General features: G+C 41.3%; 1 protein-coding gene and 1 non-coding gene across 4 annotated transcripts; one reads left to right on the top strand and one right to left on the bottom strand.

Annotated features, from left to right (window-relative positions):
* Positions 1-29,804: 29,804 nt before the first annotated feature.
* On the bottom strand, positions 29,805-33,831 carry LOC110604495. 3 transcript variants are annotated; one of them, XR_006349099.1, is made up of 3 exons: positions 31,724-32,906; positions 31,495-31,653; positions 29,805-30,179 (listed from the first exon to the last, which is right to left on the bottom strand). XR_006349099.1 is itself a non-coding variant. In XM_021742676.2 (2 exons), exons 1-2 carry the CDS (start codon positions 33,676-33,678, stop codon positions 31,820-31,822), a joined length of 552 nt encoding a protein of 183 aa, XP_021598368.1. In that variant the 5' UTR covers positions 33,679-33,831; the 3' UTR covers positions 31,339-31,819. The 3 variants fall into 3 exon arrangements, 2 of the variants coding, with proteins under 2 accessions (XP_021598368.1, XP_021598369.1); XM_021742676.2 differs by lacking the exon at positions 29,805-30,179 and adding an exon at positions 33,661-33,831 and having other exon boundaries at positions 31,339-32,353; XM_021742677.2 differs by lacking the exon at positions 29,805-30,179 and adding an exon at positions 33,638-33,690 and having other exon boundaries at positions 31,339-32,353.
* TRNAM-CAU lies at positions 33,822-33,906 on the top strand. The gene is given in 2 exon segments: positions 33,822-33,859; positions 33,871-33,906. It is a non-coding gene; the product is annotated as a tRNA-Met (tRNA).
* The last annotated feature ends 38,183 nt before the right edge of the window (positions 33,907-72,089 follow it).

Genomic DNA, 72,089 nt, shown 5'->3' with positions numbered 1-72,089 from the left:
TGGTCATAGCCCCTTTATGGATCTCGTGAAAAACTTTCATGCCATCCTCCTAAGTTATGCATTTTACACATGGTTGGAGGTATGCTCTTCATGGATCTCAGGTTTCCATAATGGTGCTATATCAATAATGCTAAAAAAATTATTTTGGCAAAATAATATTTACTCCTCTAAATTGTATAAAAAAAAAAAACTTATAATACCTTCAACTTTGAAAACATCTCATAACAAACTTGATATATTTATAATTAAAATTAAAATTATCTCACAATCTCAATCAATAAGTAGCGTGAATCTTATATAGAATCCTTAACTCAATTGAATTTAAAGATAAGATTTTTTTTAGTGTAGAAAATATAGAATGAATTCAATTTCAAAATTTGTACATTTTATAGATTGTTAGTAATGAAAATAAGCAATAATTTGATTCTTGTGGATATATATGAGCACGTTTATAGTCCATACTATTTTGTACTATAACTACAAAAATAATTTTAACTATACTTTTGAAGAGCGCAGATTTATTACATGATATTTTCAAAGTTAATGGTACTAGATTTTTATATAAAATTTAAGGGTAAAAATATATATTTCGCTAAATTATTTTATTTTTTATGCATATTAAAATGTAAATCACTTTTATTTTTAAGAAGATTACTTAATTTTTACTGGAAGTTTATTTTCACTAAAACTATCACTTTGAAAATATTAAAGAGTATTAGAAAATTTTCTTTTCTAATTTTACCCTTTATCTTTATTAAATACACCAAATGTTTCTATAATTTTATAAAAAATATACATTATCATTTGATATTATCTCTCTTTATTATCCCACTTTTTTTGCAATAAATTAATAGAACAAATTATACAAATTGAAACAACTCAAATAATATATGCATGGAAAGAATACATTAATAAAATACATATTAAAAAAATAATATTACTCTATATTTTAAAATTTAAATAATGGTATTTTCATTGCGATAGTAAATTATTACTTTAATATTATTTTTTAATATAAATCATTCAATATTTAAAATTTATTAATTATTATTTTAATATTATTAAAACAATAATTCAACCATCGTTTAAAACAATTATAAAGAAATTTTACTTTTATTTACTATATATAATAATATATTTTAATAAAAAATTATTTTACTTTTAATAAAAATATAATTTTAGTCATATTTTTATTTACTATAAAAGAATAATTAAACTATTATCTTATAGTTATCTGCGAAAGCAAACGTCATAAGTCTCAAACTGTTAATATTCATCTATGATTACAGTTTAAAATTACAGTTTAATATTATTCACCTCAGGCTGTGTAATACTCGGCTAGACTCCGGTATCGGAATTCCTACCGTCCGGTAGAATCTCGGATGTCGGAAACCTCTAGAAGGGTAAAACCATATTTTCATAAAATGTTTTAATGTATTTTATGGGTTTACTGTGCGTTTATGGACAATGTGTGTTGGATATGCATGTTTGATGTGTTGTAGTTGGGGTTTAGGATAGTTTGTGACCCCTAGGTGTTGATGTATGTGTGTATGCATGTTTTGGTTGAGTTGGATGCATGATTGGAAGTTTGGGAGGCTTTGGGAGCTTGTTGAGCCGAGTTTCTGCCCTTTGGGAGAAACCAGGTTCGGCAGCCGAAGGGACTTTCGGCCGCCGAACCTGTCTGTGAGGCAAGCCTTTCGGCTGCCGAAGCCTGCCCTCGAAAATGGACTTTCGTCTCTGGAGGGCACTTTCGGCCGCCAAAGGTGCCGCCGAACCTGCATGACTTTCGGCTTTGGAGGGACTTTCGGCCGCCGAACCTGTCGCCGAAAGTGCCCTGTGCAGCCTTCCTTTGCATGTTTTCTATGGATGTTTTAAGGTGTTTTAGGGGGTTTTTGGGAAGTATTTTAGAGTCATGATCATAGATGTTTGGTCCCTCATTTGAGTCCACCTATGTAGGTTCGGACCCGAGGAACCGAGGACCCCAGCAGTGAGTTCAGCTGCTTCTGAGTCTGTTAGAGCTTCAACCAAAGGTGAGTGGAATACCTTATTTTATTTCAAAGTAAATAAATAAATTCTGAGCATGATACACGCATCATGAATGCCATGAGATATACTAGGGTGCTTGCATTAGAATTCATAAATATGTTGCATTGCATATTATGTTGTTGATGTGGATGAATGTTGAATGATCCATTAGCCCTCATATGTCATGACATGATGATATGATATGGAAGTCCAGGCGTGCCTGCACTACGCCCCTGGCACTATGTAAGGGAAAGTCCGGGTGTGGCCTGCACTACGCCCCTGGCATGATTGGAATATGTAGAGGGCTAAATGGTGACAAGTTCATCCTTGATGTGAATTGTTTGTGATATGTTGCATTTCATGAAAGCATGAAATTTAAATTGAATGTTTAATTATTCTGCTCACTGGGCTTTATAGCTCACCCCTCTCCCTTAACCCCCAGCCTTGCAGGTACAAGGTAGACCAAGAGGTCAGCAGGAGTAGAGTTATGATGTATGTAATAGCTAGATGTGGACATGAATATGATGTAATGTAAAAGTATAGTATAGAAATGTAATGTAATGATGTCTATTGAGGTTTATAGTTGTGCTTGACCCTAGTATGTTGTTGATCCCTTTCTAGTACATGATCTTAATGTCTAATGATAATTATTGTAAACCAAACTTAATTTATGTTATGTCACCCCGTTGGAGCATTGATGAGGACTCCAAGGTGGGGTTAATGTTTATGATTATGTATAGTGCATGCACAGGTTGAGTTTGGTGAATGAAAGAAAGAACGAATGAATGTAAAGAAAAGTTCAAAATTTTTATGTATGTTGTTGATCATGTATGGGATTAAACAGGTTCACAGGATGAATGTTTGGCTTGCTACGGGTCCCGACGGCCTTAAGCCGATCTGGATCCTAGCGCCGGTAGCGGTCCGATTTTCGGGTCGTTACAGGCTGACTCTGAAGCAGCTAGCTCACTGCTGGGGTCTTCGGTTCCTCGGGTCCGAACCTACACAGGTGGACTCAAGTGAGGGACCAAACATATATGAACATAACTCTAAACTACTCCCCAAAAACCCCCTAAAACGCCTCAAAACAATCATAGAAATCATGCAAAGGAAGGCTGAACAGGGCACTTTCGGCGGCAGGTTCGGCGGCCGAAAGTCCCTCCAGAGCCGAAACTCAGCCACTTTCGGCGGTACCTTCGGCGGTCGAAAGTCCCTTCTAGAGACGAAACTCATGCTTGTTCGGCGGTACCTTTGGCGGCCGAAACTCCCCTCTAGAGCTGAAAGTCCAACTTTCGGAGGCAGGGTTCGGCAGCCAAAAGCTTGCCTCCATAGGCAGGTTCGGCTGCCGAACCTGAGTTCTTCCAAAATGGCAGAACTCAGCCTCCTCATGCACATTTCGCCTCCCAAACCTTTCAAACATGCATTTAACTATTCCACAACATGCATACCCAAGCAAACAAGCATATAGGGGTCTCAAACTATCCTAAACCCCAACAACAACACAAAGTATATACACATACAACATACATTATCCATAAACTCAATATTAACCCTAACAACAATCAACTAACCTAAACATGCATTTCTACCCCATAACCCCTCATAAAACTTGTTTAAAACATGGGATAAGCTAAAGATCTACCCTTACCTCTTGAAGATCGAGAGGGGAGGCGACCTAAACTTGGAGAAATGGAGGAGAAAAGCTCCGGGGTCTCCAAGTTTCAAATCTTGATCTTAGCTCCAAAAATCTTCAAAACCAAGTTAAATAAATCATAAAAACATGAGAGACTTGAAGGAAGAACACAAGATCGCTAAGGGAGGTCAGAGACTCACCTTGGCCGGAAATGGGGAGAGAAAACTTGCCCATTTCGAACAGGGGATCCTTTTAGGCTGGCCAGGCCACTTTCGGGGGCCTAACGTGCCTCCGCATGCACCCCATGTTCGGCGGCCGAACCTGGGTTCTTCCTTCATTCTCTTTCTTTCTTTTCTTTAAAACTTTAACTCAAATCCTTACTTCATAAAAACCATAAAATACATGAAAACATTTTATAGAAACATAATTTTACCCTTCTAGAGGTTTCCGATATCCGAGATTCCACCGGACGGTAGGAATTCTGATACCGAAGTCTAGCCGGGTATTACAGCTAGGGTGCGTATGGTGGGCAAAATGCCGCCTAAGTGGGTGTTTGGGAGCCTATGATGGGGAATGCCACCTAAGAGGGTGCTAGGGTGTATATGGTGGGTGGAATGCTATCTAATTGGATGCTAAAATGCCTACGGTAAGAGATATGCTGCCTAAGTAGGCACTAGGGCACCTATAGTGGGTAGAATGCTGCCTAAATAGGCTCTAGGGAACCTATGGTAGGTGGAATGCCGCCTAAGTGGGCATTAGGGCGCCTATTGATGAAAAGATGGTTAACATATGACTCCTGAAACTTATTCTTTGATTATGGAGAATTCAAGCATTATACATGTTTCGACTAAAGTAAAGTGATGAAAAGTACTGAATTCAATAGTCTATCTACTGATAAAACTTTTTGAGGTTGGCTATATTCCATGATTTGGCCATTACTTTCCCATTTAAGTTTGGAAGCTTGTATGCTTTAGGTATAATCACCTTGATAACTTGAAATAGTCCTTCCCAATTGCACATCAATGTACTAAGGCTTGCATTGCCTTTCTTTAAGTTTGCTCTTTGAAGTACCATTTCCCCTACCACAAAAGCTCTTCCCTTAAATTTAGGATTAAAAAGAGGGACCATCCTTTGGCGATAAGTGGCCATATTCATGAAACGTTTGTCCCTTTTTTTTTCCTTCTAGATGGTCAAGGGAGAACCTGATTGCATCATCCTGATTTTCAAGTTCAGGATTCGCGAAAATCAATCCATTTTCTACCAAGTCATATCAACAAAGAAATTCTTTGATCGAAAAGAAAATAGATATTATATTCCTACTTGTAACGCCCCGGAAATCCGGACCACTACCGGCGCTAGGATCCAGATCGGCGTAAGGCCGCCGGGACCCGTAGCAAGCCTGACATACAACCTGTATACCTGTATAGTCCCATACATGACCAACAGCATACATAAAACTGTAAACATTTTTCTTCCTTTTCCAAGCTCAACCTGTGCATGCACATAACTATAGACATAAACCTCCACTGGAGCCCTCATTAAATGCTCCCATGGGGTGTCTCATCATTACGTAAAGCTTGGACTATCATAAGATCGTATCTCATAAACAACTCTATAGATCATGTGTATAAGAGGGACAACTATACATATAGGGTCAAGCACATCTCTAATCCTCAATATCATACATAACATTACATAACTGTTCAATACTCTTACATTACATCAAAACATTTGTCATGTCCATATTCTAACTATTACATAACATCTCTTCAGTACTCTGGCTAACCTTCTGATCTACCCTGTACCTGCACATCTGGGGTTAGGGGAGAGGGGTGAGCTAGAAAGCCCAGTGAGCAGAATAAGGAAAACATTAAATTAAAGTTTCATGCTCACATGAAATGCAACACATCACAAACAAATCACATAAGGATGGTATTGTCACCTCTAGTCCTCTACAATCCAAAGTGCCGGGACGTAGAATGGGTCAACCGGTCTTTCTCTTACATAACATACATAACATAACATTCCAATATGCCAGGGACGTAGAATGGGTCAACCTGGTCTTTCTCTTATTCTGGCCGGGACGTAGAATGGGTCAACCGGCAAACATACCATACCATGTCTCATCATAACATATCAAGGACTAAAGGATCATTCAATGCCCATCCACATCATCATCAAGTATGCAATGCAACATATTCGTGAACTAATGCAAGCAACCTATTATATTCACATGGCATTCATGATGCATGGGTCATGCTCAAAATTCACATTTCATTAATTAAAAATTTAAGTTCATTCCACTCACCTCTGGCTAGCTCTGACAATACTCTGAAGCAGCTATCACTGCTGGGGTCCTCGGTTCCTCGGGTCCGAACCTACACAGGTGGACTCAAATGAGGGACCAAACATACTTAAACAAGACTCTAATATACTCCCCAAAAACCCCCTAAAACATCATGAAAAGCTCATAGGAAAATATGCATGAAATGGCTGGACAGGGCACTTTCGGCGGCAGGTTCGGCGGCCGAAAGTCCCAGACAGAGACGAAAGTCAGGCAGGTTCGGCGGCACCTTCGGCGGCCGAAAGTGCCAGACAGAGACGAAAGTCTCTTTTCGGGGGCACCTTCGGCAGCCGAATGCTGCCTCCACAAGAGGGGTTCGGCGGCCGAAACTTCCTTCGGCTGCCGAACCTGGTTTCTGCCAAACGGGCAGAAACTTGGTTCAAATGAACCTCCTGCCTCCCAAAACCATAAATCATGCATATGACTTAACCAAAACATGCATACAAGCTCCTAGGGGTCTCAAACAAACATATACCCCATCTACAACACTCCAAACACACACAATCAAGCCACATTGTTCATTAAAGCATCAAAAACCCATAAGCTCAACATATACCCTAACATGCATTCTACCCCTTAAAACTTCATAAAACTTGTTTAAAACGCATAATAAGGGTGGATCCGAGCTTACCTCTGGAAGAAACGAGAGGGAAGACGATCCTAGCTTGGAGATGAAGAGATTGAGCTCCTTGAACCTCCAAGCACCCAAAACTTGCTCTTAGCTCACAAATCTTCAAAATAGAAGTTAAAACTCGTGAAAACCATGAAAGATCTAGGGAAAACACTCAAGATTGAGGGAGGAGCGGCGGAGACTCACCTTGGCCGACAATGGGAGAGAAAAAGCTCGCCCGTGCGGACCAAAGGGACCCTTTTATATGTGGCTGGCCAGGCCACGTTCGGGGGCCGAATGTGCCTCCGTATCCATGCAATGTTCGGCGGCCGAACATGAGGTTCGGCGGCCGAACCTGCACTTTCCTCACTCATGCTTTCGGGGGCCTAACATGCCTCCAAAACGCATGCATGTTCGGCGGCCGAACTTGTCTTTCGGCGGCCGAACCTGGGTTTTTCCTTAAAGAATTTTCATGCAAAAACTTATTTAAAATCATACTTAACACATTAAAACACATGAAAACATTTTATAAAAACAAGCTTTTACCCTTCTAGAGGTTTCCGACATCCGAGATTCCACCGGTCGGTTGAAATTCCAATATCGGAGTCTAGCCGGGTATTACATTCTCCCCCCCTTAAGAACATTCGTCCCCGAATGTTCCTCAACTAACATATGCATAGCATACATCATAACATACATACAAACACAAAGAGATCTAACCTTAAAAGAGATGAGGGTACTGCTGGAGCATGGACTCCCGTGTCTCCCAAGTGCATTCTTCCATATTGTGGTGGTTCCAAAGGACTTTAACCATTGGGATTTCCTTGTTCCTCAACTTTCTGATCTGAGTGTCTAGGATCCGCACTGGCTGCTCAACATAGGTGAGATCCTCTTGGATCTCCACATCAGGCTCACTGAGAACCTTACCCGGATCTGACACGAACTTTCTTAACATGGAAACATGGAAAACCGGATGGATTCTTTCCATAGAGGCAGGCAAGTCTAGCTTGTACGATACACTCCCAATCTTTTGCAAGACTTCAAAGGGTCCGATGTACCGTGGAGCTAGCTTACCCTTTTTACCAAACCGAACCACCCCTTTCATTGGAGACACCTTGAGCAATACTAGATCCCCCTCCTGAAACTCTACCTGTTTCCTGCGGATGTCTGCATAACTCTTCTGTCTGCTTGCAGCAGTCTTGATCCTTTCTCTGATCATGGGCACCACCCTGCTGGTGATCTCTACTAGCTCAGGCCCTGCTAAGGACCTCTCTCCAACCTCTTCCCAGCAAACAGGTGACCTGCACTTCCTCCCATACAAAGCTTCATATGGGGCCATCCCTATGCTAGCATGATAGCTGTTATTGTAGGCAAACTCCACCAAGGGTAGATGCTGCCTCCAAGAACCGCCAAAATCTAGCACACACATTCGGAGCATATCCTCTATTGTCTGGATGGTCCTCTCTGACTGTCCATCAGTCTGGGGATGGAAGGCAGTACTGAAATCTAACCTGGTACCCATAGCACTCTGCAGACTCCGCCAAAACTTGGAGGTGAACTGGGGCCCTCTATCTGATACTATAGACACTGGGACCCCATGCAGCCTTACTACCTCATCCACGTAGACCTGCGCTAACTTATCCACAGAGTAGTTGCTCCTCACTGGAATGAAGTGAGCAGATTTAGTGAGTCTGTCCACAATCACCCATATGGAGTCTAGTCTGTTGGATGTTGCCGGTAACCCCACTACGAAGTCCATAGCTATATTCTCCCATTTCCACTCTGGAATAGGTAGCGGGTTAAGCATTCCAGCCGGCTTCTGATGTTCCAGCTTCACCCTCTGACATACTTCGCAGGCTGACACAAACTGTGCCACTTCTCTCTTCATAGCTGGCCACCAATATACTCTCTTCAAATCCTGATACATTTTGGTGGCTCCTGGGTGAACACTGTACCTCGCATTATGAGCCTCTCTCATAATGTCTCCCTTTAGCCCTATGTCATCTGGTACACACAGTCTGTTCCCATAGCGGAGGATCCCCTTATCATCAAATCTGAACTCTTCACTTTTGCCTGACTGAACAGTCCTGGCAATTTTCACTAACTCTGGGTCCTCGTGCTGTTTCTGAGCCACCTGCTCTAGAAACACAGGTGTCACTTTCATCTGGGCTATTAAAGCACCTGTACCAGACAACTCTAACTGTAGACCTTCATTCATGAGCTTGTAAAACTCCTTCACCACCGGTCTCCTCTCTGCTATAATGTGGGATAGACTGCCAAGTGATTTCCGGCTTAAGGCATCAGCTACTACATTAGCCTTACCCGGATGGTACTGGATCTTGCAATCATAGTCACTCAACAGTTCTACCCATCTCCTCTGTCTCAAATTTAGCTCTCTCTGGCTCAAGATGTGCTGCAGGCTCTTATGATCTGTGAAGATCTCACATTTTACCCCATAGAGGTAATGCCTCCACATCTTGAGTGCAAAGATAACTGCTGCCATCTCAAGGTCGTGTGTAGGGTAATTCAACTCATGCCTCTTCAACTGTCTAGAAGCATAAGCTATCACCCTCCCGTTCTACATTAGCACACAACCCAAGCCTACTCTGGATGCATCACAGAACACTGTGAAGTCCTCATTGCTATTCGGCAGAGCTAACACCGGTGCTGAAGTCAACCTCTTCTTGAGCTCCTCAAAGCTTTCTTCACACTGATCGGTCCACTCGAACCTCTGATTCTTCCTGGTCAATCTGGTTAGAGGAGCTGCAACTGTTGAGAAGTCCTGAACGAACCTCCTATAATAACCAGCCAAACCCAAGAAACTTCTGATCTCTGTCACTGTAGTGGGTCTAGGCCAGTTAGTCACAGCCTCTACTTTCTTGGGGTCTACCTCTATTCCATTCTCTGACACTATATGCCCCAAGAATGAGATGCTCCTCAACCAGAACTCGCACTTGGAGAACTTGGCATACAAGCCGTGTTCCCTCAAGGTCTGCAGAACTATCCTCAGATGATGGGCATGCTCCTCTGCATTCCTGGAGTACACTAAGATATCATCTATAAAGACAATGACGAAGTGATCCAGGTATTGTCTGAATACTCTGTTCATGAGATCCATGAATGCTGCAGGGGCGTTGGTTAACCCAAACGGCATTACAAGGAACTCAAAATGCCCATATCTGGTCCTGAAGGCTGTCTTCGGTATATCTTCCTCTCTGATTCTTAGCTGGTGATACCCGGATCGTAGATCTATCTTGGAGAAACACCCAGCTCCTGCTAGCTGGTCAAATAGATCATCGATCCTCGGCAACGGGTACTTGTTCTTGATGGTGACTTTGTTCAACTGTCTGTAGTCGATACAAAGCCTAAGGGATCCATCCTTTTTCTTCTCAAAGAGCACTGGAGCACCCCAAGGTGAGGTACTCGGTCGGATGAAACCCTTGTCCACCAGCTCTTGCAACTGCTCCTTTAGCTCTTTCAGTTCTGCTGGTGCCATCCTGTAGGGAGGAATAGAGATCGGTCTAGTTCCAGGCATCAATTCAATCTCGAACTCTATCTCCCTAACAGGTGGTAAACCTGGCAACTCGTCTGGGAACACATCTAAAAACTCATTGACCACTGGCACTGCGGCGGGCTCTCTAATCTGACTGTCTAGCTCTCTCACATGAGCCAAATACCCCTGACATCCCTTCCTAAGCAGCCTTCGAGCCTGTAGGGCCGATATCAGACCTCTAGGCGTACCCCTCTTGTCTCCTCTGAAGACAACCTCTGACCCGTTCTGATCTTTGAACCTGACTACCTTGTCCCTGCAGTCCAAGGTAGCACCATGGGTAGATAGCCAGTCCATCCCTAGAATGACGTCAAAGTCTGTCAACTCTAGAACCACAAGGTCGGCGGACATGCATCTTCCCTCTATAAAAACTGGACTATACTTGTAACGACTCGAAAATCGGACCGCTACCGGCGCTAGGATCCGGGTCGACTTAAGGCCGCCGGGACCCGTAGCAAGCCTGACATATAACCTGTAAACCTGTATAATCCCATACATGATCAACAACATGCATAAAAATTTTAAACTTTTCCTTTCATTCATCCAACTCAACCTGAACATATACTGTGCATAGTCATAAACATAATCCTGATCCCTCTGTGGGATCTCAACAATGCCTCAATGGCAATATATCATGAGATGAGTTGGCTAACATCTGTATCATCAAATATCTAAGATCATGCATCAACAAGGGATTACAAAACTCATAGGGTCAAGCACATCTATAACCTCAATATACATTATTACATACATACTGTAATCTCTTACATTACATCATATTACAATTGTCATGTCCACAAACTAACTATTACATACATATGACTTTTTCTTCTTGCCTTCTCTATTATCCCGTACCTGCACACCTGGGGGTTAGGGGAGAGGGGTGAGCTACAAAGCCCAGTGAGTAGAACTATAAAAAGAGTATTTAAAATATGCTATCATGAAATGCGCCACTGCACAAACAAATCACACCACGGATGGACTGATTCAAAAATCCCTCAACTCCATGCCCGGCCCTATTATGGGCACCACAGGACTTCGTATTGCCCGGCCCTATTATGGGCACCACAGGACTTCGTACTCGGAGTTATTGCCCGGCCCTATTATGGGCACCACAGGTCTTCGTATTGCCCGGCCCTATTATGGGCACCACAGGACTTCGTATATAGAAGGCTAATGAATCATCCTAATGTCCATCCACTATCATCTATCACAACAATAAAATGCGGCATAGTCGTGAATTCTAATGCAACAACCTATAATATGATCATGATGCATGAAGCATGATAAAAGCATTTCATTTCTTAATTTAAAAGGTTAAGTTTAGTTCCACTCACCTCTGGCAGACTCTGACAAACTCTGTAGCAGCTGGCTCACTGCTGGGGTCCTTGGTTCCTCGGGTCCGAACCTACACAGGTGGACTCCAATGAGGGACCAAACATACATAAACATAACTCTAATATATTCCCCAAAAACCCCCTAAAACATCCTGAAAATATCACATAGAGGTATGCATGAAGTGGCTGAACAGGGCACTTTCGGCGGCACCTTCGGCGGCCGAAAGTCCTGAACAGAGACGAAACTCAGGCAGGTTCGGCGGCACCTTCGGCGGCCGAAAGTTCCAGACAGAGACGAAAGTCTCTTTTCGGGGGCACCTTCGGCAGCCGAATGCTGCCTCCACAAGAGGGGTTCGGAAGCCGAAACTTCCTTCGGCTGCCGAACCTGGTTTCTGCCAAACGGGCAGAAACTTGGTTCACATGAACCTCCTGCCTCCCAAACCCACAAATCATGCATATACTCAACCAAAACATGCATACGAGTTCCTAGGGGCCTCAAACATGCATATACCCCAACTACAACACTTCAAGCATACTCAAACATGCCACATTGCTCAAGAATCACATAAAACCTAACATTTGCTTAAAAACTCATACAACCCTATACATGCCATTTTACCCCATAAAATCACTTAAAACTTACTTAAAACACATGAGGAGCTTAAGATCGGCTCTTACCTCTTGAAGATCGAGGGTTGAGGAGATCTAAACTTGGAGATGAGAGAAGTTCCAACTTTTGGTCTCCAAGCTCCAAAACTCGTTCTAAGCTCAAAGATCTTCAAAACCAAAGTTATAAACTTGTAAAAATCATGGAAAAAGGAAGGAAAACTCAAGATTGAGCAAAGATGGCGGAAATGCTCACCTTGGCCGAAATGGGGAGAAAAAGCTCGCCCATTTTCGGCTAAGGGACCCTTTTATAGGTGGCTGGCCAGGCCACGTTCGGGGGCCGAATGTGCCTCCGCATCCATGCAATGTTCGGCGGCCGAACATGAGGTTCGGCGGCCGAACCTGCACTTTCCTCACTCATGCTTTCGGGGGCCTAACGTGCCTCCAAAACGCATGGATGTTCGGCGGCCGAACTTGACTTTCGGCGGCCGAACCTGGGTTTTCCTCCAAAGACTTTTCATGCAAAACTCATTTAGTTTCATACTTTAAAACCATTAAAAACATGAAAACATTTTTATAAAACATGATCCTACCCTTCTAGAGGTCTCCGACATCCGAGATTCCACCGGACGGTAGGAATTCCGATACCGGAGTCTAGCCGGGTATTACATTCTCCCCCCCTTAAGAACATTCGTCCCCGAATGTTCCTCACTAGCACATATAGCATGGCAAAGAACATAACACACATACTAGGCACATAAACACATAGGGATCTAACCTTAAAAAAGATGAGGGTACTGCTGGAGCATAGACTCCCGTGTCTCCCAAGTGCTTTCCTCTAGATTGTGGTGGTTCCACAGGACTTTCACCATCGGGATTTCCTTGTTTCTTAACTTTCTGATCTGGGTGTCTATGATCCGCACTGGCTGTTCAACATAGGTGAGATCCTCTTGGACCTCCACATCAGGCTCACTAAGAACCTTGCTCGGATCTGACACAAACTTCCTCAACATTGAAACATGGAAAACCGGATGGATTCTTTCCATCGAAGCAGGTAGATCTAGCTTGTACGACACATTCCCAATCTTTTGCAAGATTTCAAAGGGTCCGATGTATCGTGGGGCTAGTTTACCTTTCTTCCCAAAGCGAACCACTCCCTTCATTGGAGACACCTTGAGCAATACCAGATCCCCCTCCTGAAACTCTAACTGTCTTCTGCGGACGTCTGCATAGCTCTTCTGTCTGCTTGCAGCAGTTTTGATCCTCTCTCTGATTATGGGTACCACCCTTCTGGTTATCTCTACTAGCTCAGGCCCTGCCAAGGCCTTTTCTCCAACTTCCTCCCAGCAAACAGGTGACCTGCACTTCCTCCCATATAAAGCTTCATATGGAGCCATCCCGATGCTAGCATGATGGCTGTTGTTGTAGGCAAACTCCACCAAAGGTAGATGCTGCCTCCAAGAACCGCCAAAGTCCAGCACACACATTCTAAGCATATCCTCGATAGTCTGGATGGTCCTCTCCGACTGTCCGTCCGTCTGGGGGTGGAAGGCAGTGCTGAAATCCAACCTAGTACCCATGGCGTTCTGCAGACTCCGCCAAAACCTGGAGGTGAACTGGGGCCCTCTATCTGACACTATTGAAACAGGAACCCCATGCAGCCTGACGATCTCATCCACATATACCTGCGCCAACTTGTCCACAGATTAGCCACTCCTGACAGGAATGAAGTGAGCAGATTTGGTGAGTCTGTCCACAATCACCCATATGGAGTCCACTCTGTTGGACGCCGCCGGTAACCCTACTACGAAATCCATAGCTATATTCTCCCATTTCCACTCTGGAATAGGTAGCGGGTTAAGCATTCCAGACGGCTTCTGATGTTCCAGCTTCACCCTCTGACATACTTCGCAGGCGGACACAAACTGTGCCACTTCTTTTTTCATAGCTGGCCACCAATAAACCTTCTTTAGATCCTGATACATCTTGGTGGCTCCGGGGTGAACGCTGTATCTTGCATTATGAGCCTCTCTCATAATGTCTCCTTTTAGCCCAATGTCATCTGGTACACATAGTCTGCTCCCATAGCGGAGGATCCCCTTACTGTCGAATCTGAACTCACTATTATTGCCTGACTGAACAGTCCTGGCAATTTTTACTAACTCCGGGTCCTCATGCTGTTTCTGAGCCACCTGCTCCAGAAACACGGGTGCCACTCTCATCTGGGCTACCAAGGCACCTGTACCAGACAACTCCATCTGTAGACCTTCCTCAATAAGCTTGTAGAACTCCTTCACCACTGGTCTCCTCTCTGCCGCGATGTGGGATAGACTACCGAGTGATTTCCGGCTTAAGGCGTCTGCCACAACATTCGCCTTACCCGGATGGTACTGAATCTTGTAATCATAGTCACTCAGCAGTTCTACCCACCTCCTCTGCCTCAGATTCAGATCCCTCTGACTCAAGATGTACTGCAGGCTCTTATGATCTGTAAAGATCTCACATTTTACCCCATAGAGGTAGTGCCTCCACATCTTGAGTGCAAAGATTACTGCTGCCATCTCAAGGTCATGTGTGGGGTAATTCAACTCATGCTTCTTCAGCTGCCTAGAAGCATAAGCGATCACCCTCTCATTCTGCATCAGTACACAACCCAGTCCCACACGGGACGCATCACAAAAGACTGTAAAGTCCTCTCCACTAGATGGCAGAGCTAACACTGGTGCTGAAGTCAACCTCTTCTTAAGCTCTTCAAAACTCTCTTCGCACTGGTCGGTCCACAGAAACTTCTGATTCTTCCTGGTTAGTCTGGTCAGAGGAGTTGCTATTTCCGAGCAGTCCTGAACGAACCTCCTATAGTAACCTGCCAAACCCAAGAAACTTCTAATCTCTGTCACTGAAGTGGGTCTAGGCCAGTTAGCTACAGTTTCTGTCTTCTTGGGATCTACCTCAATACCATTCTCTGACACTACATGCCCCAAGAACGAAATGCTCCTCAGCCAGAACTCACATTTAGAGAACTTGGCATACAAGCCATGTTCCCTCAAGGTCTGCAAGACCAACCGCAGATGATGGGCATGCTCCTCTGCATTCCTGGAATACACCAAGATATCATCTATGAAGACAATAACGAAGTGATCCAGGTACTGGCTAAACACTCTATTCATGAGATCCATGAATGCTGCAGGGGCGTTGGTTAACCCGAACGGCATTACAAGGAACTCAAAATGCCCATATCTGGTCCTGAAGGCTGTCTTCGGCACATCCTCATCCCTTATCCTTAGCTGATGGTACCCCGATCTTAGATCTATTTTGGAGGAACAACCCGCTCCTGCTAGCTGGTCGAATAGATCATCGATCCTAGGCAATGGGTACCTATTCTTGGTAGTGACTTTGTTCAACTGCCTGTAGTCGATACAAAGTCTAAGGGATCCATCCTTCTTTCTCACGAACAAGACTGGAGCACCCCAAGGCGAGGTACTCTGTCGGATGAAACCCTTTTCTACCAGCTCTTGCAATTGCTCTTTCAACTCCTTTAACTCGGCTGGAGCCATCCTGTAGGGAGGGATAGAGATCGGTCTAGCTCCAGGCACCAACTCTATCTCGAACTCTATCTCCCTAGCAGGTGGTAAACCTGGAAGCTCATCAGGAAAGACATCCTGAAACTCTCTGACAACTGGCACCGAGGCCGGCTCCCTGACCTGACTGTCTAGCTCTCTCACATGAGCTAAGTACCCCTGACATCCCTTCCTAAGCAACCTACGAGCCTGAAGAGCTGATATCAGACCTCTAGGTGTGCCCCTCTTGTCTCCTCTGAAGACGACCTCTGACCCGTTCTGATCTCTGAACCTGACTACCTTGTCCCTGCAGTCCAAGGTAGCACCATGGGTAGATAGCCAATCCATCCCTAGAATGACGTCAAAGTCTGTCAAATCTAGAACCACAAGGTCGGCGGAGAGGCATCTTCCCTCAATAAAAACTGGACTGTACTGGCAGACTGACACTGCCACCGACGGGTCACACTTGGGTCCACTGACCCATAGGGGACACTCTAACCCAGAGACTATCAGACCTAACCTCTCAACGGCTCTCGGAGCAATAAATGAATGAGATGCACCCGGGTCCATTAATGCATACACATCAGAACACCCAATGACGAGATTACCTGACACCACGGTGTTGGATGTGTTAGCCTCCTGCTGTGTCATGGTGAAGATCCTGGCTGGAGCTGATGGACCTTCACCTCGGGAACCAGAAGAAGAGGCTGCCCCTCTCCCTCTACCTCTGCCACTGCCCTGAGTTGTGGCTGGAACTGCTGGCTGTGCCACACTACCAGAAGCTGTCTGCTGGGGCTGGCCCATAAAAGGCGCTCTAGGACAATCCCGAGCTATGTGTCCCTCCTGTCCACATCTGAAACATGCATTAGTCCCAGCTCGACACACTCCCCTGTGCGGTCTTCCACATCTCTGGCATTCTGTACCATCTGAGCCTGAGCTCGAGCCACCGCCAAATCCCAGACCGGATTTCAACTTGTTCCAAAACTTATTCTTCTTCGGCTTCTTGGTGGTGCTATCCCACCTCTTCTTACTTGAGCTCTGAGAAGAGAAACCTGGTCCTCCTCTGTTTGGGGTCTTAACCCCTGAAGACTGGGTCACTGACTGCTTCACTGACCCCTCAACTATAGCACTTGCTTCCATTCTTCGAGCCATATCCACCACAGTGTGGAAACTTTCTCTCTCAGCTGACTGAACCAACGAGGAGTACCTGGAATGCAGCTTCATAACATATTTCTTGGCTTTCTTTGTATCTGAATCTAGAGCTTGCCCTGAAAAAGGCAATAGCTCCAAGAATTTATCCGTGAACTCCTCTACACTCATGTGCTCTGACTGCCTCAGTTGCTCAAACTCAATCATTTTCAGTTCTCTAGAACTGTCTGGAAAAGCCCATCCAGCGAACTCATTCGCAAATTCTTCCCATGTCATACCGTCTAGTCTCGGGTCCACATAACACTTGAACCATTCCCGTGCCTTCTTGCACTTTAAAGTGAACCCTGCCATCTGAATGGCCCTGCTGTCACTTGCCCCTAGCTCATCAGTTATTGTCTTCACTACTCTCAGATACTCAAAGGGGTCATCCCCTGACTTGTATTTGGGAGCATCTAGCTTGAGGTAATCTGTCATCTTTACCTTGCTCCCGTCGACTGAGCTAGGTCTAGGAGGTTGAGTAACTGGGGCTGCTGGTTCTGTAGGTGGTGGAGGTGGAGGTGCAGCATTCCCCGAGGTGGGGTTTGCCGGGTTTGGATAGAAGGGTGAGGGTGGATAAGCTGGGTATTGTGGGTAAGGTGGATAGAAAGGTGGATAAGGCATGTAGGTAGGGTAGGGGTTAAAGCTGGAGTAATCCGATGTACCTCCCATCGGATACCCTGAACCCTGTGGGAAGGGTGGATAATGGGGTGGAAAACCATACCCCGAGGCCTGAACGCCTCCCTGTGACTCCCCTGTCCCTTCTTCCTGCATGCTCACATCCAGGTTCCCATCCCTCCTCTGATCCTCTTCCATAACCTCCCTCACATCTGAAGAACTTCCACCTCTATCAGTCCCCCTTCTGCTAGCATCAAAAGACCTTCTAGGGTCCCTTGACACCCTTTCTCTGTTGGCTCTACAAGACATTGCCCTAGGCAATGTAGGAGGACGGGCGCTCGTGCCCTCATCCTCAGGTGGCACTCCAGTCAATCGCGCAGATCGACGAGTTCCTCTCATCCTATTCTCTGAAAAACAGTACACATCAAGCAAGCATTAGCATCATATGGTTCATGTGGGCACACATGAACCCTCATCACATAAACATATAGCATAGCATATCATAAATGCACATGTACAAAATCATGGCATTTCACATCATCATGCAAGACAGGACTCAACATCCTATCCTAGTGGACATGACTTTCCTATTGTGCTTGACCTTCTATAACATCTATGAGCCCGACACTCTAGGTCCGATCCTATGAACCTAGGGCTCTGATACCATTCTGTAACGACCCGAAAATCGGACCGCTACCGGCGCTAGGATCCGGGTCGACTTAAGGCCGCCGGGACCCGTAGCAAGCCTGACATATAACCTGTAAACCTGTATAATCCCATACATGATCAACAACATGCATAAAAATTTTAAACTTTTCCTTTCATTCATCCAACTCAACCTGAACATATACTGTGCATAGTCATAAACATAATCCTGATCCCTCTGTGGGATCTCAACAATGCCTCAATGGCAGTATATCATGAGATGAGTTGGCTAACATCTGTATCATCAAATATCTAAGATCATGCATCAACAAGGGATTACAAAACTCATAGGGTCAAGCACATCTATAACCTCAATATACATTATTACATACATACTGTAATCTCTTACATTACATCATATTACAATTGTCATGTCCACAAACTAACTATTACATACATATGACTTTTTCTTCTTGCCTTCTCTATCTATCCCGTACCTGCACACCTGGGGGTTAGGGGAGAGGGGTGAGCTACAAAGCCCAGTGAGTAGAACTATAAAAAGAGTATTTAAAATATGCTATCATGAAATGCGCCACTGCACAAACAAATCACACCACGGATGGACTAATTCAAAAATCCCTCAACTCCATGCCCGGCCCTATTATGGGCACCACAGGACTTCGTATTGCCCGGCCCTATTATGGGCACCACAGGACTTCGTACTCGGAGTTATTGCCCGGCCCTATTATGGGCACCACAGGTCTTCGTATTGCCCGGCCCTATTATGGGCACCACAGGACTTCGTATATAGAAGGCTAATGAATCATCCTAATGTCCATCCACTATCATCTATCACAACAATAAAATGCGGCATAGTCGTGAATTCTAATGCAACAACCTATAATATGATCATGATGCATGAAGCATGATAAAAGCATTTCATTTCTTAATTTAAAAGGTTAAGTTTAGTTCCACTCACCTCTGGCAGACTCTGACAAACTCTGTAGCAGCTGGCTCACTGCTGGGGTCCTTGGTTCCTCGGGTCCGAACCTACACAGGTGGACTCCAATGAGGGACCAAACATACATAAACATAACTCTAATATATTCCCCAAAAACCCCCTAAAACATCCTGAAAATATCACATAGAGGTATGCATGAAATGGCTGAACAGGGCACTTTCGGCGGCACCTTCGGCGGCCGAAAGTCCTGGACAGAGACGAAACTCAGGCAGGTTCGGCGGCACCTTCAGCGGCCGAAAGTCCCAAACAGAGACGAAAGTCTCTTTTCGGGGGCACCTTCGGCAGCCGAATGCTGCCTCCACAAGAGGGGTTCGGCGGCCGAAACTTCCTTCGGCTGCCGAACCTGGTTTCTGCCAAACGGGCAGAAACTTGGTTCACATGAACCTCCTGCCTCCCAAACCCACAAATCATGCATATACTCAACCAAAACATGCATACGAGTTCCTAGGGGCCTCAAACATGCATATACCCCAACTACAACACTTCAAGCATACTCAAACATGCCACATTGCTCAAGAATCACATAAAACCTAACATTTGCTTAAAAACTCATACAACCCTATACATGCCATTTTACCCCATAAAATCACTTAAAACTTACTTAAAACACATGAGGAGCTTAAGATCGGCTCTTACCTCTTGAAGATCGAGGGTTGAGGAGATCTAAACTTGGAGATGAGAGAAGTTCCAACTTTTGGTCTCCAAGCTCCAAAACTCGTTCTAAGCTCAAAGATCTTCAAAACCAAAGTTATAAACTTGTAAAAATCATGGAAAAAGGAAGGAAAACTCAAGATTGAGCAAAGATGGCGGAAATGCTCACCTTGGCCGAAATGGGGAGAAAAAGCTCGCCCATTTTCGGCTAAAGGACCCTTTTATAGGTGGCTGGCCAGGCCACGTTCGGGGGCCGAATGTGCCTCCGCATCCATGCAATGTTCGGCGGCCGAACATGAGGTTCGGCGGCCGAACCTGCACTTTCCTCACTCATGCTTTCGGGGGCCTAACGTGCCTCCAAAACGCATGCATGTTCGGCGGCCGAACTTGACTTTCGGCGGCCGAACCTGGGTTTTCCTCCAAAGACTTTTCATGCAAAACTCATTTAGTTTCATACTTTAAAACCATTAAAAACATGAAAACATTTTTATAAAACATGATCCTACCCTTCTAGAGGTCTCCGACATCCGAGATTCCACCGGACGGTAGGAATTCCGATACCGGAGTCTAGCCGGGTATTACAATACTGGCAGACTGACTCTGCAATTGACGGGTCACATTTGGGTCCACTGACCCATAGGGGACACTCTAACCCAGAGACCATCAACCCTAACCTCTGAACTGCCCTCGGAGCAATAAAGGAATGAGATGCACTCGGGTCCATTAATGCATACACATCGGAACACCCAATGATGAGATTACCTGACACCACGGTGTTGGATGTGTTAGCCTCCTGCTGTGTCATGGTGAAGATCCTGGCTGGAGCTGATGGACCTTCACCTCTGAACCCTGCTGAGGAAGAAGCTGACCCTCTCCCTCTGCCTCTGCCACTGGCCTGTGTAGCAGCTGGAGCTACTGGCTGCGCCACACTACCTGATGCTGTCTGCTGAGGCTGTGCCGTATGAACTGCCCTAGGACACTCCCGAGACAGGTGTCCCTCTTGCCCACATCTGTAGCAGGCTGTCGTCCCAAACCGGCACACTCCCCAGTGTTGCTTGCCACACCTTGCACATACGGCATTATCTGCACCAGAGCTCGAACCACTTCCCAATCCCAGACCTGATTTGATCTTGTTCCAGAATTTACTCTTCTTTGATTTCCTGGAGGTAGTACCCCACCTCTTGCTGCCTGAACTCAAGGATGCAGGGTCCACTCTTCCCCCACCTGGGGTCTTGGAACCAGAAGCCTGTGCCACTGATTGTTTAACTTTGCCCTCAATGATCGCACTAGCCTCCATCCTCCTAGCCATATCCACTATGGCGTGAAAGCTTTCTCTATCTGCCGACTGTATCAAGGAGGAATACCTGGAATTGAGCTTCATGATGTACCTCCTTGACTTCTTCTGGTCTGTATCAAGGTTCTGCCCAGCAAATGGCAGCAACTCTAAAAACCTGTCAGTGTACTCATCTACACTCATCTCTTCTGTTTGCCTCAACTGCTCGAATTCTACCATCTTCTGTTCCCTTGAGCTATCAGGGAAAGCCCATCCAGCAAATTCATTAGCGAACTCCTCCCATGAAAGACTGTCCACCCTTGGTTTCACATAGGCCTTGAACCACTCACGGGCCTTCTTGCATTTTAGGGTGAACCCAGCCATCTGAATGGCTCTACTGTTATCCGCCCCTATCTCATCCGTTATGGTCTTGACCCTCTCCAGGTACACAAACGGGTCATCACCTGTTTCATATTGGGGAGCACCCAACTTCATGTAGTCGGTCATCTTCACCTTGCTCCCTCCAGATGAGCTAGGTTGAGGTATTTGGGTTTCTGGTGCTGCTGGGGGTGGAGGAGGTGCAGCATTCCCTGGGGTAGGGTTTGCTGGATTTGGATAATATGGTGGAGGTGGGTACATGGGGTACTGTGTGTAGGGTGGGTAGTATGGTGGGTATGGCATCTGTGTGGGATAAGGGGTGAAGCTAGGATAATCCGATGTACCTCCCATCGAATATCCAGGATTATGTGGAAAGGGTGGGTACTGTGATGGCTGAACAAATCCCGAGGCCTGAGTGCCTCCTTGGGATTCTCCCATACCCTCTTCTGACATGCTCATCCCCAAACTGCCATCCCTCCTCTGCTCCACATCCATGTCATCTCCCACATCCTCTGACATGCCTCCCTGAACTGTCCCTCTAACTGATCTGCTCCTTCCCAGATCTAAAGACCTTCTAGGGTCTCTCGCTGCTCTTTCCCTGTTAGACCTGCTAGACATTGCCCTAGGCAATGCTGGAGGACGGGCGCTCATGCCCTTATCCTCAGGTGGTACTCCAGTCAATCGTGCAGATCGACGAGTTCCTCTCATCCTGTTTCTGAAAAACAGCACATAACAAGCAAACATTAGCATCTTATGGTTCATGTGGGCACACATGAACCCTCATCACATACATATCACATCATTTATGCACATGCATATTATCATGGCATATCACATTATCATAGCAAGACAGGACTCTACATCCTATCCTAGTGGACATGACTTTTCCTATTGTGCTTGACCTTCTATAACCTCTATGAGCCCGACACGCTAGGTCCGACCATATGAACCTAGGGCTCTGATACCACTCTGTAACGCCCCGGAAATCCGGACCGCTACCGGCGCTAGGATCCAGATCGGCGTAAGGCCGCCGGGACCCGTAGCAAGCCTGACATACAACCTGTATACCTGTATAGTCCCATACATGACCAACAGCATACATAAAACTGTAAACATTTTTCTTCCTTTTCCAAGCTCAACCTGTGCATGCACATAACTATAGACATAAACCTCCACTGGAGCCCTCATTAAATGCTCCCATGGGGTGTCTCATCATTACGTAAAGCTTGGACTATCATAAGATCGTATCTCATAAACAACTCTATAGATCATGTGTATAAGAGGGACAACTATACATATAGGGTCAAGCACATCTCTAATCCTCAATATCATACATAACATTATATAACTGTTCAATACTCTTACATTACATCAAAACATTTGTCATGTCCATATTCTAACTATTACATAACATCTCTTCAGTACTCTGGCTAACCTTCTGATCTACCCTGTACCTGCACATCTGGGGTTAGGGGAGAGGGGTGAGCTAGAAAGCCCAGTGAGCAGAATAAGGAAAACATTAAATTAAAGTTTCATGCTCACATGAAATGCAACACATCACAAACAAATCACATAAGGATGGTATTGTCACCTCTAGTCCTCTACAATCCAAAGTGCCGGGACGTAGAATGGGTCAACCGGTCTTTCTCTTACATAACATACATAACATAACATTCCAATATGCCAGGGACGTAGAATGGGTCAACCTGGTCTTTCTCTTATTCTGGCCGGGACGTAGAATGGGTCAACCGGCAAACATACCATACCATGTCTCATCATAACATATCAAGGACTAAAGGATCATTCAATGCCCATCCACATCATCATCAAGTATGCAATGCAACATATTCGTGAACTAATGCAAGCAACCTATTATATTCACATGGCATTCATGATGCATGGGTCATGCTCAAAATTCACATTTCATTAATTAAAAATTTAAGTTCATTCCACTCACCTCTGGCTAGCTCTGACAATACTCTGAAGCAGCTATCACTGCTGGGGTCCTCGGTTCCTCGGGTCCGAACCTACACAGGTGGACTCAAATGAGGGACCAAACATACTTAAACAAGACTCTAATATACTCCCCAAAAACCCCCTAAAACATCATGAAAAGCTCATAGGAAAATATGCATGAAATGGCTGGACAGGGCACTTTCGGCGGCAGGTTCGGCGGCCGAAAGTCCCAGACAGAGACGAAAGTCAGGCAGGTTCGGCAGCACCTTCGGCGGCCGAAAGTGCCAGACAGAGACGAAAGTCTCTTTTCGGGGGCACCTTCGGCAGCCGAATGCTGCCTCCACAAGAGGGGTTCGGCGGCCGAAACTTCCTTCGGCTGCCAAACCTGGTTTCTGCCAAACGGGCAGAAACTTGGTTCAAATGAACCTCCTGCCTCCCAAAACCATAAATCATGCATATGACTTAACCAAAACATGCATACAAGCTCCTAGGGGTCTCAAACAAACATATACCCCATCTACAACACTCCAAACACACACAATCAAGCCACATTGTTCATTAAAGCATCAAAAACCCATAAGCTCAACATATACCCTAACATGCATTCTACCCCTTAAAACTTCATAAAACTTGTTTAAAACGCATAATAAGGGTGGATCCGAGCTTACCTCTGGAAGAAATGAGAGGGAAGACGATCCTAGCTTGGAGATGAAGAGATTGAGCTCCTTGAACCTCCAAGCACCCAAAACTTGCTCTTAGCTCACAAATCTTCAAAATAGAAGTTAAAACTCGTGAAAACCATGAAAGATCTAGGGAAAACACTCAAGATTGAGGGAGGAGCGGCGGAGACTCACCTTGGCCGACAATGGGAGAGAAAAAGCTCGCCCGTGCGGACCAAAGGGACCCTTTTATATGTGGCTGGCCAGGCCACGTTCGGGGGCCGAATGTGCCTCCGTATCCATGCAATGTTCGGCGGCCGAACATGAGGTTCGGCGGCCGAACCTGCACTTTCCTCACTCATGCTTTCGGGGGCCTAACGTGCCTCCAAAACGCATGCATGTTCGGCGGCCGAACTTGTCTTTCGGCGGCCGAACCTGGGTTTTTCCTTAAAGAATTTTCATGCAAAAACTTATTTAAAATCATACTTAACACATTAAAACACATGAAAACATTTTATAAAAACAAGCTTTTACCCTTCTAGAGGTTTCCGACATCCGAGATTCCACCGGTCGGTTGAAATTCCGATATCAGAGTCTAGCCGGGTATTACACTACTCATATGTATTTCATCAATTTCTAAGAAATAAATTTTAAATCAAGATCCATATCCATAATAATTTATTCCACACAAGTATTTTGGCTTAAGAAAAAAAGAATTCGTCCTTTGTTACAAATTTAATTCTAGATACGTTCCAACTCTTAAAAACACATCTACCAAAAAAGAAAAAAGGAAATATTTGGCACAAAAGCAAGAAAAAAATAAAAAAAAATCACTAATTCCCCTATAATCTTGGCCATTATAAGTGAATATAATCAAGATGTTCTCCCACCCCCTCAACAATTATTAGCATTATTAAATAACCCAACAATCTTGTACTAATATTAATTTAACAACATCAAGCTCATACATACAAGTGAATTAAAAAAATTTTAAATTTTTATCCTACTAATTTTGATCACACCAAGGATTAATGTCTAAGAATATTTTTCCATCTCATTCAAGCATTTATTGACAATATTTATCTACTCAACAACCTCATATTAACCTCAATTTAATGCAATCAAACCTATAGAATATAAATCCCTAATTTATACCAACATTTAAGAAATAAATTTATAAATAAAATAAAAGGGTTAAGTTACTTACTTTCAAATCCAAATGTGCCTGAAGTGTTCAATTCTCCTTCTTCAAGTCTCCTTCTCTTCGCCTTTGGAAGATCCAAATTAAAGAAAATTCTCATTAAATTAAAAACTCATTATATAGAATTCAATAAGCAGATATCTTAGGGACCTCTTAGGGTAATTGTTGTGGGCTAAATATCACTAAAGTGGGCGCTTAAGGCACCTATGGTGGGTGGAATGATGCCTAAGTGGGTGTTAGGACACCTACGATGGGTGGAATACCACCTAAATAGGCATCAAGGCACCTATGGTAGGCAGAATATCGCCCAAGTGGGTGGTATGGTAGGCAGAATATCGCCCAAGTGGGTGGTATGATGCCTATGATGTGCAGAATGCCGCCTAAGTGGGTTCTAGGGTGCGTATGGTGGGCAGAATGCCACCTATGTAGGTGTTAGGGAGCTTATGATGGGTGGAATACCACCTAAGTTAGTGTTAGGGTGCGTATGATGGGTGGAATGCTGCCTAATTAGGCGCTAAGGCGCCTATGGTGGGAGATATGATGCCTAAGTAGGCAATAGGGCACCTATAGTGGGCAGAATACTGCCTAAATAGGCTCTAGGGAACCTATGGTAGGTGGAATGCCGCCTAAACGGGCGCTAGAGCGCCTATCGATGAAAAGATGGTTAACATATGATATTTCCTGAAACTTATTTTTTGATTATGGACAATTCAAGCATTACACATGTTTCGACTAAAGCAAAGTGATGAAAAGTATTGAATTCATTAGTCTATCTACTGATAGAACTTTTTGAGGTTGGCTATATTCCATGATTTGGCCATTTCTTTCCCATTTAAGTCTGCAAGCTTGTATGCTTTAGGTATAATCACCTTGATAACTTGAAACGGTCCTTCTCAATTGCACATCAATTTACTAAGGCCTGCATTGCCTTTCTTCAAGTTTGCTCTTCGAATTACCATGTCCCTACCATGAAAGCTCTTCCCTTAACTTTAGAGTTGAAAAGACGAACCATCCTTTAGCGATAAGTGGCCATGTGCATGAAACGTTTGTACCATTTTTTTCCTTCTAGATGGTCAAGGGAGAACCTGATTACATCATCCCGGTTTCCAGCACTTGGAACTCTATTGGAATGACCGCTTCTGCCCCGTAAGTAAGGGAGAAAGGTGTCTCTCCTATGGATGTTCGTGGGGTGGGGTGGTATGCCAAAAGTACACTTGCCAATTCTTCCTCCCAATTTTCCTTTGCCTTATCTAAATGCTCCTTCAACCCTTGTAAGATGGTTTTATTAGTGACTTTCGTTATACCATTTGATTGAGGATGGTAGACTAAAGTGAACTTCAAGTCTATTCTCCACTTTAAACAAAAGTCTTTGAACTTTTTTCTAGTGAACTGCTTCCCATTATCTATGATCAGTATTGCTGGAATCCCAAAAAGGCTAAAAATGTTTTTCTTGCAGAAGGAATTACCCTATCAAAAGTGATTTTCAAAGCTAACTCAACTTCTATTCATTTTATGAAATGGTTGATTGCAACGATTACATACATCTTCTGGTATTTGGCCTTTAGGAATGGGCTAAGAATATCAATTCCTCATTGATAGAAATGCCACGGGCAACTAATTGCTATTAGTTTTTCGACAGAGAAGTGTAGGATGAAGTCATGTTTCTGGCACTGAACACATTTTTTTACTAACTCCCTACCATCTTTTACTACGGTTGGTTAAAAGTGATCTTGTCGGAATGCCTTTCTTGTGATGGTCATAGCCCCTTTATTGATCTCGTGAAAACTTTCATGACATCCTCCTAAGTTATGCATTTTACATATGGTCGGAGGTATGCTCTTCATGGATCTCAGGTTTCCATAATGGTGCTATATCAATAATGCTAAAAAAATTAGTTTGGCAAAATAATATTTACTCCTCTAAATTGTATAAAAAAAAACTTGATATATTTATAATTAAAATTAAAATTATCTCACAATCTCAATCAACTTTGAAAACATCTCATAACAAACTTGATATATTTATAATTAAAATTAAAATTATCTCACAATCTCAATCAACTTTGAAAACATCTCATAACAAGCTTGATATATTTATAATTAAAATTAAAATTATCTCACAATCTCAATCAATAAGTAGCCTGAATCTTATATAGAATCCTTAACTCAATTGAATTTAAAGATAAGATTTTTTTTAGTGTAGAAAATATAGAATGAATTCAATTTCAAAATTTGTACATTTTATGGATTGTTAATAATGAAAATAAGCAATAATTTGATTCTTGGAGATATATATGAGCACGTTTATAGTCCATACTATTTTGTACTATAACTACAAAAATAATTTTAACTATACTTTTAAATAGCACATATTTTTTACACGATATTTTCAAAGTTAATGGTACTAGATTTTTATATAAAATTTAAGGGTAAAAATATATATTTCGCTAAATTATTTTATATTTTATGCATATTAAAATGTAAATCACTTTTATTTTTAAGATTACTTAATTTTTGCTGGAAGTTTATTTTCACTAAAACTATCACTTTGAAAATATTAAAGAGTATTAGAAAATTTTCTTTTCTAATTTTACCCTTATCTTTATTAAATACACCAAATGTTTCTATAATTTTATAAAAAATATACATTATCATTTGATATTATCTCTCTTTATTATCCCACTTTTTTTGCAATAAATTAATAGAACAAATTATTGAAATTAAAACAACTCAAATAATATATGCATGGAAAGAATACATTAATAAAATACATATTAAAAAAATAATATTACTCTATATTTTAAAATTTAAATAATGGTATTTTCATTGCGATAGTAAATTATTACTTTAATAATATTTTTTAGTATAAATCATTCAATATTTAAAATTTATTAATTATTATTTTAATATTATTAAAACAATAATTTAACCATCGTTTAAAACAATTATAAAGAAATTTTACTTTTATTTACTATATATAATAATATATTTTAATAAAAAATTATTTTACTTTTAATAAAAATATCATTTTAATCATATTTTTTATTTACTATAAAAGAATAATTAAACTATTATTACAATTTAAAATATATAAGATAATTTATAAGTATTCTCTTAAATTTATTTTTACAGTATAATATCCTACAAAGTATAAATTAAAAATAAATAAATATTTACATTAATTATTTTTATATTTAAAATTTTCAATTTTTTATAAGAAAAGTCAAACCACTTTAATTTAGTATAATTCTAATCAAAACAACTAATCTGAACATAGTAAAGTTAACCGTTAACTACAATATAGTTTCTACGGTCTTTTAATAATAAATATATACTTTTTTAAATAAAATTTAATATTAAAAATAAATTTATATATTTTATATTTATCATATATAATAATAAATATATTATATATGATAAATATTTCTTATAAATAAACTCCTATAATATAAATATCATATACAAATATTATATATCAAAATATTTTATTAAATGTTGATACCCAAAACATTTTATTTTATTTTAAATTTTAAATTTTCATTAATATATTGATAAGTATATAAAATATAAATAAGAATAAGTAATGAATTAAAAAATATTATTAAAATAAAAATATTTATTTTAAAATTATTTTATTAATTAAATAAAATTTTATGAATTATATTATAATTTACTGTTAACTTTTTAAATTTTAATTTAGTGTCTTTAGTATAATCATTACAAATCGAAAATATTTATCTTTTTTATTTTAGATTTTATGTTTTCAATATGAACATAAATAACGTAAACGTTTAATTTTTTTATTTTTTTTAATAAATCCATGCCAACTACATTTTTTTTATAATTAATTTCTAATATTGTTAAATACAATAAAAAAAATTAATAAATCTATGCCAACTATATATATTTTATAATTAAATTCCAATATTGTCAAATACAATGAAAAATAAATTGAGTAGTTTCTTGTATTAAATCAAAAATTAAAATATAATTATTAAATTTAAATCAAATTTAATTTATCTAAAAGTTAACTCAAGAAAAAAAGTAGTTAACATTCTTATAAAGAGCATATTAGCTCAATCTCAAACTAATGTGAAATTCAACATGCTCTTTTTTTTTTTTCTTTTGAAATAGGGGGTTGGGGGAGTCGAACCTTAGACCTCTCAGGTCTATCAGGATGCACTTTTCACCAGGTTAAGCCTCGGAGTGCTTCAACATGCTCTTTTTAGACTCATAACTTTATTAGAATGTAATATATTTAAGAGATATCCAATATCAGTGGAAAGACTATGACATCTTATTAAATGTAAAATAGACCTAATTTATTTTAAAAGTTAATTCTCACAAAAAAAAAATATAAAACTCTTATAAATAACACATTAAATTAGACATGTGAGATTTAATAATAATATTTTTTTAATCTCAATAATAATATTTTTTTTAAATAAAAAATTAAAAATTAAAAATATAAAATTTGAGATTTCTCAAATTTACTTCAATACAAATCATCACCGCCGGATTAAACCTGTGCAGATTTAACAATAATGTTAAACAGCTGATACAAAGGAAAAAAGAAACACCATTTATTTTGCTGACATAATATACCCGTTAAATACAAATTGACAGGTAAAATGGGACCTAGACCATTAAATGAGTTCATAACTGCAATTTAATATCATACTGATCATTTTGCAGCCGAAAGACACTGCAATATGTGTCACATTATCTGCCAATCCTTCCAAATCCCACCACACAAACTACCAAACTAAACCTCAAAATGGGTAAATTACTCGCACATAAAATTTGTATTCTTACAGAAATAACAGAAATTAATAATGCCACAAAGCTCTCACTTCATGACACGAGTTTGTAACACTAAGCATAAATATCGAGCAACTCCGTTTTCGTTTTCAGAATAGCTGGATCGAACATTTCTGGACATAACAGAGAAGCAAGCAGTGTAAGGGGTGGCAGCATTAAATTATTATTTATTAATTCAATCATCCTACATTGTGAGACCCACAAAGTAATAAAATTGGAAGGATTTATATATATCAGGCCACAATCAGCATGCGACCACGTTAATTGATAGTTCGTGAAATCAAGTTGGAGAATCAACCTGAGTCACCCATAACGAGTCAACTCGAACCATCAAAACCAAAGGCAAAACAATTACCAATAGGTAGTTATCTGTATGCAGATTAAAAAAATGAATTCCAATGGAAAGTTTTGCATGATAAAACACTGAGATGGCTAATGGCTGTATAGTTTGATTATTGGATAAAGCCGAGAACTAGTTTATTGTAATGATAATCGATAAATGATTTTAATTTATATAGTTTAATTATTGATAAATTATGTGTAACAGATCAGCTATTAGTTGGTCTTCTTAGAACTTGTCAAATACTGTTTGAATACTTATCAATTATCAACTGCATCTAGCAGTGAAACCAAACACAACGATTTAGTTTTTCTTAGACTGCAAAATGAGAGCTAAGAGATGCAAAAGCATAACAAGCATGTTTTATCTATCCTTCAACGCTTACTATAATCATGACTTTATGAAATAACCAAGGTGAAGTAACACAATAGCATGCGAAAGTTGGCTGAAAGCAAATATTACAAGAGCTTGCAATTTTATGAGATTTGGCTTAGATGCCAGGATAGAAACTTCAGAGAAATTTCTGGTACTGAGATCGCGCTTAAGTGCTCAATTGGGTATGGTTTGCATTTTGGAGCAATCAATTCTTATTTCTACAACACCAGGTACACTTTGATCATAAGCTCAATAAGCTCAAATCATCAAATTTGATTAAGAAGAACTAACATTGTATCAATATTTCAAAATATTTCTTGAAATAGCACCTCAAAAATACAACTAAACCTTAATATCAAACAAGTTGCATCGGCTACATGGACCTCTCTTTTTTTTTTTTTTTTGCCATTCAGCTCAGTTAGACGCAATGCGAGCATTAGTATCTAAATAGCACCTCAAAAACAAATGGGATGTGGAGAAAAGAAAGAAAGACGACTTCAAAGGTTGAAATAGAAGAATCATATCCTTTCTGCCCTAGAAAGTAATGCAGTCAAATATGTGCAAAAAAATAAAATAAAGCAGCACTCCTTTCATATATGCAACATCTCATATTTAATTAGCCATCAACGCCTGAAGTATATATAATAGATAAACTTCTATGCACAATAAGCTTACATTAACATCACATTTTAAAATCATCCCAAATCACTGACCTGACCGGACCTGACCTGACAAAGACAAATGAGGCAGGTGTCAAGCCTACTATCATCTTCCAATATCAACATTCTTCCAGCAATAAAATAGGTGGTAATTGAACTGTGACTTGCTGGATATACTTCTGTGATGCCCTTATAGATCTGCAACAGCAGAAGCTGTGAAAAGGTTACCAAAGAATATAGATAATAAGACCTCCTAATCACAACATTTGAGGTTTTGAACTACCACATCAACATTACAACTTGAACATTTTCCAGTCTATATCCAGCAACCACTTTGCATCTGTAGCACATTCATTCATCCAGAGTGGTAATAACCAATTTAGTTTTTCTTTCTTCTTGCTTCAGCCTTCCAATCTCTTCTACCAAGACTGGTTTTTGTTTCACCTGACATGCTAAGAGAATTCTCTGAATGGCTTTTCCTCTCTATGAGTGGTTGTATTGCTACTTCAGGGACCAAAGAGTGTGTCTGACTTTCACTATTTAAGGTCACACCAGAAATAACAGCTGCACTTGCTTCTTGTAAACTTTTACATGTATGAGCTCTTCTTGCATCTTTTTTCCAATTTCTTTTACAATAAACACGGGTAATGTAATTGTTATGGTTTCCATTAATTTCCAGTTCCCCTTGTGGTATAGATGACTGGTTTGTGACAGAAGATTTTTCCATATCTGCTTCAAGGCGTTTTCGGGCCCTGTACCTACGTTGCCGTTCTCGGTTCTTTAGACGACGAGTCATCATATCGTTACGGCTCCTAAACCTCTCTTTTTGTTCCAGAGGCTTCATAATATCACTATCTTGTGTTCCAGTTGCATTCAGATTTGGCCTGTTCTCCATTTTGTTTGTTAAGTGCGACTGCAGGCATAAAAGTATATAGAATGGACACTTATTACAGCTCTGCACATGAATTTTGATTTGATGGAAAGCAATCATGTTTAATATGATCGCAACACAGCTTTACTACATACATGCAACCACTTTTTATTCCATTAGTCCAACATCTCAAATGCATGGTAGGAGAACAAAGAAGGTAAGATTTTCCATATCATGTACAACAAACAGTCAATGAGGTGGAAACAAAGAAAATTGATCTGTTGTAAGCTCTCACATGGAATCTAATGATCATCAAATGCAATCCCTTTTATATATGAAGATTAAAGCGAAGAACAATCATTACCTATGATGCATTTTGCATGATATGCTATGACATATTTGCCTTTTTACCAACATATATCCAAACAGAGAAAGCACTGTGTACATATAATCAGACAATCAGAGAAAGCACTGTGTACATATAATCAGACAAACTTTCTTATAACTCATAATAAGACCTAAGAAAACTGGTGAGTATAGATAATGTATTTTTATCATACTGAGACCTAAAACATAATAAATATTCATAATAATCTGCAACACGTGGTGTATATATATATATATATATATATATATATATATATATGGGCAATCAAGTAAAGGTCACTGGGCAAAAACACCATTGATGATCTTGTATGCAGCTCAATGTTCCCAATAAATAGTCAATTATTGGATTCACTCCAACATAAATTAGCAGACCATTATGTTTCACCTATGTTAAGATCTTTCTCAGTGATGGTACAAATTTTCTCTCCTTTTCTATCAAAACAATGCTCCATTTAGGAGCATTCTTCTAACCTCCACAAAATTAGGGTATAACAATTTCTACCTACATGTCCCCTAAAAAGGGCAAAATAGAAAAATCCAAACAGCTAGTCAGATAAAATAACCACACAAAATAAACAATTTAGGGTTTGATAATTTTTCTTTCCTGCTTCCCCCATCTCCAGTCACCATTCAAGTCCTACAAACGATCTACTCATAAAAAATTGAATAGTTACTTGCATACATTTTAAGGAATTAAATCAGACCCAGAAATGATATTAGCCACAACAAATGAAAAGAACCATAAAAGCATTCCCCTTAAAAACTAATTCGGCTTTAAAAGCTACAAGAAAACCAACCAAACTCCCTGATACGAATAGCAAGAAAAAACTTTCAGAAACAGCAAAAAACTATGAAATGATTTCATTGATAACAGGAAAATCACTTAGCTAAATTAGAAAAAGATTAGAATTAAGAATCCATAAGTAGTATATAATTTACCAACAATGTCTAAGGAGCAGTACCTCATGCAGCCAACTCATACAAGTAGAAGTTGCTCTGCGAGACAAAGATGGATTTGAAAGAGTCAGTTGCGTATATGTAGGAGCTTCAAGCTGAGAAAGCGGTGATCGTGGGTTCCAAGACAAAAACTCTAACAAAGGCTAAGCAGAACTCAAGCATCAATGGGGTGGTGGCGCAGTTGGCTAGCGCGTAGGTCTCATAGCTTCTGAGTTATCCTGAGGTCGAGAGTTCGAGCCTCTCTCACCCCACAAGACTTTCGTTTTTGTTATTAAAAACCCTTTTATAATTGTTTTTGCCTAATTAGTGAAAAAAAATAATGATAATCCACTGGAATTTCACATGCGGAATTACATAAAGCTCTAATATACTCTTCTATTTTTTTTTTTCGCCTCATAAATATAATTTTACTTGTTTTCATAAAATTTAAGAAAAATTAACTCTTTATTAATTTTGTTTTGATATTAAAAAAATTAATTAACATTTGTTCGATTTTGATTCTAATACGGTTTTAACTAAAAATCAAAATAACTAAATTTTTTTATTATTTAATTTTTAAAAATTAGACTTAGACCAAATTTTAATATAATTTTTAGTGTAGTTCTAAGAAATTTATGTACTGTTTATATTTTGATTGTATTTTAACTTTAATTTTAATTTAATTTTGAGTTTCAAAATTTGATGATTTCATATAAAATTATAAAAGTTTTATATTTATTTTAAAAAGTAAATAATTAATATTAAAATAATAATAAAAATGATAATATTAACATTAGACAATAATATTATTTGATAAATATTTTCCTCTTCCTAGTCCATGATAGATCTGGTTTTCTTCTGGGTCCCTTCTTGCTGGGCTCCCTGATGGGTCTCTTCATGTTTTACCTGGTGAAAGGACCTGTAAAATAAGAAAGAATGGTCAGGGGCCTACCGGGTGTGCCCCGGCAGAGGCCCTCCGACGCTCAAGTCAGATTTTATGGCTCAGAGTAGTATATTTAGGCAAGGGTTACAGAAAGAATAAAAATGGTGTCCAGGAAGGAAAAGGAAGAAGAAGAGAGCCCCTTCTGCGTGGCCTCTACCGTAATATATATATCTGTCTCTCTACCACAATGCTAGCTGTCTTCTGTCGCCTAGCTCCGTATGTACGGATGTGTCAGGCGCCTGCTCCATGCGTAACGGCCATTAATTCTCCTCTGATACGTATGATTCTCCTCTGATACGCATGCGGAAGGACCTACCAGCGGGGCATCTTGGTCATTTTCCCCTTTCCGGGCTGGGTTGAATGGTAGGGCTGAAGTTGAGCCTGGTGAGGGCCTGATTACTGGGCCGAGAGGTTTGGGCCGGTTTGATTGAGGAGTCTAGGCGGAGTCCGGCCCTGTGACTGAGCGGGCTGGACCTGGCTCTCGAGGGGAATATTGAAGTCTTCGGATCATGGACTGTTTTCATGGGCCTGGCCTTTATACCGGGGTGAAGAAATCCAGAGATCATCATTATTAATATTAAAAATATATCACAGGTAATTCCCAATAAGAATACTAATTATATTATTTTTTATATAATTATTTAATTATATAATTTTAATTAATAGATAAATGTGTAATTAATATTTGATATAATTCAACATTCACCCAAAAATTTTAAGAGATTGATTATTGTTTATTAGCTCCCAATGATGACATGTTTGTAACACAAAACATCCAAACATTCGGATTCGGACTTGGTTACGCAGCATTCTTTCTTAGATGCTTAATATTTGGACTTCTGAAGACTTACCCATTATCAGATAGAGTCTAGTCATTTTTATATAATTGTTCACAATTATTACACAATGATTATCAGAATTCTTACAAACATGGAATTTCTTATCTACTAGCCAATAAGTTCTAGATTTTAAGAAAAACGGCTAATTAACTCTATTTTTTTACAATATTAAAGCAATTAGAATACAGAGTTTAAGATACACAATTCTAAAATACTCATACTGTTTCTTACTTACTATAACACTCACCCGATTCAATCAAATAATGACTACTTACGCGTCAAAGTGGTTGTCCACAAGGCACCTGCCACCTCATTTTTTCCTTTTTACAAGTTATCAACTCATAAAGGATAAAATTCAAGTAACATTATTTAGTTCCATTGTTGGAATTCAAAGAGTTCATCATCTCATTTGGAGAATTCGACCTATATTTCATTTCATTTGCCTTTTTTCCATAATCCTTTATTGCTTTCAATGATTGAAAGCTCACGAGTTATTTCCAAATCTGCTGCAAACAGGACTGCCACCGTCCCTGCTCCAATAGGAAGTGGACAAAATACTCTCCCATCTGCAACAGAGATGGACCTTAATGCTATGAACAATGAGTAGATGATTTAATATTTTAAAAGGTTGCAGACAATGCTAGAGCAATATAAAGCTACTGAAGAGGCTTTCTAGGAAATTGTTAGAACTAAAGAGAAGACATTCCAAAGAACCACCAAGACTAGGGGAAAGGCTCCCTATGGCACCGTAAGAACTAAAAACGTAAACTCCAAAGGCAAAAGCAAGTTGGAAAGTGAGGAGTCCTCAGACGAGGCACCATGAAATATGGACTGAAAGCTCTTACAGGCTGTCAAGAGGTTCCAAAAGGAGTAGGAGGATAATTTTGAGTTAGGAGATGCCTTGCCCTTATCTGAAGAATTACCGTTGGAGACTTTCTCCTTAGATTTTAAGTTACCAAGCCTGGATAAGTACGATAGGAACACTAATTCAAGAAGCCATTTGACTATCTTCAAAACTATAATGCAGCTGTAGAATATCAATGTTTCATGCTTTGTCAAGTATTCCCTTCTATGCTGACAAGTTTGGCACGCAAATGTACTAGCACCTGAGTTCATATTCAATCCATAATTTTAATCAGTTGCAATTGCTTTTAAATTTAAGTTTATAAAAGTATTCTTCCAAAGAAGCTCTCCTTGAACCTTTGAAAGATTCAGCAGCGCAAAGGTGAGTCTTTGAAAATTTGTATTTCATGATTCAATACTAAAGCTATACATATTGAAAACTTAAACCACAAAATAGCATGTGAAGCATTTAAGAATGGGGCCAAAAACATCAAATTTATGGACTCCTTGATAAAAACCTAGCAGCCACCTATCAGCAGCTAATAGAGAAGACCCAAAAATATATAATCTTGGATGACGAGGCCTAAGCCTTAAAGGAAGACAAATTAGAAACCAAACAAAGTCCCAAAAGCCAAATAGGCAGATCATGAAAATGAAAGGAGGAGCTACTCAATGTCCTAAGGAGGGGATGGCCGAGTAAGTATAGAAATTACACTCAACTAAATGTCTCACATACGTATATTCTCATATGGATCAAAAAGAACGACAGAGAATTAAGTGGCTTACAAAGCTTAACCTGGAAAAGCAAGTAGGAAGGACAGAACCAACTACTGCCAGTTCCATGAACACCATAGACATATCACGAAGGAATGCATGCAATTGAAGGATGAGATTGAAAGGCTCATAAAGGATGAAACACTAAGGAAATTCACTAGAAAGGACACAGATGAGAGGAAGACATATCCTGATACAAGAACCCAGGTAATCCTAATAATAATGAACCCCTAGGTGTAATTCACATGATTGTAGGAGGCCCAAGCAGCTATAAAGGCAAGAATAAGCAGGCATCCAAGGATGTGTTATTAGTGGAAAAGGATACATGGGAAAGGCAGGAGGTAACATTCAACCTAAATGATAGGGTGTCCGAGTAATCAGATAATGACTCACTAGTAGTAAGTATATGACTTAATAGGTATGAGGTGAAACAAGTTCTCATTAATACTAGAAGCTCAATAAATCTCCTAACTCTTGATGTCTATAATAAGTTAGGACTAGATGAGAATATTGTAACTAAGGTTTCAAATCCTTTGGCGCAGTTAGGCAACAAAACCATGGCAGTTCAGGCAACCACGAACCTTCCTCTTGTACTGTGTGATAAAAAGTATAAGCATGAGGTGTATGCAGAGTTTGTAGTAGTACATATTCCAGTAGTTCACAATGTCATAGTTAGATGGTCAGCCCTAGATTGCCATAGGATAGTAATTAACATGGATTATTTATGTTTAAAGTTACCAGTTCCAGGTGAAATCACCATTGGCAGTCAAAAGTCTCCCCAGGGATGTTATAGGCATTCCATGAGAGAATATGGGAAAAGCAACCATGCTTATCGATTTACTAGAGAAGCTTGAGTCTCATACTGTAATACCCGGCTAGACTCCGGCATCAGAATTCCTATCGTCCGGTGGAATCTCGGATGTCGGAACCCTCAAGGGTAAAATCATGTTTTTATGAAATATTTTCATGTATTTTATGGTTTTAAGTAAGAAAGAAATTGAGTTTTGAAAGAAAAAGACTATGGAAGGAAATCCATGTTCGGCCGCCGAACCTCATATTCGGCCGCCGAACATGGTGCAGTTTAGGGAGCACCTTTGGCCTCCGAAGGTGGTCTGGCCAGCCACCTATAAAAGGCCCCGTGTCCGAAAATGGGCGAGTTTTCTTCTCTATTTTCGGTCAAAGGTGAGTCCATGCCCTCCCATGGTTAGTTTTGATGTTTTCCTTCAAATCCTATAAGTTTTTAATAAGTTTTAGCTTGATTTTGAAGTTTTTGAGCAAAGAACAAGGTTTTGAAGCTTGGAGACCCCGGAGCTTGATTTCTCCCATCTCCGAGTTTGGATCGCCTCTCCTCTCGATCTTCAAGAGGTAAGTGGAGATCCTACCCTTCCCTTATGTTTTAAACAAGTTTTATGAAAGATTATGGGGTAGAAATTCATATTTAGGATAATTGTGATAATGTTAGGGTTTTATGACTGCTACCGGCGCTAGGATCTAGATCGGCTTAAGACCGCCGGGACCCGTAGCAAGCCTGACATACAACCTGTAAACCTGTTTAATCCCATACATGATCAAGAATTACATAAAAATTTTGAATTTTCTCGTTCAATCACCAAACTCAACCTGTGCATACACAACTTATGATCATAAGCATCAAACCCCACACTGGAGTCCTCAACAAATACTCCAATGGGGTAACATAGCATATAATAAGTTTGGTCTACATAAAACATCATTAAACCATTATATTTGAAAGATCATGTATCAAAAGGGATTAAAATACTAGGGTCAAGCACAATTCTATCCTTAATACAATTCTTAACATTTCATAACTATTCAATACATTACATTACAATATTCTCATGTCCACAACTGTCTATTACATAACATACTTTACTCTTCTTAACCTTCTGGCCTATCCCGTACCTGCATACCTGGGGGATTAGGGAAATGGGGTGAGCTACTAGAGCCTAGTGAGCAAAATAATAAAACATTATATTTAAAACATATGATATCATGGAATGCATCACATCACAAACAAATCACATCAAGGATGAATTTGTCACCAATAGCTCTCCACACATTCCAATAGTGCCAGGGGCGTAGAATGGGCCTCACTGGTCTTTCTCTTACATAGTGCCAGGGGCGTAGAATGGGCCTCACTGGTCTTCCATACCGTACGATATCATATCATAGTGTGGGCTAAAGGATCATCCAACATTCATCCACATCAACAACATAATATGCAATGCAACAAATTCGTGAATTCTAATGCAAGCACCTTAATATATCTCATGGCATTCATGATGCGTGAATCATGCTAAAACTTTCATCATTTACTTTGAAACATAAAGAGTTATTCTACTCACCTTAGGCTAGCTCTGACAAGACTCTGAAGCAGCTGACTCACTGCTAGGGTCCTCGGTTCCTCGGGTCCGAACCTACGCAGGTGGACTCAAATGAGGGACCAAACATACATGAACATGACTCTAAAATACTCCCCAAAAACCCCTGAAAACACCTTAAAACAATCATAAAAATTATGCAAAGGAAGGCTGAATAGGGCACTTTCGGCGGCAGGTTCGGCGGCCGAAAGGCCCTCCAGAGCCGAAAGTCATGCACCTTCGGTGGCACTTTCGGCGGCCGAAGGTTCCCTCCAGAGACGAAACTCATGCATGTTCGGTGGCACCTTCGGCGGTCGAAAGTCCCTTCCAGAGCCGAAAGTCCACTTTTGGGGGCAGGGTTCGGCAGCCAAAGGCTGGCCTCCACAGGCAGGTTCGGCGGCCGAAAGGGCCTTCGGCTGCCGAACCTGGGTCCTTTCAAAGTGGCAGAACCCAGCCTTTAACATGCACAAATGCCTCCCCTTCGGCTGCCGAACCTGGGTCCTTCCAAAGTGGCAGAACCCAGCCTTTAACATGCACAAATGCCTCCCAAACATCACAACTCAACCAAAATACTTCTAAAGCATGCATACACACATACAAAAGCTCCTAAGGGTTCCAAACTATCCTAAACCCTAACTACAACACATCAAACATGCATAAAAAATCCACATTGCTCATAAACACAACATAAACCAAAAACTCAACATAAACCTATACATGCATTTCTACCCCAAGAAACTTCATGAAACTCAACTAAAACATGAAAAGAAGTGTGGATCTACTCTTACCTCTTGAAGATCGAGAGGGAAGACGATCCAACTCGGAGATGGGGGAGATCTCGCTCCTTGGGTCTCCAAGTTCCAAAACTTGCTCTTTTGCTCAAATATCTTCAAACCAAGATAAAACTTGTTAAAACATGAAAGATTGGAGGAAAAACCATAAAAAATGACCATGGGGGAGCATGGACTTACCCTTAGCCGAAAATGGGGAGAAAGCTCGCCCATTTCGGCCATGGAGTCCCTTGATAGGGCTGGCCAGACCACCTTTCGGCAGTCTAAAGTGCCTCCAAAACTCATGCAAGTTCGGCGGCCGAACCTTGGCCACTTTCGAAAGCCTAACTTGCCCCCTAAACTATCCCACGTTCGGCGGCTGAACTTGAGGTTCGGCGGCCGAACTTGAGGTTCGGCGGCCGAACCTGAAAATGTCTCCATGATCTATTTCATTCAAAACTCGATTTCTTTCTTGCTTAAAATCATAAAATACATTAAAACATTTTATAAAAATATGATTTTTCCCTTCTAGAGGTTTCCGACATCCGAGATTCCACCAGACGGTAGGAATTTCGATACCGGAGTCTAGCCGGGTATTACACCTGTGGTGGCATGTTTGGCCGCCTAAGCTCGCCCCCGAAAGTTTGGACTTTTGGCTCTGGAGGGGAGTTTCGGCTGCCGAACCTGCCGCCGAACATGCATGAGTTTCGGATCTGGAAGGCACTTTCGGCTGCCAAAGGTGCCGCCGAAGGTGCATGACTTTCGGCTCTGGAGGGACTTTCGGCCGCCGAACCTGCTGCCGAAAGTGCCCTGTTCAGCCTTCCTTTGCATGTTTTCTATGATTGTTTTGTGATGTTTTAGGGGGTTTTGGGGGAGTTGTTTAGAGTCATGTTAGTGTATGTTTGGCACCTCATTCGAGTCCACCTGTGTAGGATCGGACCTGAGGAACCGAGGAGCCCAGCAGTGAGATAGCTGCTTCAGAGTTAGATCAGAGTCAGCCAGAGGTGAGTAGAACTGAACTATGTTTTAAAATAATAAAGTTTTGAGCATGTTCATGCATCACGAATGCCATGATATATTTTAGGTTGCTGCATTAGAATCTCACGAATATGTTGCATTGTATAATATGTTGTTGATGTGGATGGATGTTGGATGAACCATTAGCCCTCAATATGATATGATGATTAATGAAAGTCCAAGGCTGCCCATGTCCACGCGTCCTGGCACTTGTTATGTATGATTTATGAAAGTCCAGGGCTGCCCATGTCTACGCATCTTGGCATTGTGTTATGATTAAGAGGAAGTCCTGGGGAGCTCCATCGAGGGCCGGTCACATTGGATATGTAGAGGGTTATTGGTGACAAATCCATCCGTGATGTGAATTGTATGTGTTGTGATGCATTCCATGAAAGCATAATTTACATATATGTTCTTTTGTTCTGCTCACTGGGCTTTTTAGCTCACCCCCTTTCCCTTAACCCCAGGCTTGCAGGTTCAGGATAAATCAGGGAGTCTTCAAGGTTGAAGTCAAGTTAAATGTAATAGTTAAAGTGAACATGTATTGTAAAATGATTTTCTGCAATGTAATGTAGAGAATGTTTTATGGTTTAGTATTGTGCTTGGCCCGAATAGTAATGTTAGTTCCCTTGTACATGATCTTTTAATGAAATGTTTTATGATAAGAAATGATAGTCCAAGCTTAATGTATGTTATGATAACCCACTAGAGCATTTGATGAGGGCTCTAGTTTGGGATTTTATGTTTATGATTTTAGTGCATGCTCAGGTCAGGCTTGGAATATGGAAGGTTTTTAAATTTTTATGAAAATGTATGATCATGTATGGGATGTTATCAGGTATATAGCAGGTATAGGAGGCTTGCTACGGGTCCCGGCGGCCTTAAGCCGATCTGGATCCTAGCGCCGGTAGCGGTCTGATTTTCGGATCGTTACACATACAAAACCGGAGCCAATAGACCTGATCAAAGAAATAAAGCTAGAGGCTAGAAAAAAGGTACATTTTGGTTCTACTTTAGATGGGAAAGTTAAAAAAGAGTATGTTCAATGGTAAAGTTGTGTGTCTCTTTTTTCAATGTTTCTCATGCTATCTCAGGATTTAATTTTTCCACCTGTATCATTTCTATGTTGAAATGTGCGATAAAGCTCCTTAAAGACTCGCCCTCTCCTTGCGGATATTTCACAAGTTAGAGGAGAATTTTTTTTTTTTGAGATATACAAGTAATAAATCTGGATTTAAATAATGTGGCGAATTGCGTAAAGTTATGAATTAAACCTGAGCTCAGATGTTGGTACTATTTCTGAGTTAAACACGTGAGTGTTGACAAAAATACTCCGCACAACACAAAATCGTTAACATCCTGGAACTACATGGTCGTCCTAAAGATCATCCAATGAATTTTGGGATCTGCTATTCCATCATATTTGTCCAAGCTAGGTAGCTTAAACTTGATTGAAAAAGTTTCCACCAAAATTTGTGAAAGAGGCAAGGCATCCTCTATGCCAAAGTCTTCCTTTTATTCCTTCTAATACCTTTGAACAGCCCGTACCAGTTTTCAGTCCACACCTTTTGAAGCATCGTCTGTTTCATCTTCTTCGACCTCGGCCTTCCCTTTGGACCATTTTTTAATTGCCGTTGTACAAGTCCTCAGGGTGTCGACGAGGGCTTCTTCCCTTTTTCTAGAAGCCGTGACTAATGCCTCCCCTCGAGCCTTGTACTGCTCAAGAGAATCCTGCAACTTCTAAATGTATTGGAGCATCTGCTCGTTGGTCAAGTTATTGAAATCTACTTCATTGACCATTGAGGGTGTGTTTCGCCCACTATTAGGGATGGAAGAGATGATGATGCCCTCATTGGTAGTAACCTTATCAGCAACTTCTGAACTATCGGCTATTTCAAAGGAAAAAAGAGAGATTTCTTTCTAAGAAAAATTGAACAAGAGACCTGGCTTGAATTCAAATGAACAGAAAGGATTCAATGGATCTCCTAGTGGCAGAACCCAATGATGTTGCAGAAAGTAAATTGATGACGTGACCGAAGCAGAACTGTATTGTGATTGGCTGAACTTTCAAGAAAGAGAACGTGATATGGTGGGTGCCCACAACAGCCACTCCAACACTCAAGTCAGTAAGTTGAAGAGAAGTGTAATACCCGGCTAGACTCCGGTATCGAAATTCCTACCGTCCGGTGGAATTTCGGATGTCGGAGACCTCTAGAAGGGTAAAACCATGTTTTCATAAAATGTTTTAATGTTTTTAATGATTTTAAGTAAAGAGGAAAGGAGTTTTTGAATAAAAACACCCTTGGAGGAAAACTGAGGTTCGGCCGCCGAAACTCAAAGTTCGGCCGCCGAACATGCATGCACTTCGGGAGTGCTTTAGGCCCCCGAAGACATAAGTGAGGAAAGTCCAGGTTCGGCCGCCGAACCTCAAGTTCGGCCGCCGAACATGGCATGCATGCGGAGGCACTTTCGGCCCCCGAACGTGGCCTGGCCAGCCACTATAAAAGGGTCCCTTAGCCGAAAACGGGCGAGCTTTTTCCCCATTTTCGGCCAAGGTGAGTCCTTCCGCCATTCCTCACCATCCTTGAGTTCTTTCCTTCAAATCTTTCAAGTTTTTCACTAGTTTTCATCTTGTTTTGAAGATTTTCGAGTTTAAAGCAAGTTTTGGGGGCTTTGAGGTTCAAGAACTCAAAATCTCCCACCTTCGAGTTTAGGTCGTCTCTCTCTCGATCATCAAGAGGTAAGAGCCGATCTTAAGCTCATTGTATGTTTTAAGTAAGTTTTAAGTTGTTCTATGGGGTAGAATGCATGTTTAGCTCATAGTTAGGTTTTTGAGTTAATGTTATGTTTTGGACAATGTATGTTGGTTTGTGTTGTTGTTGTGTGTTGTAGTTGGGGTTTAAGTTAGCTTGAGGCCCCTAGGAGCCAATGTATGTATATTTGCATGATTTGAATGAGTTATATGCATGTTGGAAGAGTTGGGAGGCAAATGTGCATAAAGGAGCCAAGTTTCTGCCCTTTGGCAGAAACCAGGTTCGGCAGCCGAAGGCACTTTCGGCCGCCGAACATGGCTGGGGAGGCAGGCCTTTCGGCTGCCGAAGTTGCCCCCGAAAAGAGACTTTCGTCTCTGTCTGGGACTTTCGGCCGTCGAAGGTGCCGCCGAACCTGCCTGGGTTTCGGCTCTGGAGGGACTTTCGGCCGCCGAAGGTGCCGCCGAACCTGCCCTGTTTTGCCTTCCTTTGCATGTTTTTGCATGTTTGTTTTGAGGTGTTTTAGGGGGTTTTTGGGGGATGTTTTAGAGTTATGTTCATGTATGTTTGGTCCCTCATTTGAGTCCACCTGTGTAGGTTCGGACCCGAGGAACCGAGGACCCCAGCAGTGAGTCAGTCACTTCAGAGTCAGTAGAGCTTCAGCCAGAGGTGAGTGGAATAACTCTTATGCTTTTAAATAAATAAACCAGTTTTAGCATGATTCACGCATCATGAATGCCATGAGATAATAGGGTGTTGCATTAGACTCACGAATATGTTGCATTGCATATTATGTTTGATGATGTGGATGGATGTTGAGTGATCCATTAGTCCCCCTATGCTATGATGATGATGATACGGTACGGAAGACCAGTGAGGCCCATTCTACGCCCCTGGCACTATGTAAGAGAAAGACCAGTGAGGCCCATTCTACGCCCCTGGCACAGTTGGACCATGTTATGTTATGCTATGTAAGAGAAAGACCAGTGAGGCCCATTCTACGCCCCTGGCACAGTTGGTCCATGTAGGGGACTATTGGTGACAAATTCATCCTTGATGTGATTAGCTGTGATGTGATGCATTTCATGTTATCATATGTTTTAAATGTTTTACTATTCTGCTCACTGGGCTCTTGTAGCTCACCCCTCTCCCTTAACCCCCAGGCTTGCAGGTACAGGGTAGTCCAGGAGATCAGCAAGAGTAATGAAGTCCTGGTTTCGTAATAGATAGAAAGTGGACATGACAAAATTTGTAATGATGTAATGTTATGATTAGCTATGTTATGTAATGATGATATTGAGGTTTAGAATTGTGCTTGACCATAGTCTGTTGTAATCCCTTGTTGATACATGATTTTAATGTCTATTGATGTTTATGTTTAACCAACTCAACTTATGATATATCGCCCATTGGGGCATTGATGAGATCCCACAGAGGGGTCAAGTTTATGTTTATGCTATGTATAGTGCATGCACAGGTTGAGTTTGGTGTATGAGGAAAAGAAAAGTTTTAATTTTTATGTATGATTGTTGATCATGTATGGGATTAAACAGGTTTACAGGTTATATGTCGGGCTTGCTACGGGTCCCGGCGGCCTTAAGCCGATCTGGATCCTAGCGCCGGTAGCGGTCCGATTTTCGGATCGTTACAGAATGGTATCAGAGCCCTAGGTTCATATGGTCGGACCTAGAGTGTCGGGCTCATAGATGTCATAGAAGGTCAAGCACAATAGGAAGATCATGTCCACTAGGATAGGATGTGGAGTCCTGTCTTGCATGATAATGTGAAATGCCATGACTTTATGCATGTGCATTAATGATATGCTATGCTATATGATGTTTGTGATGAGGGTTCATGTGTGCCCACATGAACCATATGATGATAATGCTTGCTTGATGTGTGCTGTTTTTCAGAAATAGGATGAGAGGAACTCGTCGATCTGCACGATTGACTGGAGTGCCACCTGAGGATGAGGGCATGAGCGCCCTCCTCCAGCATTGCCTAGGGCAATGTCTAGCAGGTCCAAAAGGGATAGAGCAGTGAGAGACCCTAGAAGGTCTTTGGATCTGGGTAGAAGCAGATCAGTAAGAGGAACAGTTCAGGGAGGAGTGTCAGAGGACATGGGGGATGATATGGATGTAGAGCAGAGGAGGGATGGCAGTTTGGGAGTTAGTATGTCAGAAGAGGGAATGAGAGAGTCCCAAGGAGGCACTCAGGCCTCGGGATTTGTTCAGCCACCCCACTACCCACACTTCTCACAACACCCCGGGTATTCGATGGGAGTCACATTGGATTACCATAGCTTCAGCCCTTATCCCACACAGATGCCATACCCACCCTACTACCCACCATACTCACAGTACCCAATGTATCCACCCCCACCTTACTATCCAAATCCAGAAAACCCTACCACAGAAAATGTTGCCCCACCTCCACCACCTACAAAACCAGCAGCCCCAGTTACTCAACCTTCTAGACCTAGCTCAGCCAGTGGGAGCAAGGTCAAAATGACCGACTACATGAAGTTGGGTGCTCCTCAGTATGAAAAAGGAGATGACCCGTTTGTGTACCTTGAGAGAGTGAAAGTGATCACAGATGAGATTGGGGCAGATGACAGTAGAGCCATTCAGATGGCTGGGTTCACACTCAAATGCAAGAAGGCCCGTGAGTGGTTCAAGAATTATGTGAACCCGAGAGTGGACAGCATGTCTTGGGAAGAGTTTGCAAACGAGTTTGCGGGATGGGCTTTCCCCGATAGCTCGAGGGAGCTAAAGATGATAGAGTTTGAGCAGTTGAGGCAGACGGATGAAATGAGTGTAGAAGAGTTCACAGACAGATTCTTGGAGCTGTTGCCATTTGCAGGGCAAAACCTTGACACAGACCAGAAGAAGTCAAGGAGGTATATCATGAAACTCCACTCCAGATATTCCTCCTTGATCCAGTTAACAGATAGGGAGAGCTTCCATGCCATAGTGGATATGGCCCGAAAAATGGAGGCCAGTGCCATCGTTCAGGGAACAGTTAAACAATCAGTGGCACAGCCTTCCGGTTCTAAGACCCCAGGCTCTTCTTCTTTTAGTGCAGCAGCTTCAGGCAGCAAGAGGTGGAGCAGTACCACCAAGAAGCAGAAGAAGAACAAGTTTTGGAACAAGGTTAAGTCCAGTCTGGGATTAGGGGGCGGCTCAAGCTCTGGCGCGGATAATGCAGTTTGTGCAAAGTGTGGTAGGCTACACAGGGGAGTTTGTCGGGCTGGGACAGCAGCCTGTTTCAGATGCGGGCAAGAGGGACACATGGCTCGAGAGTGTCCTAGGGCAGCTTTTGGAGTACAGTCTCAGCAGACAGCTTCAGGTAGTGTGGCTCAGCCAGCAGCTCCAGCCATGACTCAGGCTAGTGGCAGAGGCAGAGGGAGAGGGGCAGCCTCTTCTTCAGCGGGTTTCAGAGGTGAAGGTCCATCAGCTCCATCACGGATCTTCACGATGACTCAACAGGAGGCAGATGCATCTAACACCGTGGTGGCAGGTAATTTAGTCATTGGTTGTTCAGATGTGTATGCCTTAATGGACCCTGGTGCATCTCATTCTTTTATTGCTCCGAGAGCCGTTCAGAGGTTGGGGTTGATGATCTCTGAGTTAGAGTGTCCTCTCTGGGTCAGTGGACCCAAGTGTGATCCATCAGTGGCAGAGTTAGTCTGCCAGTGCAGTCCAGTCTTTGTTGAGGGAAGATGCCTTTCCGCCGACCTTGTGGTTCTAGATTTGACAGATTTTGACGTCATTCTAGGGATGGATTGGTTATCTACCCATGGTGCTATCTTGGACTGCAGGGACAAAGTAGTCAGGTTCAGAGGTCAGGATGGGTCAGAGGTTGTCTTCAGAGGAGACAGGAGAGGTACACCTAGAGGTCTGATATCAGCTCTTCAGGCTCGTAGGTTGCTTAGGAAGGGATGTCAGGGGTATTTGGCTCATGTGAGAGAGCTTAGCAGTCAGGTTAGAGAGCCCGCCTCGGTGCCAGTGGTTAGAGAGTTCTTAGATGTGTTCCCAGACGAGCTGCCAGGTTTACCACCTGCTAGGGAGATAGAGTTCGAGATAGAATTGATGCCTGGAACCCGATCGATCTCTATCCCTCCCTACAGGATGGCTCCAGCCGAGTTGAAAGAGTTGAAAGAACAGTTGCAAGAGCTGGTAGACAAGGGTTTCATCCGACCGAGTACCTCACCCTGGGGTGCTCCGGTCTTGTTTGTGAGAAAGAAGGATGGATCCCTTAGACTTTATATCGACTACAGGCAGTTGAACAAAGTCACTACCAAGAACAAGTACCCATTGCCAAGGATCGATGATCTATTCGACCAGCTAGCAGGAGCGGGTTGTTTCTCCAAAATAGATCTGAGATCGGGGTACCATCAGTTGAGGATCAGGGAAGAGGATGTGCCAAAGACAGCTTTCAGGACCAGATATGGGCATTTTGAGTTCCTTGTAATGCCGTTCGGGTTAACCAACGCCCCTGCAGCATTCATGGACCTCATGAACAGAGTGTTTAGCCAATACCTGGATCACTTTGTTATTGTCTTCATAGATGATATCTTAGTATATTCCAAGAATGCAGAGGAGCATGCCCATCATCTGAGGTTGGTTCTGCAGACCTTGAGGGAACATGGCTTGTATGCCAAGTTCTCCAAGTGTGAGTTCTGGCTGAGAAGCATTTCGTTCTTGGGGCACGTAGTGTCAGAGAATGGGATAGAGGTGGACCCCAAGAAGACAGAAACTGTGGCTAACTGGCCTAGACCCGCTTCAGTGACAGAGATCAGGAGTTTCTTGGGTTTGGCAGGTTACTACAGGAGGTTCGTTCAGGACTTCTCGAAAATAGCAGCTCCTCTGACCGGAATAACTAGGAAGAATCAGAAGTTTCTGTGGACCGACCAATGCGAAGAGAGTTTTGAAGAGCTTAAGAAGAGGTTGACTTCAGCACCAGTTTTAGCTCTGCCATCTAGTGAGGAGGACTTTACAGTCTTTTGTGATGCGTCCCGTGTGGGACTGGGTTGTGTACTGATGCAGAATGAGAGGGTGATTGCTTATGCCTCTAGGCAGCTGAAGAAGCATGAGTTGAATTACCCCATGCATGACCTTGAGATGGCAGCAGTAATCTTTGCACTCAAGATGTGGAGGCACTACCTCTATGGGGTAAAATGTGAGATCTTTACAGATCATAAGAGCCTGCAGTACATCCTGAGTCAAAGAGATTTGAATTTGAGACAGAGGAGATGGGTAGAGCTGCTGAGTGACTATGATTGCAAGATTCAGTATCATCCGGGAAAGGCGAATGTTGTGGCAGACGCCCTAAGCCGAAAGTCACTAGGCAGTCTATCCCACATCACGGCAGAGAGGAGACCAGTGGTGAAGGAGTTTTACAAGCTCATTGAGGAAGGTCTACAGTTGGAGTTGTCTAGTACAGGTGCTTTAGTGGCCCAGATGAAAGTAACACCTGTGTTTCTGGAGCAAGTGGCCCAGAAACAGCATGAGGACCCAGAGTTAGTGAAGATTGCCAGGACTGTTCAGTCAGGCAAAGACAGTAAGTTCAGATTTGACAGTAAGGGGATCCTCCGCTATGGGAGTCGATTATGTGTACCAGATGACATAGGGCTAAAAGGAGACATTATGAGGGAAGCTCATAATGCAAGATACAGCGTTCACCCCGGAGCCACCAAGATGTACCAAGCTATGAAGAAAGTGTATTGGTGGCCAGCCATGAAGAAAGAAGTGGCACAGTTCGTGTCAGCCTGCGAAGTGTGTCAGAGGGTGAAGCTGGAACATCAGAAGCCGGCTGGAATGCTTAACCCGCTACCTATTCCAGAGTGGAAATGGGAGGATATAGCTATGGACTTCGTAGTGGGGTTACCGGCAGCGTCCAACAGATTGGACTCCATATGGGTGATTGTGGACAGACTCACCAAATCTGCTCACTTCATCCCTGTCAGGAGTGGCTACTCTGTGGACAAGTTGGCGCAGGTATATGTGGATGAGATCGTCAGGCTGCATGGGGTTCCTGTTTCGATAGTTTCGGATAGAGGGCCCCAATTCACCTCCAGGTTTTGGCGGAGTCTGCAGAATGCCATGGGTACTAGATTGGATTTCAGCACTGCCTTCCACCCCCAGACGGACGGACAGTCCGAAAGGACCATCCAGACTATCGAGGATATGCTTAGAATGTGTGTGCTGGACTTTGGCGGTTCTTGGAGGCAGCATCTACCTTTGGTGGAGTTTGCCTACAATAACAGCCATCATGCTAGCATCGGGATGGCTCCATATGAAGCTTTATATGGGAGGAAGTGCAGGTCACCTGTTTGCTGGGAAGAAGTTGGAGAAAAGGCCTTGGCAGGGCCTGAGCTAGTAGAGATCACCAGCAGGGTGGTACCCATAATCAGAGAAAGAATCAAGACAGCCGCAAGCAGACAAAAGAGTTATGCAGACATCCGCAGAAGACAAGTAGAGTTCCAGGAGGGGGATCTGGTATTGCTTAAGGTGTCTCCAATGAAAGGAGTGGTTCGCTTTGGGAAGAAAGGTAAACTAGCCCCACGATACATCGGACCCTTTGAAATCCTGCAGAAGATTGGGAATGTGTCGTACAAGCTAGATTTGCCTGCTTCAATGGCAAGAATCCATCCGGTTTTCCATGTTTCAATGTTGAGGAAGTTTGTGTCAAATCCGGACAAGGTTCTTAGTGAGCCAGATGTGGAGATCCAAGAGGATCTCACCTATGTGGAGCAGCCAGTGCGGATCATAGACACCCAGATCAGAAAGCTAAGAAACAAGGAAATCCCGATGGTGAAAGTCCTATGGAACCACCACAATATGGAAGAGTGCACTTGGGAGACACGGGAGTCCATGCTCCAGCAATACCCTTATCTTTTCTAAGGTTAGTTCTTGTGTGTTTCATGTGTATGTTATGTGTATGCCATGCTATGTGCTAGTTGAGGAACATTCGGGGACGAATGTTCTTAAGGGGGGGAGAATGTAATACCCGGCTAGACTCCGGTATCGGAATTCCTACCGTCCGGTGGAATTTCGGATGTCGGAGACCTCTAGAAGGGTAAAACCATGTTTTCATGAAATGTTTTAATGTTTTTAATGATTTTAAGTAAAGAGGAAAGGAGTTTTTGAATAAAAACACCCTTGGAGGAAAACTCAGGTTTGGCCGCCGAAACTCAAAGTTCGGCCGCCGAACATGCATGCACTTCGGGAGTGCTTTAGGCCCCCGAAGGCATAAGTGAGGAAAGTCCAGGTTCGGCTGCCGAACCTCAAGTTCGGCCGCCGAACATGGCATGCATGCGGAGGCACTTTCGGCCCCCGAACGTGGCCTGGCCAGCCACTATAAAAGGGTCCCTTAGCCGAAAACGGGCGAGCTTTTTCCCCATTTTCGGCCAAGGTGAGTCCTTCCGCCATTCCTCACCATCCTTAAGTTCTTTCCTTCAAATCTTTCAAGTTTTTCACTAGTTTTCATCTTGTTTTGAAGATTTTCGAGTTTAAAGCAAGTTTTGGGGGCTTTGAGGTTCAAGAACTCAAAATCTCCCACCTTCGAGTTTAGGTCGTCTCTCTCTCGATCATCAAGAGGTAAGAGCCGATCTTAAGCTCATTGTATGTTTTAAGTAAGTTTTAAGTTGTTCTATGGGGTAGAATGCATGTTTAGCTCATAGTTAGGTTTTTGAGTTAATGTTATGTTTTGAACAATGTATGTTGGTTTGTGTTGTTGTTGTGTGTTGTAGTTGGGGTTTAAGTTAGCTTGAGGCCCCTAGGAGCCAATGTATGTATATTTGCATGATTTGAATGAGTTATATGCATGTTGGAAGAGTTGGGAGGCAAATGTGCATAAAGGAGCCAAGTTTCTGCCCTTTGGCAGAAACCAGATTCGGCAGCCGAAGGCACTTTCGGCCGCCGAACATGGCTGGGGAGGCAGGCCTTTCGGCTGCCGAAGTTGCCCCCGAAAAGAGACTTTCGTCTCTGTCTGGGACTTTCGGCCGCCGAAGGTGCCGCCGAACCTGCCCTGTTCTGCCTTCCTTTGCATGTTTCTGCATGTTTGTTTTGAGGTGTTTTAGGGGGTTTTTGGGGGATGTTTTAGAGTTATGTTCATGTATGTTTGGTCCCTCATTTGAGTTCACCTGTGTAGGTTCGGACCCGAGGAACCGAGGACCCCAGCAGTGAGTCAGTCACTTCAGAGTCAGTAGAGCTTCAGCCAGAGGTGAGTGGAATAACTCTTATGCTTTTAAATAAATAAATCAGTTTTAGCATGATTCACGCATCATGAATGCCATGAGATAATAGGGTGTTGCATTAGACTCACGAATATGTTGCATTGCATATTATGTTTGATGATGTGGATGGATGTTGAGTGATCCATTAGTCCCCCTATGCTATGATGATGATGATACGGTACGGAAGACCAGTGAGGCCCATTCTACGCCCCTGGCACTATGTAAGAGAAAGACCAGTGAGGCCCATTCTACGCCCCTGGCACAGTTGGACCATGTTATGTTATGCTATGTAAGAGAAAGACCAGTGAGGCCCATTCTACGCCCCTGGCACAGTTGGTCCATGTAGGGGACTATTGGTGACAAATTCATCCTTGATGTGATTAGCTGTGATGTGATGCATTTCATGTTATCATATGTTTTAAATGTTTTACTATTCTGCTCACTGGGCTCTTGTAGCTCACCCCTCTCCTTTAACCCCCAGGCTTGCAGGTACAGGGTAGTCCAGGAGGTCAGCAAGACTAATGAAGTCCTGGTTTCGTAATAGATAGAAAGTGGACATGACAAAATTTGTAATGATGTAATGTTATGATTAGCTATGTTATGTAATGATGATATTGAGGTTTAGAAGTGTGCTTGACCATAGTCTGTTGTAATCCCTTGTTGATACATGATTTTAATGTCTATTGATGTTTATGTTTAACCAACTCAACTTATGATATATCGCCCATTGGGGCATTGATGAGATCCCACAGAGGGGTCAAGTTTATGTTTATGCTATGTATAGTGCATGCACAGGTTGAGTTTGGTGTATGAGGAAAAGAAAAGTTTTAATTTTTATGTATGATTGTTGATCATATATGGGATTAAACAGGTTTACAGGTTATATGTCAGGCTTGCTACGGGTCCCGGCGGCCTTAAGCCGATCTGGATCCTAGCGCCGATAGCGGTCCGATTTTCGGGTCGTTACAAGAAGCGTGAGTATAATGTTTAGAACTCAAAGTATTGGTGTGAGAGATAGCATACATTCGCCTCTGTGATTGTTCTCCTTTTATATTATAAGAAGATGAAGATAAATATAGTATTTCCTAGTAATCCAACGATGATGTGGCCGGCTTATTAGTAAGGGATCTTTACCAATTAATTGGTCGAAGATATCACGATTGCACACGTAAAAGGAATCTACAGGATTGTTGCTGTTTAACAGTAACTTCCTTATAGAGACTCAACTTAAAGTGAAGAGGGCAAGTTTTCTGACCTAAGGCTGACCTGTACTGAGGCCGACCTATAGTGTCCGGATCTTCTCTTCTCTTGATTTTGAGAATTATGGTCATCTGAGCCTTACTTTTTACGATTGGGACCACATGTTGGCTTATTAAATTCTTGTCACGTAACTTTATCTTATGGTAACAATTTACTATCTGCTTTAAGTGAGTCTCATGTAGTATAAAGGTTATTCCTCTTGCATTATATAATTAAAAATAATTTTTAATAAATTAAATCAACTCATAAGAAATCAAGATTATTCTAATACTTACTATTTTTTACATTTTGGTTATAAAATTGTTTTGCTTGAACATCTACTTACAAATTTATTTATTTTGTTTTTATTTTTTATTAGTTAGTTAATTAATTAATCTATAGTTTAGCATTCTAAATAATAATAGTGTACATAGGTTTGTATTATTTAGATTCTATTTGTTTTACGAAAATTTTTTTATAAAAAATATTTTTAACTTTTTAGATATTTGAAATATTAAAAAATATTAATTAATAGAAAATATTTTTTAATTTTTTTAAAAAAATAAGTCATGTAAAGAAAATAACTTTTTTCAGAAAAAAAATTATTTTTTATATTTTAAAAATTTTATTATTTAAATAATAAAAAATAAATTATTTTAATAAAATATATTTTTTATATTTTTCATAAAAAATATTCCTCAAATACAAATTATTTTCTACAAATAAAAAGAGTTTGAGACTCTATTTGTTTCTCAAAAATAATATGTATTTGAAAAAATATTTTTTATAAAAATATTTTAGATAAAAAATATTTTTTAAAAAAATAATTTATTTTTTATTATTTAATTTTAGTTTAAAAAATAAAACCTATTAATAAATATATATATACATTTTTAACAAAATTTTTAAAATTGAATTTCTTTTAAAAAAAAGTCATTTTTTGTTAAATAATATAATTTTTTAATAACAAAAAAATTTTCCATTAATTCAAAAAATATATTTTGCAATTGTTTTTATTATTGTATTGATTAGTTTCATGAACTCGTAAAAAATTAGCCTATGATGCACACCATGGTAATGTTAAGAAGAGGCCGCGTTAATCAACGCTCCTCCTAATCTGATTTCTGATGGATAATCGAGTGAATGCTTATGCGCCCTGTCGGCTTGGAGTGATGCTCGTGCACTTTGAGTGGGCTAGGGCTCGTGTAACTCTAGCGAGGGCCGAGATTGATAATTTTGCACTGTCAAAGCCGAGATTGGATCTAAGACACCAGATAATGGTTATATTTGTGATAGGGTAAATTATTATTAAGTTTTTTAATTTTTTAAAAATTTATTAATTTGTTCAATTTCAAAATCATTTAACTAAACATGTTTCTATATTTCATAAAATTTAATTTCTTAATTTTTCTGTTAAAAAAAAATTTATTAATCATCCATACTGCTAGTCTCTTTAACCCTTAAAATAAATTGACTAATATTTCGTAATTAGTCTCTGTTAATTGATTTTCTTTCTGTATATATACTTGAGTGTCGGAATGACTGTCATAAGCATCCATCACCTCACATAAGCATCTACCACCTCACATTCTTTTTTTTATAAGTCTAAATCAATCATAGTATAATTTTTTTTCCAGTCACATCATCAATCTAATATTTGTAATGTTATTATTAAATTAAACTATAATATTATGAAATTTTAATATATTAAATTTATCAAATATATTAAATTAAATATATTTTTAATTTTATATTATTTTAAATAGATTAAAATCATTTAAGTAAAAAGATTATTGTAATTTAATTATTTAAATTATTTTATAATATTATTGTAATTCAATTTATTTAAAACACAATGAATTCATATATTAATATGAAATTATATTTTTTTATTAATTAAATATATAAATTAATTAGAACAAAAAATTTTCCTAAATTAATTTGTAACTTTTATTTAAGAAGTTAAAAAAAAAAAAAAATCCGTATGAGCGACGCGTTGTAAACCAACAACCTCGCTAAGCTCATCTCCTCACCCGATTTCCCCTTCCCTTTCGTCTATTCTTTCCCGCAGTTCTCACTAGAGCAGTCAGCTGCTTCTCTAATCCGGACGACGTCGTCCGAAAGTTCATCTACAAAACCAGTGGCTGCGAGAATGGGTGTCTTTCCTAACGATACGCATGAGTGCAGCGATTACTTTAACCAATTGAAGAACTTACCTTTTCCAATTTAAAGGGCAGATGTGTCTCTCAAATCATATTTAATCTTTCTAAAAAATTTAAAATGAGAATTTGACTTTAGTTATTGAATGGCCAATTTAGATTAAAAAGAAAGTTTAAGGACTTTGTAACTATGGGTTAATATTTAAAGATGCCTAAAAAAAAGGCAAAGAAATTGTTTGATTGGCCCACAAAATTCCCAACTAATTAATCTCTATAGAGTTGGTGACTGTAGCGTTGTTCCCTCAAAGTTCGTTGTTTTGGTTGGTACAAAATTACACACAAGTTGGCAACTTGCATTCTCGCGCAATTGGCTTTTCCTACCATAAAGAGGCACGTCGCTTTCCATACAAGACTTTGTTTTCGTGAGTTTGTGCTTCTCACGTGATTTTGACAATTAAGACCTTCCACTCATTAGGGTTCATCAGTTAAATTAACACTCAAGTTATTCACCATTCGTCCAATCCTCTTTCAGCTTATAAACAAATCAGGTTTCTCTAACTCCTCAAAAAAAAAAAAAAAAAAAATTTATTTATAGATATTTTTTACATTTTAAAAATTAAATTATTTTTTATGTTTTGAAATTTTATTTAACATTTTTATATATAAATTAATTAATATATTTTATTTTTTAAATTAAAATTAAATAATAAAAAATAAATAAAAATATTTTTAAATATAAGTTATTTTTTTCTTATTTAAATTTTGCTAATAATACAGCTTTACAATGAAAGTGACAGAGGGAATGGGTCCACCACCCCATGATTCTATCCAATCCAATATAGGATTAACATGGAGAAAGATTTCCCAATTTCAATCAAGCGCTTTATAGTCCCATTTTCAGTTGTGTCATCATAGATTTTCTTTTCGTTCGTTCTTTAAAATTGATGCTCTTCACTGTTTGTTTATAAAAAATTAATTTATATTTAAAAAATATTATATAAAAAATATTTTTTTATAAAAGATATTTAAAAAAAAAACTTATTTTTATTTTTTAATTATGATTTAAAATATAAAGGATGTAATAAATTTATATACAGTAGTTTAAATGAAAATTTTAAACTTCAGAAAATAATATTTTCTTTTAAAAAAGTCAGCAAATCTTTTATCTATTTTCATAGTCAGCAAATCTTCTAGGCCAAAGTGGCACGTGCATCGTGCACTTTTATTATTTATATATTTAAATTATTTACTTTTTCTCTTAGGCGCAGCCAGATCATTAGTTGAAGCTGAGAGAAAAAGGAAGGATAATTTAATGAGATTTAATAAAATTTATAATTTAATTTTTATTTATTTAATACTAATAATTTAATCTTAGAATTTTTATTTTATTATTAAAATAGTCATTCTCTTAAATTTATTATTAGTCGAATTAAATTAAAAAAATTAAATTTATTATAAATATTAAAATTAAAAAAATTAAATTATTACAAATTTTTAAAATTAAAAAGATTATAGTGTTACAAATATTAAAATTATAAGTACTAAATTATTAATCAACTTAAAAAAAATTTTAAAGATTAAATTATTTATTATTATAATAATAATAACTAAATTATGAGTTTTGCTAATTATAAAGGACTGTTACCGAAAATGAAACTAAGATGCATCATTTGGAATATAATTTGGATTTTTTTCCCCTGAAAATAGCAGGGCATTCTTTTACTTCATAGTATATAATAATTAATGAATTCTTTTAGAATTGTTAGAGTGTAATCATAATCTGTATATAATTAAAGGAGAGTACATAATTATAGACTAATTAATACTATTGATTGATAGATGATTTTTAGGAGTTGTTTTAATAAAACTTTGTAATCTGTATATAAACACAATTATTTCAATAGAAAAAATACATAGAAATTGCCCAATTACTCATTGTTTTGTTACATGGTATCAGAGCATTTGGGTAAATGTCTTTTTTTTTTTTCTCTTAGTTTCTCGATAGAGAGACTGTTTGGTTGGGTCACTGGAATCCGGTGCTCATTTGGTCTCACCTCCGGCTTTCCAAGACGCGCAAGTGTGTTTCTAGCCATTCCTTAAAGTTCGACGATCATCCTGTCGGCTAGTGGATCTCACACACTGATTGAAGGTTCGATTCGATAAGTCACGTGTCGGCACATGGAGGAGCGTGACGCTTTCGGCAAGCCTCTAGTTCCTGTTATAAGGTCACCTGGTTTTCGTTCAGTCTCCGGTAGCCGATCTGTCATCGGACACTACTGTAGTTGAGTTTCTCCTTTGTTGCGACTAAGCAGGTTCTAGATCCCCCATTTCTGATTTGTGTTTAAACTTTTTGAGGTTGAGTGCTGTATTTTAAGGCCTGATTTCATATCTTGAAGCATTGTGCAAAGTGAATTGGTGTTCTATGCTAAGTTTTGATTAAAATGGCTTCTGATAGTAATCCATATTACTGAAAATTGGTTGAAAGGGTCCACTCCACTAGTTGCTATTGCTGAGATAGATAAAACTTGCCTTATCTCCTCTTCATATAAATAGGTCATTGATTTTGGTGCCACGGATCACATGATCGATAATTATCATATTTTTGCCAGCTTGCGATCTTATACAGCACCTTCTCCTGTTATCATAGCTGATGGGTCAATCTATAATGTTGAGGATTCTGGGACTATTAAAGCCATTTCTTCTATTACCCTATCATCTGTGGTAAGTGTACTCAGGGGCGGAGGGAAGGTACGGCAAGGGGGGGCACGTGCTGTACCGGCGACCGGAAAATGCTTTGAAGGGGGATGAAGGTGCCGCAGCGGCGCAGCCGGTGCCCTACCAAAGGGAAGCTCCTGGCTCCGCCACTGCATATGGCCTTCAGTAACCTAGAACACAAGAATGCAGATACAAGTAAAGAGTCGTACCCAATGGAGAAGGTACTCTGCTGCAACAATGGCTGTTGCATATGATCTCATAGATCGGTTAATTGTTGAAATCACAGTAGCACCACCAGGATGAGTTAATGCTGACAGAGACTTGCAGAATTCAGCAGGATCTGCTACGTGCTCAATTACCTTGAGTGAAAATTTATGAATTGACAACAAATTTAATGCATTTCAAACCAGTTTGAAACATGTTAAGAGGCAAAGTTAAGCACACTTGTGTTCCACTTCCTAGTCTTTGTAGTTAATAGAATACGCTTGGACAAACTACTCCACAACAATACACAAATCTTTATGCATCAAATCTTAGCTGATCTTTTACACAATCTCAAACGTAAGTTTGCAGCTATCACAACGTCTTCCTATACAACTTTTGTAAAAATCAACAACCAACTTGAATATTACATAAATTGAAGTATAAAAGCATCATTAATATGACTCGTACAACAAGTGAAAAGGATTCCATTTTGAATATTGCAACATAACCTCTCAATTGAAAACAAAGTTCCCTTACTGTCCCCAACATCATAGCCCAAGCATTTGACGCAAGATGACCTTGAAATTCAGAGATCATGGATTGGCTTGCTGAGGCAAGTCAGGGGTAAATGATGGGAAAGAAAGTTCGAATGGAGAACTTTTGGCTGGGAAGGTGTCACATATTATCGAAGGAATAAGAAAAGAAATAATTGAATGAGTAGATTGGAGGGAAATTCTGTTGAGGGAGCGTTGAGAAAGTTAGTTTGCAGCCTAACTGATTTCTGTATAAACACTAGCTGAAGACCTTTATCAGCGAGGATGAATAAGAATTCAATAATTCTCTGACACAAATAGAGGCCCAAAGACTAATTTTATTGGGGGCTTTAAAACAAAAAATTACAAGGCTTACTCTAGAAGGAAAAAGAAACTGATGGAGCTCCTAGCAGGTAATCCCGTTGAAGAAGGAGAGCAAGACACTTGGTTACAGCAGGAGATTTCATTCCCACTTTTAAGGAAGAAAGGGAGGAGAATGAAGGCATCTTTTTTGGAATATTTGATTTTTGTCTCGAAAAGCATTTTTCTTGCTGACTGAGAGGGGCACGGCTCAGGTGAGTTGCTGCACAGGATATTGATCCTGGTGACTGATTTTAGTCTGGTTATTTTTCTTTGTGTTCCTCATTGTATTACCCTGTTTCTGTTGAGCATTTTGTCTTTCAGAGTTGGGTTTTGAGCGGTGAAATATACAAATAACTCTTATGTTTCTCTTCTTCACTCCTTTACTCTATCATTTTTTGTCCGACCTGCCGGATCCTCATATGACTAAGACGAGAACGGATAACAGGATAGAACAAGTAGAGGGGAGAGTGGAACTATAACAAGAAGCAGTGGCAGCGATTAAGCTAGGTCAAGATCAAAGCCGAGCAGAGCTAAAGCAAAGATTCAGCAGATTGGAAAGCATGATAGCTTCTCTCGTAAAGGGAAAAGGGACCGGTGAAGTAGGGGATTCCTCGGTGCAAACTCCAGAGCAACAGTTTCAGCTGAATACTTCAGCCAATAAGGCCATATCTCGGCCTCTATTGTTGGAAGATGCATTCTCAGTGGCGAAGAAGATGGAAATGCCGGATTTCGATGGGACGGATCCTGTTGGCTGGGTAGCACAATCAGAACAATTTTTCGAGATACAAAACATTGCGAAAGAAACCAAGGTTCCTCTGGCCTTGGTCAGTATGGAGGGTGCTCCGTTACACTGGTTGCGGTGGTTGCGGCAGAGAAATCCGTTACTCACATAGGAATAACTTAGGGAAGAGTTTATGCAGAGGTATAGTGAAGATCTCTCAGAAAACCCTTATGAACATTTGGGGGCTCTCAAGCAAGTTGGTACCGTGGTAGAATAGGTGGATGACTTTGTGGCTCAGGCATCCCTAGTTCTGGATGTAACGGATAAGCAATGCCTGGGATTTTTCTTGAATGGATTGAGGGAGGACATATGGCTGCGGCTGCAGTCGCATGAGACCACCGACCTATATAAAACGATGAAGTTGGCAAAGAGATTGAACGGCAGCATTCATCATCAAGCAAGGGGAAAAGCATCACGTGGGGAGCTAATGTGATGAGGCAGAAGGGTTTTAGCCATGGTTTGGGCCAGGGCACTATGGGTCCTCAGTTCTTAAAAGGCTCGAGTGGGGCATAAAACCAACAGAAGTGGGATGGGCTACCTTCTAAGCCCCCAGATAATACGGCCCATTTAGGAAACAAAACCCTAGCCCAGCCTTTTGGTGGAACCAAGGCGCTGATCACTCCCATCAAGTCCAGAGGTTCTCAACAGTACTCTCATCAGGAGTACCAGGAGATGAGAGCGAAAGGATTGTGTTTCAAATGCCGACAGCTGTACTCTCCTTTGCATGAGTGTCCAGGCAAAACATTAAGGGCTATCATTGCTGCGGAAGAAGAGTTATTCACAAAGGAGAGCGAAATAACCGAAGTGGATAAACAAGAAGAAAGAGTGATGCTGGCAGAAATTGATGAAGCCCATTTCTGTAATATGGAGTTACTGATGTATTCGGTTGGGGGACTCCAGAGGCCGAAAAAGATGAAGTTCAAGGGCTCAATAGGGGCACGAGAGGTGGTGATACTCGTGGACAGTGGGGCGACACAATTTCGTTTCAACGGAATTAGCGAAGCAAATGGACTTTTCCATTAAGAGACTCTTGTTTTCAAGGTGAAGCTAGGCAATGGGTGTCGGGTTCCTTCGTCGGGACTCTGTGAGCAGGTAGAGCTAAAACTCTCAGATTATAAAATTGTAGCAGATTGTTATCAATTTCCCCTGGGAGGTGTAGATGTAATTCTCGGAGTTGCATGGTTGGAGACTTTAGGGGATATCTAGGCCAATTGGAAGAAATTGACGATGAAATTTCAGTCGGGAAGTCGAAAAGTTTGTTTGCAAGGAGATAATTCTCCGTAATGGACACCGGCCTCACTCAGATCAATCAAGAAAACTAGAAATGTGGATTTTGCAGCAATTCTGTGGCCTAAGGACATTCAATTATCCACGGGAAATATAGGAAGTCATCTTATGAAATCCCAGAAGAAGGAATTACATAAAGTCCTTGGCAGCTTTGGCAAGGTTTTCGAAGAAATACAAGAGTTACCATCAGAACGACAGTCGGATCATTGTATTCCTTCGCAACCGGGTTTGGGTCCAGTGTCAGTAAAACCCTATAGGTATGACCATACACAAAAAGATGAGATAGAGAGATTGGTGAAGGACATGTTGACTGCCGGAATTATACGGCCAAGTTCAAGCCCTGTTCTATTGGTAAAGAAGAAAGATGGAAGTTGGCAATTTTGTCTGGACTACCGGCAGCTAAATAAGGCAACAATACCAAACAAGTACCCAATCGCAGTTATACAAGAGTTGCTTGATGAATTATTTGGTGCTAAGTATTTTTCTAAATTGGATTTGAAGTCTGGATATCACCATATTAGAGTTGCTGCTCCAGACATCCACAAAATAGCATTTAGAACCCATTCGGGTTACTACGAGTTCTTGGTGATGCCGTTTGGATCGATGAACGCACCAGCGACATTCCAAGCTGTTATGAATGAAATCTTCAGACCGTTACTGAGGAAGTCAGTGTTGGTGTTTTTTGATGACATACTAGTTTATAGCAAAAGTTGGCAAGCTCATATGTCACATTTGGAGCAGGTGCTAAGAATCCTTCAGGAACAACAACTACATGTGAATGGGAAAAAGTGCTTAATAGGAAGGACCTCTGTTGAGTATCTAGGACACATGATATCTGAGAAAGGGGTGGAGATGGATCCTGGAAAGGTTTCAGCCATAGTTCGATGGCCCAGACCGAAATCCATCAAAGCAGTCAGGGCGTTCCTCGGGCTTACGGGGTATTACCGAAGATTTATAAAAAGCTATGGTCAAATGGCACAACCTCTCACTGGGTTTTTGAAAAAAAAGCATAGTGGTTGTTTTCATTGGAATGAGGAGACACAAAGAGCTTTTGAAATGCTTCAAAAAGCCATCATCTCAGCGCCTGTACTTGCAATGCCAAACTTTCAAGAGTCTTTTGTGTTGGAATGTAACGCATCCAGAATGGGAGTGGAGGCAGTACTTATGCAACATCACCGACCCATTGCCTATTTCAATATGAAAGGGAACTCATGGCAGTGGTTATGGCCGTTCAACATTGGAGGCCTTATTTGGTGGGTCAACGATTCACAATACGCACAGATCAGAGGAGTCTTAAACATTTGTTGTTGCAAAAAGCAAATACTCCCGCTCAACAGTACTGGGTTTCAAAGTTAATGGGGTATAACTTTATGATAGAGTACAGGATAGGACAATCCAATAGGGCGGCAGATGCCCTTTCACGAAGAGAAGAGGAGATCGAACTGCTTGCACTAACCCTTCCTCAATGGGCGGACCGGGAACAGATAAATGAAAAGGTGAAAAAAGATGAAGACTTGAGGAAAATTATTACAGAAGTAGAGAAGGGGAGCACCAAGTATGAGAATTTCTCTCTTATACAGGGACGATTGTATCACAAGGGTCGGTTAGTGATACCAGCCAAATCTCCTTGGATTAGTAAACTGACACAAAATTTCATTCTTCTAATCAAGGAGGTCACTCTGGGGCCTATCGGACATACCGACGGGTGGCATCACATTTCTATTGGAAGGGAATGATGGCAACGATACAAAAATTTGTAGCTGCCTGTTTGGTTTGTCAAACCCACAAATATGAAGCACAGAGCCAATCAGGGTTGATACAACCACTTCCAATACCAGGAAATATTTGGAAAGACATATCAATTGATTTCATCACAAGACTGCCGCGTTCACATGGGTTTGATTGTATACTAGTAGTGGTGGATCGTTTATCTAAGTTTGGCCATTTTCTTTCTCTTCGACATCCTTTCACTGCGAGGGGGAAATAGTTAGATTATATGGAATTCCAAGGTCAATCATAAGTGACAAGGACCCTCTGTTCTTGAGCAATTTTTGGGCTGAGATTTTTCGATTACAGGAACTAAACTGAAGTTCAGTACGACCTATCATCCTCAAACGGACGGCCAGACGAAGGTATTGAATAGATGTTTGGAAACATACCTGAGATGTTTTTCGTCGGAACAGCCTAGAGGCTGGTCAAAATGGGTGTGCTGGGCAAAGTATTGGTACAATACCAATTTCCAAGCTGCAATTGGTAAAACACCTTTTGAGGTAGTATATGGGAGGCCTCCACCTAGCTTACAACATTACCTTCCAGGGGAGACAAAAGTTGAAGCAGTCTCACAATATTTTGTGGATGAGATGAAATATTGAGACAATTGAAATATAACCTGCATAGAGCTCAACAAGTGATGCAGAGGAATGCCAATAAGCATCGGCATGACATAGAATTTGCTGTGGGGGATCATGCTTTCCTTAAGCTAAGGCCTCATCGTCAACAAACCGTAGCTTCAAGAATCTGTCCAAAGCTATCTGCTCGGTATTTTGGTCCTTTTGAGATCTTGGCTAGAGTAGGCATCGTGGCTTACAAGCTTAAACTCCCAGCTAATTCAAGGATTCACCCCGTTTTTCATGTGTCTCAACTAAAAAGAGTGATAGGAAGTCATTATGTGACAGGGGAAATACCACCGCAATTGGAGGTTACTGAAGGTGACATGGTGGAACCAGAACAAATCTGCCAATATAGAAAGATAGGAAAGGATACTAAGCAAATCCCTCAAGTCTTAGTGAAGTGGAGAGGGAAAGGAGTGGAAGAGGTGACTTGGATGGACTTGGCAAACTTCAAGGGTCAATTCCCATACTTCAGCCTTGAGGACGAGGCTGTTTCTCAAGGAGGGAGTATTGATACAAATAGAGGCCCAAAGACTTGATTTTATTGGGGGCCTTAAAACAAGAAATTACAAGGTTTACTCTAGAAGGAAAAAGAAATTGATGGAGCTCCTAGCAGGTAATCCCGTTGAAGAAGGAGAGCAAGACACTTGGCAAAAGTTTGTTACAGCAGGAGATTCCATTCCCACTTTTAAGGAAGAGAGGGAGGAGAATGAAGGCATCTTTTTTGGAATATCTAATTTTTGTCTCAAGAAGCATTTTTCTTGCTGACTGAGAGGGGCAGGGCTCAGATGAGTTGCTGCTCGGGATACTGATCCTGGTGGCTGATTTTAGTCTAGTTATTTTTCTTTGTGTTCCTCATTGTATTACCCTGTTTCTGTTGAGCATTTTGTCTTTCGTAGTTGGGTTTTGAGTGGTGAAATATACAAATAACTCTTCTGTTTCTCTTCTTCACTCCTTTACTCTATCATTCTCCCTCTCTCAATTCTATTCTTTTCTCTCTCTCTCATCTATTCTATTTCTTCTCTTCTCATCTCTATTCTCTATTCTCTCCTCATCTAATCTCTTTGTTACTTTCACCTATGCAAGTTCACTTAAATTTGTGACAATCGGTATCAAAGCTAATTACGAATGGCAGTAACCTGTGATCGTGCTCAAAAACAGTAAAGAATGGACGAGATCTGAAGTTGTGGCGCAAGAAACAAGGATTGGGAAAATCGAGGATCAGATAAAAACCTACCTTACAGGAGAATGCGAGGAAGAATAAAGAGGTATTAAGGATAGAAATTCAGAAGAGTGCCGAGGAGACAAGGAAAGCAGTGTTGGAAGAGCTGCAATCCATCTTTAGAGTCACTTGTCTGGAAAGGATGAAGGAGAATATCGCAAGGAAAGCAGTGTTGGAAGAGCTGCAATCCATCTTTAGAGTCACTTGTCTAGAAAGGATGAAGGAGAATATCGCAGAGAGCAGCAAAGGAGTTGGGATACTGGGAGGTAAGGGCATTCTGCCTAGCCCAAAGGATAACGTGATTCCTCCACTGCTGAGGAAGAACAACAGTGCCGGATCAGTTGTGGAAACAGAAGGTACGCCTAGATTTTTGCCCAAAATTAAATTGATGCCTTTCAATGGGAAGGAACCTAGGGCTTGGTTACGTAAATGCATCAAATATTTTGAGATCTATGGCATTGCTAGGGAGAAAATGGTGAATATAGCTAGTTTGTTTCTAATTGAAAGAGCGGACGCTCGGTTTCACAATTGGATGGACCTTGGTTTCACAATTGGATGAAGGGAGAAAGGGATCATTCTTGGGCAGAATTTGAAAAGGAACTATGTGTTAGGTTCGGGAAGAAGAATTAGAATATATTGTTGAAGAATTTATGAGACTTAGACAAGAAGGGTAAATTGATAAGTATTTGGATAAGTCTGAAGATGTGAGAATCAGGTTGGAAAGGGTTATGCCCACCACAATGAACCAGGCATTCCAAACAGCAAGGCTGCAAGAGCAATTTCTCCATAACAGCAGAAAGAGCAACCCACCCTCCCTCAAGACTTATCCCAACTATAAAACCAATATCTTTGCAAATATCAGCCCCTACAAGGCTACAACAATAAAAATAACCTTCTAGTACCAAATGCTTTCTCCTATGGCCAAAAACCCTTATCCACAGATGGTAAACCTGCCAATAACCTATTCCAGAATCAAAGAAATCAGCCCGCCTCCAGTCAATCCTCAGTCAACCAGCCCTCTCCCAAAACTGCAAGTAACTCACCCAACAATTCCACCACTATCAGACAGCCCATATCAAACAGCTCAGACCCTGTGGTGTCAAGTAATCTCGTCATTGGGTGTTCTGATGTGTATGCATTAATGGACCCGGGTGCATCTAATTCATTTATTGCTCCGAGAGCCGTTGAGAGGTTGGGTCTGATAGTCTCTGGGTTAGAGTGTCCCCTATGGGTCAGTGGACCCAAGTGTGACCCGTCAGTGGCAGTGTCAGTCTGCCAGTACAGTCCAGTTTTTGTTGAGGGAAGATGCCTCTCCGCCGACCTTGTGGTTCTAGATTTGACAGACTTTGACGTCATTCTAGGGATGGATTGGGTATCTACCCATGGTGCTACCTTGGACTGCAGAGACAAGGTAGTCAGGTTCAGAGATCAGAACGGGTCAGAGGTCGTCTTCAGAGGAGACAAGAGGGGCACACCTAGAGGTCTGATATCAGCTCTTCAGGCTCGTAGGTTGCTTAGGAAGGGATGTCAGGGGTACTTAGCTCATGTGAGAGAGCTAGACAGTCAGGTCAGGGAGCCGGCCTCGGTGCCAGTTGTCAGAGAGTTTCAGGATGTCTTTCCAGATGAGCTTCCAGGTTTACCACCTGCTAGGGAGATAGAGTTCGAGATAGAGTTGGTGCCTGGAACTAGACCGATCTCTATCCCTCCCTACAGGATGGCTCCAGCCGAGTTAAAGGAGTTGAAAGAGCAGTTGCAAGAGCTGGTAGAAAAGGGTTTCATCCGACAGAGTACCTCACCTTGGGGTGCTCCGGTCTTGTTTGTGAGAAAGAAGGATGGGTCCCTCAGACTTTGTATCGACTACAGGCAGTTGAACAAAGTCACTACCAAGAATAGGTACCCTCTGCCAAGGATCGATGATCTATTCGACCAGCTAGCAGGAGCAGGTTGTTTTTCCAAAATAGATATGAGATCGGGGTACCATCAGCTAAGGATAAGGGATGAAGATGTGCCGAAGACAGCTTTCAGGACCAGATATGGGCACTTTGAGTTCCTTGTAATGCCGTTCGGGTTAACCAACGCCCCTGCAGCATTCATGGATCTCATGAACAGAGTGTTTAGCCAATACCTGGATCACTTTGTTATTGTCTTCATAGATGATATCTTGGTGTATTCCAGGAATGCAGAGGAGCATGCCCATCATCTGCGGTTGGTCTTGCAGACTTTGAGGGAACATGGCTTGTATGCCAAGTTCTCTAAATGTGAGTTCTGGCTGAGGAGCATTTCGTTCTTGGGGCACGTAGTGTCAGAGAATGGGATAGAGGTAGACCCCAAGAAGACAGAAACTGTGGCTAACTGGCCTAGACCCACCTCAGTGACAGAGATCAGGAGTTTCTTGGGTTTGGCAGGTTACTACAGGAGGTTCGTTCAGGACTTCTCGAAGATAGCAGCTCCTCTGACCAGACTAACCAGGAAAAATCAGAAGTTTCTGTGGACCGACCAGTGCGAGGAGAGTTTTGAAGAACTTAAGAAGAGGTTGACTTCAGCACCAGTTTTAGCTCTGCCATCTAGTGATGAGGACTTTACAGTCTTTTGTGATGCGTCCCGTGTGGGACTGGGTTGTGTACTAATGCAGAATGAGAGGGTGATTGCTTATGCTTCTAGGCAGCTAAAGAAGCATGAGTTGAATTACCCCACACATGACCTAGAGATGGCAGCAGTAATCTTTGCACTCAAGATGTGGAGGCACTACCTCTATGGGGTAAAATGTGAGATCTTCACAGATCATAAGAGCCTGCAGTACATCCTGAGTCAAAGAGATTTGAATTTGAGACAGAGGAGATGGGTGGAGCTGCTGAGTGATTACGATTGCAAGATTCAGTATCATCCGGGTAAGGCGAATGTCGTGGCAGACGCCCTAAGCCGGAAGTCACTAGGCAGTTTATCCCACATATCGGCAGAGAGGAGGCCAGTGGTGAAGGAGTTCTATAAGCTTATTGAGGAAGGTCTACAGATGGAGTTATCTGGTACAGGTGCCTTGGTGGCCCAGATGAGAGTGGCACCCGTGTTTCTGGAGCAGGTGGCTCAGAAACAGCATGAGGACCCAGAGTTAGTGAAGATTGCCAGGACTGTTCAGTCAGGCAATGATAGTGAGTTCAGATTCGACAGCAAGGGGATCCTCCGCTATGGGAGCAGACTATGTGTACCAGATGACATTGGGCTAAAAGGAGACATTATGAGAGATGCTCATAATGCAAGATACAGCATTCACCCCGGAGCCACCAAGATGTATCAAGATTTAAAGAAGGTTTATTGGTGGCCAGCTATGAAGAAAGAAGTAGCACAGTTCGTGTCAGCCTGCGAAGTGTGTCAGAGGGTGAAGCTGGAACATCAGAAGCCGGCTGGAATGCTTAACCCGCTACCTATTCCAGAGTGGAAATGGGAAAATATAGCTATGGACTTCGTAGTGGGGTTACCGGCGGCGTCCAACAGAGTGGACTCCATATGGGTGATTGTGGACAGACTCACCAAATCTGCTCACTTCATTCCTGTCAGGAGTGGCTACTCTGTGGACAAGTTGGTGCAGGTGTATGTGGATGAGATCGTCAGGCTGCATGGGGTTCCTGTTTCGATAGTGGCAGATAGAGGGCCCCAGTTCACCTCCAGGATTTGGCGGAGTCTGCAGAATGCCATGGGTACTAGGTTGGATTTCAGTACTGCCTTCCACCCCCAGACTGATGGACAGTCAGAAAGGACCATCCAGACTATCGAGGATATGCTCAGAATGTGTGTGCTGGACTTTGGCGGTTCTTGGAGGCAGCATCTACCTTTGGTGGAGTTTGCCTACAACAACAGCCATCATGCTAGCATCGGGATGGCTCCATATGAAGCTTTGTGCGGAAGGAAGTGCAGATCACCTGTTTGCTGGGAGGAAGTTGGAGAAAAGGCCTTGGCAGGGCCTGAGCTAGTAGAGATCACCAGCAGGGTAGTACCCATAATCAGAGAAAGAATCAAGACTGCTGCAAGCAGACAGAAGAGTTATGCAAACGTCCGCAGAAGACAGTTAGAGTTTCAGGAGGGGGATCTAGTATTGCTCAAGGTGTCTCCAATGAAAGGAGTGGTTCGCTTCGGGAAGAAAGGTAAACTAGCCCCACGATACATCGGACCCTTCGAAATCTTGCAAAAGATTGGGAATGTGTCGTACAAGCTGGATTTACCTGCTTCAATGGAAAGAATCCATCCGGTTTTCCATGTTTCAATGTTGAGGAAGTTTGTGTCAGATCCGAGCAAGGTTCTTAGTGAGCCTGATATGGAGGTCCAAGAGGATCTCACCTATGTTGAACAGCCAGTGCGGATCATAGACACCCAGATCAGAAAGTTAAGAAACAAGGAAATCCCGATGGTGAAAGTCCTGTGGAACCACCACAATTTGGAGGAATGCACTTGGGAGACACGGGAGTCTATGCTTCAGCAGTACCCTCATCTCTTTTAAGGTTAGATCTCTTTGTGTTTATGTGCTATGTATGTATGTTATGTGTTATGCCATGCTATGTGTGCTAGTTGAGGTACATTCGGGGACGAATGTTCTTAAGGGGGGGAGAATGTAATACCCGGCTAGACTCCGGTATCGGAATTCCTACCGTCCGGTGGAATCTCGGATGTTGGAAGCCTCTAGTAGGGTAGAAACATGTTTTCATAAAATGTTTTAAGGTATTTCATGGTTTTAAGTATGAAAATTAAATGAGTTTTTGCATGAAAAGTCTTTGGAGGAAAACCCATGTTCGGCCACCAAAAGTCAAGTTCGGCCGCCGAACATGCATGCGTTTTGGAGGCACGTTAGGCCCCCGAAAGCATGAGTTAGGGAAGTCCAGGTTCGGCCGCCGAAAGTCAAGTTTGGCCGCCGAACATTGCATGGATGCGGAGGCACATTCGGCCCCCGAACGTGGCCTGGCCAGCCACCTATAAAAGGGGCACTTAGCCGAAATGGGCGAGCTTTCTCCCATTTTCGGCCACAGCAAGCTTCCGACCTTCCCTTTGCAAATCTTGTGTTCTTCCTCCAAATCTCTTCCATTTTCCTTGAGTTTTAAACTCACATTGCAAGTTTTGAGCATTTAAACCAAGTTTTGGAGCTTTGGGAACTCAGGAGCTCATTTTCGTGGATCTCCAAGTTTAGGTCGTCTCCCTCTCGATCTTCAAGAGGTAAGAGCCGATCTTAAGCTCCTTATATGTTTTAAGTAAGTTTTAAGTTGTTTTATGGGTAGAGATGCATGTTTAGGCTTGTTGATGAGTTTATGGGTTTTGATGTTTTGATGAACAATGTATGTTGTTTGTGTGTGTTGAAGTGTTGTAGTTGGGGTATTTGATAGTTTGAGACCCCTAGGTGTGATGTATGGTGTTTATGCATGTTTTAGAACAAGTTTATGCATGATTGGTGAGTTTGAAGGCAAAAATGCTTAAGGGAGCCAAGTTTCTGCCCTTTGGCAGAAACCAGGTTCGGCAGCCGAAGGGAGTTTCGGCCGCCGAACATGGCTTGAAAGGCAGCTTTAGGCTGCCGAAGCTTGCCCCCGAAAGTTGGAGTTTCGGCTCTGTCCGAGACTTTCGGCCGCCGAAGGTGCCGCCGAACATGCATGAGTTTCGCCTCTGTCTGGGAGTTTCGGCCGCCGAAGGTGCCGCCGAACCTGCCTGACTTTCGGCTCTGGAGGGACTTCCGGCCGCCGAAGGTGCCGCCGAAAGTGCCCTGTCCAGCCTTTTCTTGCATGCTTCCTAGGAGTGTTTTGAGGTGTTTTTAGGAGGTTTTTGGGGGTATGTTTAGAGTTATGTTCTTGTTGTTTGGTGCCTCATTTGAGTCCACCTGTGTAGGTTCGGACCCGAGGAATCGAGACCCCCGGTTGTGAGATAGTCGTTCAGAGTTCGTTGTTAAAGCTTCAGTCACCAGGTGAGTGGAACAACCCCTTAAGTTTTAAAGTAAAGTAAATGAATAAATGAATGAATCATAAAGCATTGCCCATGCATCATTATGCCATGCAATATTTCAGGATGTTTGCATTAGAATTCACGAATATGCTGCATTGCATAAATTGATGTTGATGTGGATGGTTGTTGGGTGATCCATAGTCCTCTGATGTTATGTTATGATGATATGTTATGGAAGACCAGCGAGGCCCATTCTACGCCCCTGGCACTATGTAAGAGAAAGACCAGCGAGGCCCATTCTACGCCCCTGGCACTTTAGAATGTTATGTTATGTAAGAGAAAGACCAGTGAGGCCCATTCTACGCCCCTGGCATTTGGAGATGTTGAGGACTAATGGTGACAATACCATCCTTTATGTGATTAGCTGTGATGTGTTGCATTTCATGAAAGCATGAATAAGAAAAAGAAAGAAAAAGTTAAATAATATGATAAAATAAAATAATAATAATAATAATAATAATAATAATAAAATAAATAATAATATACCTAAAAATGAAGGAATTAAAGCAAATGTTTTTAGTTTCTGCTCATTGGGCTTTATAGCTCACCCCCTCTCCCCTAACCCCAGTCTTGCAGGTGCAGAGTGGATAGAGAAGTCAGCAGAGTAAGAGAAGTTTATGTAATAGCTTAGCTGTGGACATGGTTTGTTGGTAATGTAAAAGTATGAGATGTAATGTAATGTAAGTTTGATAATGTGCTTGACTAGAGTCTGTTGTATTCCCTGTACACATGGTCTTGTATGAGACATAATGTTTTTATGATGCCTATGTAATCCAAGCCTATGTTATGTTATGTTACCCCATTGGAGTATTTGATCAGGACTCCAATGAGAGGTTTATGTTATGTTTGTGCATGCACAGGCTAGGCTTGGCAAAGAAATGTTTGAATGAAAGAAAAGTTTTTAATTTTTTTTATGTATGTTGTTGACCATGTATGGGATTTAAACAGGTTCACAGGATGTATGTTTGGCTTGCTACGGGTTCTGGCGGCCTTAAGCCGACCTGAATCCTAGCGCCGGTAGCGGTCCGGTTTCCGG

Source organism: Manihot esculenta, chromosome 17, assembly GCF_001659605.2.
Source record: "Manihot esculenta cultivar AM560-2 chromosome 17, M.esculenta_v8, whole genome shotgun sequence".
NCBI lineage: Eukaryota > Viridiplantae > Streptophyta > Magnoliopsida > Malpighiales > Euphorbiaceae > Manihot > Manihot esculenta.
Note: the sequence above shows the minus strand (reverse complement) of the source record. Positions and strands in the feature narration are given on the sequence as shown.